The sequence below is a fragment of the Gymnoscopelus microlampas genome (assembly GCF_963454915.1).
Source record: "Gymnoscopelus microlampas genome assembly, chromosome: 23".
NCBI classification, from domain to species: Eukaryota; Metazoa; Chordata; class Actinopteri; order Myctophiformes; family Myctophidae; genus Gymnoscopelus; species Gymnoscopelus microlampas.
Genome location: NC_139960.1, coordinates 2,046,035 through 2,115,397, shown reverse-complemented (window position 1 = coordinate 2,115,397; position 69,363 = coordinate 2,046,035). Strand labels below are relative to the sequence as shown.

The following is a 69,363-nucleotide window of genomic DNA, read 5'->3' as shown; positions in this document are numbered from 1 at the left end:
GCTGAACAGGGAGAAAAATGTAGCAGAGCCTGAACGCCAAGATCAAATATTACATCCACACTCGTATTCTCATTCTATAACATTGGTTCAATCTATTCGGTCTATAATGGTTCAATCTATTCGTGATTTATCTGACTGAACTTTCTGTAGAGAGAATCCACTTTATTGTCACATCACAGGCTCACAGGTGTACAGAAGTGGGTGAAATTGTCTCGAGGCAGCGGGAGTCTGACCCTGACCTGAACGTTGGTGAAGCTTAAATACAGATTTCTACCAGAATTTTTATGCTATTTCTTGACGGCTGACGTTTATCTACTTGACCCAGAGGGAAAACATTGTGATTCGTTCTTCTCAGCTGGTCGATGATGCCTCGCTATAATCAGGACACTGACATTTCTGATACAAGACGCACCATTATCCTGCCTGCGTGCGTGTACTAGACTCACAACTCCCAAGGATACGACTATAGAATCCGACATGATCTGATACAGAATGTTGGCTATTAAGCCGTTCTCTCATTCCTACGCGATATGCAGGTGGCCTCTAGTGATGTTTAACCCTGTAAGACCGGGAACGCATCTGTCATTTTTTAGATTTATTTGGTTATTCAAAAATAGCAGATCTACAAGCTCAGAGCGCGGCACCGAGTGCCGCGCTATGAGCTTGTAGATCTGCTATTTTTGAAAAATCTTGAACGTTTGTGCAAATCTTTGCTGCTGGAGGATTCTACAAATGTCTTCTAAATCCTAACAGTTCTTTTGAAAAAATAATTGCTATTGAAAAAAATGTCGCTATAATATCAGTGCTTCTCAAACTTTTTTCATGTCAGGGACCCCCAAAATGATATGTATTTGGCCGTGGACCCCCATCTCAAAAAATATGCTCTTCCAGGGACCCCCCAGAAGCAAAGATTTGAGTTAAAAATGTTTGCTTTAAAATATATATATATATATATATATTCAAAGATTTGCACACAAAAAAACACAATTTTCAAAAATAGCAGATGTACAAGCTCATAGCGCCGCTATGAGCTTGTAGATCTTCTATTTTTGAATAGCCCAAAGAAATCTAAAAATGACACACAGATGTGTTCCCGGGTCTTAAAGTGTTAATTGCTCTGCAAGGACACTGCATTCAGGCGTCTCATAACGTGGAGCTACTCGGAGCAGAATGCAGTCGTATAATTAAGAGTAGCGCTGAAATAAGGTCTAACAGAGCCAGGGTGCTGATATCGTGCATGTCGGCTCACTGGAACACACTCTGCTACGCCAGTGGGTCTCAAAGTGTGGTCCAGGGACCCTTGTAGTCCCTATAGAGGGGTTCCAAATGGCCCCATTACGAGTGTGTAATCTCAGACGTTGTGCATTCTATGACATAATGTTATTTTTTAGCAAAGACGTTCCTTTAAATACGGTTCGAATTCTCTAGGTCTTTCTTGGTTGCTGACCAATGCATTCTGCTAGCTCCTCCTCCACCCCAGCCTCCACCTTTTGATTAGAGTCTGGTATAGGCTCAAATACTTGTGATTATCATGTATATCTGCTTTGTTAGAGTCTGGTATAGGCTCAAATACTTGTGATTATCATGTATATCTGCTTTGTTAGAGTCTGGTATAGGCTCAAATACTTGTGATTATCATGTATCCTACTATAATTCTAGTAACCTCTGTCTGTAGTGGTGAGTGAGTAGGTCAAGCTACCCGGTTCTCCTCAGTGGCTGGACCAATTGCTCTGATTTTGCACACAGCCATTGACCATTACCATCTGAACTTAACTGTGAAGCCCGTTTTTCAATTTCATCAAATCTCAGCTTCTTATTAGCGTTTATGTGTCAAACAATGTCACCTCCCGGGTTGCCAGATCATGTGCGCATATCCCCCCACGGATGCGTCGACCGGGTATGGTCTAGTATCTGCTAATTCTAACTAATATGTCAATGTACTGCTTATTGTTGACATTGTATCCCTATGGGGGATTTGCTTAAGCATTCCCTGAATATACAGTAGGCCTATGCTTAACAGGCTGCTTCGACAAAATTCAGTGAATATTCTCCAAAGACCGTAACTTTAACACCAAGCTTAAAGGACGACTTCACCGCTTTTCAACCTATCTTCATATAATTGGTCCTCACTAATACTCATGATAAAATGGTACCATTTGTTTCTACTTGGTCTGTGTCTCATAGGAGGGCTGTGGACAGTCCAGAAACCTGTCTACCAGTGACATCATCGTTAGGCATGATTTTTTTTTTCCAACAAGATTTCACATTTTTTATTTAGATTTTTATTAACACGAGAACAATGGCTTCTTTTATTGCATTGCAACTTTCCAGGAATAGAAAGCCTGCAGTTTCTATTAGCTTGGATTCCCCATTGATGATGTCACTGGTAGACGGGACTCTGAACTGTCCACAGCCCTCCTCTGAGACACAGACCGAGTAGAAAAAAATGGTACCATTTTATCATGAGTATTAGTGAGGACCAATTATATGAAGATAGGTTGAAAAAGCGGTGAAGTCGTCCTTTAACTGTATTCCATTTGTGGCAATAAATGGTTAAATCTACTTTGACGTGAGTGTTTCTGATCGAAGTCTGTTTGCTGTTTTGCTTTGTCAACCACTGTCCTCTTTAGAGAAGTGACCCCCGGTTGGTCGTCACTTCTCTCTCCCCCCCCGACCACGCCCTGCGACGAGTGGTAGAAAGTAACTAAGTACATTTACTTAAGTACAATTCTGAGGTATATTTGTACTTTACTTGAGTATTTCCAATTTCCAATACTTTTACTTCTACTCCACTACATCTCAGAGGCAAATATTGTACTTTTACTCCACTACAATTATTTGAAAACTTTAGTTACTACAGTAGTTACTTTTCAGATATAAACTATGATATAATGAAACATACATTAACCACTTTAGCCCTATTTTATACCTAGGCTATTTGAAAATAGCAGATCTACAAGCTCACAACGCGTCGCATCGCGACGTGTTGTGAGCAGGTTGTAACAGAGCATGTGAACAGGTTGTAACAGAGCATTTTTATATTGCAGTATTGGTACTTTGACTTAAGCAAAGAATTTGAGTACTTTTTCCACCACTGCCTGCGACGCTGTTGAATTCAACAACCTTTTTTTTCCCCCCACTGTCATGCCAGAGTGATCATCAAGACAGTAATAGGTTATTTCCTGCACTTAGCGAAGGACATTATACCTACAGAATACAATTACATACAAAGGGCCTTTGGCAGGCTAGGAGTTAATGGCTTACATGCAATAGGAGTGCAAGACATTTTTTTTGTAATATCCATGAATGACCCTACTGTGTGTCTGCCTGAAGGCTCGCCTCAGGCCACGGGTCTAACCGCTCCCCACTGTCTACAATTACACCACAACAACACCTGACCACAGCCTATAACGTTGTGAGAAAGAGCATTATACTGTAGCCTGGAGCAGAGGCGTATTCGCCGTCAGTGGTGGAAAAAGTACTCCAATTCTTTGCTTATTGAGACCTGAAGCCGATTCTACATGTCTCCTAAATCTCAACAGTTTTCTGAAAAACGTATGTTTCTATATCAGTGGTGCTCAATCTTTTTCATGTCAAGGACCCCTAAAATTATATGTATTTGGCCACGGACCCCCATCAAAATATTTTGTTCCAGGGACCCCTCAGAAGCAAAGATTTGAGTTAAAAATGTTCGCTTCAAAAATATATATATTCAAAGATTTGCACACATTTTCACAAATTTTCAAAAACAGCAGATCTACAAGCTCGTAGCGCGGCACTCGGTGCCGCGCTATGAGCTTGTATATCTGCTATTTTTGAATAGCCCAAAGTGTAAAATAATGCTTTTTTAGCTCAAATCTAAAAATGACACAGTTCCAGGTCTCAATGGGTTAAGTAAAAGTACCAATACTGCAATATAGAAATACTCTGTTACAAGTAAAAGTCCAGAATTTAAAATGTACTTGAGTAAAAGTACAAAAGTATTGGCATCAAAAGTAAAAGTACTAAATTGTTTGAAAATAACAGATCTACAAGCTCACAACGCGCCGCGATGCCGCGATCGGCTATTTTCAAGTTGTGAAATGGGACATTTGCAGAAGGTCTAGATTCTATTAGCTCAATGGTAAGAAATGTCAGCACTTAGCACAATGTCAGTTCAAATCCGGGTTAGAAGAGGAAAGTTGCATAGTATTACAGAAATGTCTTCTTCATTTATGTTCAAATGTTCAATTCCCCAAATACAATTACATCGTTAATTGCAATTATTTGTGTGGCAATAAAATAAAGTAAAATGTCATGATTGTGACAACCCTGTTTGCTAATTAAATTTACAAATTGACCAATGAACATGCCTGTACCACTAAAATGCATTTTGTGTTTAAGTGGGTTAACCCAAGAGAAGCGCGGCAACAATCTCGGACACCTTTCTTCAAGTGCAACATATTTTTATTTTATAGGACATAAATAATTTAAAGAGTACGGTCTTGCCCTATATGTAAAGCGCCACAAAATAACTTTTTTTGTTGAGATTTAGCGGTATATAAATAAAATTGACTTGACTTAACTAGGACGCTCTCTCTGTACCGATATGGAGACACGTCACACAGAACAGGATAAATAAACACGCATTTTCAATTTGGAATCATAAATTATTCCTGCGCCGTATAGACCTTCCCTGTGTTTATTCAGCATACTGGGTATCATTTGTGGCAAAAGCGCGTTGCAGTCTAAGCTGTATTTTCAATATTACTCTTTTGTAATGCAACCCCAGCAGACTTGAATCAGGCAATAAGACAAAGGTGAACATCATCTAACGTGGTACGTTATTGCTGCGGTCATTAATATTTCACTATCTTGGTGATAAGCATGGTGTACAATAAGTTATTGTTTCCAGCTACAGCAAATATCAGTCGTACATACCAGAGGTTCCCAAAGTGCAGGGCTCTTTAAAAATTGTAACATTTTTAACATTAAAAAAAAAAAACCTCGCACAAATACGCAGTGGTGGAAAAAGTACTCAAATGTTTTACTTAAAGGTAGGGTAAGTGATTTTCTTTGGTTAAAATAAGTGTTAAATAGCTCTATATTCTGATAGTACTCGTTGCTATAGAGTGTTTGTTCAGTAAAAGGAGTCTCCATGTCTCTCCAGCTCTTTATAAAACAGAAAATGCATTTAACCTTTTAACAAAATACTTTTCGTTTTAACCCAAAAATATCACTTACCCTACCTTTAAGTACAGTACTTAAGTAAATGTACTTAGTTACTTTACACCATTTGAGGGTCGTTGACATGAAAATGTTTGACATTTTGATATGTACTGTGTGTGTGTGTGTGTGTGTGTGTGTGTGTGTGTGTGTGTGTGTGTGTGTGTGTGTGTGTGTGTGTGTGTGTGTGTGTGTGTGTGTGTGTGTGTGTGTGTGTGTGTCCGCACACACGTGCGGGAGTTCCTCTCCTTATTTATTCATGTGCTTCGATCAATCAAAGTTTATTTATATCGCACATTTCATGCATCAATGTGCTTCACAGTATAAGTTTAAAGATAAAGATGAAAAAACCCTGGAGGATATAACGACAAATAGAAGGCATGTGCGAAGAAAAGAGAAACTTTGAGAAATAATACAATAGGAAAAAAAGTAGATAAAAACAAAGCAATAAAATACAAATGAAAACTAGAGTAATGCGGAAACCTAGGTAAAAGCAATACTAAAAAGACGTGTCTTAAGTCTTATTCAGTGACCTGCAGAGCCTCTGGCGGGCTGTTCCAAAGGCTAGGACCATAATAGCTAAAGGCCTTTGTGCCATAGCCTCTGTAACATTTAGGAGACCTTAGGGGTCCTGCTGAGAACGTACCAGGAAATCATTGCGGACAAGTATAGGCCCGGAGCATTTCCATAATAACGATTTAAAAAACAATAATAAACACAGAGCTTGTTTGTTTGTCTGATTCATCGTTTGTTGTGAGACGAGTCAAACTTCCACCAAGGCCTTTTTTTTTGTTGTTGTTGTTGGTCTCATAGTGGAAAAGCAGGCTAATGGCTCTGTACTGTCTGCCACTGTCTGCAGCACAAAGCAGGTTAATGAGACAGCTCTGGTATCTATAGTGGAGAAACTGGGCTAATGGTGGCTATCAGTAGCCTGCCTGGATGGGCATGCCAGGCTCAAATCAGATAGCGGGGGCTCCTCTCCTCCGGGTGTGACCCATAGCAAGAGTTATACCACTCTGTGTGATTGTGTTTACAGAGCAATGGGATGATTGAATGTCGGTGCCGCATATGTTGCAAAGGAGGGGGGTGGGGGTGGGGTGGGGGGGTTGATTTTTGATCAGGCAGCTTTTTCATTTAGCCTGCAGGTGACAGACACAGTCAGATTAGAGAGAGAGAGAGAGAGAGAGAGAGAGAGAGAGAGAGAGAGAGAGAGAGAGAGAGAATGAAATCCTGCCACAGTGACGGGTCGCCGGGCGGAAATAAGATAGACAGGTACACGGCATGAATTTGATGTTTGATATGATATGAGAGAGAGAGAGAGAGAGAGAGAGACAGAGAGAGAGACAGAGAGAGAGAGAATTATGTTTTGTTTTGGTTTGTATCCAGTGGGGGTCACAAGAGACACACAGGCCCAGGTCTCCAGTAATTTGTGCAAAAGTGTGTGTGTGTGTGTGTGTGTGTGTGTGTGTGTGTGTGTGTGTGTGTGTGTGTGTGTGTGTGTGTGTGTGTGTGTGTGTGTGTGTGTGTGTGTGTGTGTGTGTGTGTGTGTGTGTGTGTGTGTGTGTGTGTGTGTGTGTGCGCGTGCGCGTGTGCATGCGCGCGTGTGCGTGCGTGTTCCCATCTGCTAATATCATGCAGGTGCGCCTACCGGGCCCTTCAGCAAAATGAGAATATGCAGCGCAATTATTCCTCCTAATGTCTCTCCAGCCACATAACAGGCCCCTAAAGAAGAAGCAGCTTAATACCCACACTCATAAATCTCCGTCAATAGAAGTTTATTCGTTGCCTTAGAGAAATTTAGATCAAGCGGCTATATATTGTGTACGCTAATTACTGACGTGCATGGACTGTGTGAATGTAGCGTAATGCTTCACAGAATTATATTTTTTTCTACTATGAGTGTATGAGCGACAATGCCATCAAAAGAAACATTCGGAATGGTTGACTCTTCACATTTGCCTGAAGGCATTTTCTGGTGCTTAACTAAATGAAGCGTGTGTGTGTGTGTGTGTGTGTGTGTGTGTGTGTGTGTGTGTGTGTGTGTGTGTGTGAGGGGAGGGGTTCATACAAGTGGCATGTTCAGCGTTTTTTCTTTTTTTCAACCACCGTTGCCAGCGAATGCAAGCGGGAGTGCGTTTAAAGTCAGCTTACCGTTTTACATCAGTCCACGTCTCTCGAAAACCATCTCACTTCACAGGGTGAAAAAATAAAGAAAGACAGAAAAAAAGAAAAGAACAATCTTTGTAGAGATGTGGAATAAATCGAAGGAATGTAATATCATGAAGCGAATGGGCTCTCTGTGATGCAAAGTGGAGGCTCATGACACCACTCACTTTCACTATAGATCATAATGAAACAGAACTGAGGGAAATGGGTTTAAGTGCCGATCCAATCAATGGATTCTAGTAAACTAGGTCTATATACGCACAAGAAGTCACATCATTCTAATACGGCGCTGTAGCCATTTAAAACCACACGGGGGACACTGGACCACCAGGTTCAAGCCCCCTTTGTATCTTGCCTTTAACGAGGGTCAAACAGAAGGTGTGGGTTTGTTTGTCCAAATAAAAGATTATAATCATTAAAAATGCCTGCTCTCACTCGACCTCTCTTGGTTTTAACAGCCACAGTTTTAAAAGGTTCTCCATGATGAAAGCTCAAGGGTCAATTTAATTCTCAAAGTGTAGAATGTTAAATTAGCACCCAGGCTTATCTTATATAAGATAAGATAAGATACAACCTTTTTTTTTATCCCACGAGTGATATTCAGTTGCCAAAGGCAGCACAGCCGTTAAAGGACGACTTCACCCATTTTCAACCTATTTTCATATAATAGGTCCTCACTAATGCTCATGATAAAATGGCACCATTTTTTTCCCTACTCAGTCTGTGTCTCATAGGAGAGCTGTGGACAGTTCAGAACCCTGTCTACCAGTGACATCATCGATGGGGAATCCAAGCTAATAGAAACTGCAGGCTTTGTATTCCTGGAAAGTTGCAATGCAATAATAGAAGCCATTGGTCTCGCGTTAATAAAAATCTAAATAAAATGTTTTAAATCTTGTTGGAAAAAAAAAATCCTGCCTAATGATGATGTCACTGGTAGACGGGTTTCTGGACTGTCCACAGCCGTATGAGACACAGACCAAGTAGAACATTTTTTTACCATTTTATCATGAGCATTAGTGAGGGCCTATTATATGAAGACAGGTTGAAAATGGGTGAAGTCGTCCTTTAAGACACAGTTACAAGGCAAGAGAAAGTACCGTAGATACAGCAGAGTAAAAATGAAGCCTGGACACAAAAGAAACACCATCAATAAGGCCAAAGAAAGTCTATACAAAGGCCGCCTTGCACGTAACCCACGTAACCCGTCTGCCAAGCATGGCCAGACGCTTGTGGTCGCGTGGGAGAAAACAAGGGAAAGGTTAAAAAGAGTGAAAAGAGAAGAAAAAGAAAAGGCTTCAGCATTTCTGCCTCGCATGGAAGCACGTGTACTGTGTGCAGTGGTGTAAAGTAACTTTGTACATTTACTCAAGTACTGTACTTAAGCACAATTTTGAGGTATTTTTTGGGGGCGGTGTAACCGCCCCCTATAAGTGAGGTTTGGACACTGACCAATCCTGCACCGTGATTGGCCAATAGTCTACAACGCAGTCTACAACCCTAACCCTTCCACAGTCAATGCAAATCTATACTTTTGCAAAGTCAGCCAATCACATTACAGCTAGTGTCATCACCACTAGCTGTAATGTGATTGGCTGACTTTGCAAATTCAGGACTGTGATTGGCTAGCGAAACACATGACACATGTGCAGCCCTATGAATAGCAGTATGGACTTAAAAAAAACATTTATGTTTTTTTTAAGTGAGTCATGTTGTGATGACCACACACCGCCCACTTCACACTGGGTGTGATTTTTACTTTACTGGAGTATTTCCAATTTTCAGAGGCAAATATTGTACTTTTACTCCACTACAATTATTTGCAAATTTTAGTTACTAGTTACTTTGCAATGATCAATTATTATATTGTAAAACATACATTAACCACTTCAGCCCTATTTTATACCCAGGCCATTTCAAAATAGCCGATCTACAAGCTCACAATGCGTCGCATCGCAACGCGTTGTGAGCTTGTAGATCTGCTTTTTTCAAACATTTTCATTTTTACTTTTGGTACTTTAAGTACATTTTCATACCAATACTTTTGTGCTTTTACAGAGTAACGGAGTATTTTTATTTTGCAGTATTGATACTTTTACGTAAAATATCTGAGCACTTTTTCCACCACTGACTGTGTGGCACGCACACATACTGTAGGTGCTCAGGCCTCCAGACGTATATTGGTGCAGCCACAATGCGAATAAAAAGTGCTTTCTTGAGTAGCCTAGGTGGCCAACAAGACACCTCCCACATTTCTTCACATAATTATCTTCACACAGTTTTGGACATGAGGTTTCAGGTTTCCACCCGACAGAGATGATATGTTTCTTGTGTAGTAGTGACTCAGGCATAGACATATAATGGTAGACGCCTCCTTCGGCTCTGAGTCATTCGTATCTCGGGCGCCATTTTAGAGGAGGAAAGCTTCCGAGTGTATCACAGAAGGGGGCGTTCGGTAGGCCAATCAGAGGCAGGTGGGGGCGGGTCTTTTCGTAAGAGGCAGCCGCGCAGCAAAAGTCAGTTAGACATACGATACGATACGATAATACTTTATTGTCAGTTTGCACTGAAATTTGTCTTGCGACCCAGAAACAGCCATGTATGCAACATATAACAGTACACACATTTGACATGACACAAGAAAACAACAAAATACAAATACATACATAAAGACATGCAAAGACAAGAGCAATGTCCACCACTCAGCCTACCCCTGGCTTATAACTCCTGATTAAGCCTCAATGTCGTCTGATGGACAAAGGACCTCTTCAGTTTGACCTTATTGTATGTAGGAACAGACGCGCTGTGATTGGCCAGTATTCAACGCGCTGTGATTGGCCAGTGGTCAACGCACTGTGATTGGCCAGTAGTCACTTTGAATGGTAGCTTGCCTCCTGTCTAAAATGGCGGCCGCGATACCAGTCGCTCCAACGAACTGTAGAGGCCAATGAGGTATCTAGGTTTCTATATCTTTGGACTCAGGGACATGTTGAAGTGGAGCATGTGCCCTCGTTTGTTTCCAATCCCATAAGTTACGAGAGTAAAGATGAGAAAATTGCTCACTCAAAAATACTTCTGTTCCTTTCATGTGCACCAGGCCATATTTGACGATTGTTGTTGTTGTTGTTCTGTAGCTTTGCAATTACAACTTGAACCACGCAGAACAAAAACAACATATTATCCGTGTTCACTCCACAGAAGAGTGGCCATAAATAACACTCCAGTGTGGAGGGCCATCTGTTGCCGCGGTATGCTAATTACCAAAGAGGAGTTCAGAGAATAGAGGGGAAATGCAGGCGCGCGCACGCACGCACGCACGCACGCACGCACGCACGCACGCACGCACGCACGCACGCACGCACGCACGCACGCACACACACACACACACACACACACACACACACTCATACGCCTTCTAGATCTCGCTGAACAGACGAGGAGCAAATTTGCATTAATTGCGAGGGTGAAAGTTATGTTAACTGTGCGATGGAAAGCACATTTTCCATTCTGTGAGAGAAAGAGCAATCACACTTCAGTGTAGACGCAAGGTTCTTTTTTTATGGCAAGTGTAAATCATTTACTAAGTAGATAGAAATGATGTTTTGTATGTTGAAGCAATAGGTTTACAGAGTCATAAAACGCAGAAACTAAGCATTGGAAAATATAAACAGAGATTACAATAGTAAGAGAGGCGAGATAGGGTGGATTTGTATCTGTTTTGCAATTGCCCTATGGGTTCCCAAACTTTTCAGGCCGCGACCCCCCGTAATAATAATATTTGAACTGACAAGCACTTCATTTTAGTTTGACTAATTTCCACAGACAAATATTGTGAACTGAAAATATCCGAGTACGAGCTTAGAAGATCGGCTATTTTCGCAGTGTTTGCCTCTTTCTTAATAGTAATAGTAAATAATAGTAAAGTAATATTTGACAATTTGGCCAATTTGGTTTTAAAAAGGTCTTAAAAGTCATTAAATTGCAACTTTATAAATGTGCAGATACCCCGTATACACTTATACTGTATGTTGGTTTGTTTACTGTTGCACATTAAGCTAATCATTAAAGTGCCCTATCCCCTTCCCCTCTCCTCATCCAAACCCTAAACCTACTATGAGTGTAATAGGCAAGCTATTTGGTGGTCCATAAACATAATGAATATATATATTTTATAAGATCATGCCGTTTTTTATCTTCATGTTGGTGCACTTATTCATTGACCAAAGCATGTGAGTGTATTTGAGCGTGGAGGAATCCCAATAAATCCTGCAGGATAATAATCTCTCTCTCTCTGTACCTGCATGCTCTTTTACATTTCTGATTAATAAAGTAGGCTATTCAATGAAAAAACAAGAATATAGTCTAGAGCAAATGAATAAGAATGAATACCAGATGCTGGTCCATCACTGTCCAACACGTTTACTTCTACTCCACTACATCTGGGAGGCAAATATTGTACTTTACTGATTCTATTATAAAACATACATTAACCACTTTACTCCTATTTTACACCTATTTGAAAATAGCCGATCTACAAGCTCACGTGAGCTTGTAGATCTGCTATTTTCAAACATTTCAGTACTTTTACTTTTGATACTTTAAGTACATTTTGATACCAACACTTTTGTACTTTTACGCCAGTCAATTTTGAACACCCAGACTTTTACTTGTAACAGAGTATTGATACTTTTACTTGAGTAAAACATTTGAGCACTTTTTCCACCACTGCGTTAAGCTGCAGTGTCATAACTCTCCCAGCATGCCTCTCTCTCTCTCTCTCTGTAAAGGATTGTCTGGTCTCTGATTGGCTGTGCAGCGGGCAGGGCAGACGTCACTATTTGATTCTGTTGGTAGACCATAAAAAATAACATTCCCTGAGGAGGAGGATGTGTTCAATTCTCTCACCCACCATGTCACCTGGTGACATGGTGGGTGATCAGTCCGGTCAGGCGGTTCATTTGACCCATTAAGACCGGGAACGCATGTGTGTGTCATTTTAAGACTTCTTTGGCTATTCAAAAGTGCCACGCTACGAGCTTGTAGATCTGCTATTTTTTTTAAATCGTGCAAATGTGTGCAAATCTTTGAATATATATATAATATATATATCTTTTTAAATAAGCAAATCTTTTTAACTCAAATCTTTGCTTCTGGGGGGTCCCTGGAAGAACATATTTTGAGATAGGGGTCCATGGTCATTTTGGGGGTTCTTGACATGAAAAAAGTTTGAGAACCACTGACATTTTAGCAACATACGTTTTTTCAAAAAACTAATAGTTTTTTTTTGCCAGACCCAAGGGGTCGGGCTTACATGAGGCTTTGTATCTGTTTTCTCCATACATGGGCATGGTCACTTTGTCCCCCGGCCCCAGCCCTTTCCTCATAGAAGGGACACACGTCATGCGAAGCCCGGCCAGTCAGATTTCAACCTCTAGGGGTCTGGCAGTACCAGGTCTCCTGGTTCCCTTAATTGTTAGAATACCCCAGAAGCAAAGATTTGAGTTAGAAAAATATATATTCAAAGATTTGCACACATTTTCACAATATTTTTCAAAAATAGCAATGTGTGTATTATACTGTGGTTCTATGGATTGTACTATGATATGTGGTAGTTTAATTATGCATGGAAAGTTCAATGTTATGTTCATATAATAACTGTATCACAGTGGTGTGTTCTAGATTATTCCCTGCCTCCCACACGCACGCCACGCGCACATGCACATGTCTATAATTAATTACATGTAAAAAATAGTCTATATGTGTAATACTCAAGAACAATATCAGACTTTTAAGAATCCATTTATTAAAAGATCTACAGATGATCATACAATAACATGTGAAGAATGAGAATAATATGGAATGAATATGCAAATAAAAACAACAATAACATAATGATGTAATAATGAATCAATAGATGAACAATGAATGATTTGAATGTCATTAATGAATGAATGCAGACATTTAGTAGATGTTTGAATCCACACTGATTTACAGAGTTCAACATGAGAGCAGTGGTGGAAAGTAACTAAGTACATTTACTCAAGTACTGTACTCAAGTACACATTTTAGGATGTTTTACTTTACTGGAGCATTTTTATTTATTTTTTACTTCTACTCCACTACATCTCAGAGGCAAATATTGTACTTTTACTCCATTACAATTATTTGAAAACTGTAGTTACTAGTTACTTTGTAGATTTTGATTATCATTAAACTTTGGCTATTTGAAAATAGCCGATCTACAAGCTCACAAGCTTGTGAGAACGGCTATTTTCAAAAGTCTTTTATAAATGTTAGACGGGACATTCTGCATAACTAGTACTTTTACTTTTGGTACTTTAAGTCCATTTTGATGACAATACTTTTGTACTTTTACTCAAGTAAATTTTGAATTCCAAATTATTGTGAGTATTTCTGCATCGCAGTATTGATACTTTTACTTAAGTACAAAAAGTTAGTACTTTTTCCACCACTGCATGAGAGTAAATGACATGAAGTCTAGTCGACCAACAACATACTCACAGCAGTAGGAGAGGAAAGAGTTAAACATATCAACCCTAGAGTCACTATTCTGCTGTTGTCATCATAGATCACAATGAGCTGAAAACAGCAGATCTACAAGCTCACAATGACCAGTAAAGTCAACAGGGTTTAAGTGGTTCAGTATACAGGTTTATATACAAGAAACAACCATACTGTGATAATTACATGATCAAATATACACTGTTCCTCTGTCTATTGTGTCAAATATCACATATAAAACAATCACATGTCAAACAATAGAGTAGATGTGTTTACATAAGAGACACAAGTATGATACTGTGATTACATCATCATCATCATCATCATCATCATCATCATCATCAGTGTTGATGGACAATATTTATGATACATATTTATAAATGTGTGGAGTGGAGGTTTGAGCAGCGCTGTCTGATTTACATTAATCTGATCTGATCTAATCTGATAATCTCATCTCTGAAGCTGTGGTGATGACTGATTTTGAGGGGGTCTCATTTACACACATGTTGATTTCATAGAGTTAACTTCTTCCTGTCAAGGACCCCCATCTGATCATAGTTTTGACCAGGGACCCCTATACAAGACTTTGAAGATTTATTTCAAAAATATTCCACGTTTTTCACATTTCTTCCAAGATTTGTTTTTACAACAGGAGATCTACAAGCTCTGTAAGCAACCACAACGCGTCGCATGGCAGCACGTTGTGAACTTGTAGATCAGCTTATGTGTGTATATATAGAGGTGTTTTTAAACTGATTTTGATGCTATATTAACACAGGACCCCGGGGGTCCTAAGAACAATTATTAAATATAAAACATAAAAATCACTTTGACCATTTTATACTTCACTATTCCAAAATAGCAGATGTACAAGCTCACAACGCGTTGCATCGCGACACGTTGTGAGCTTGTAGATCGGCTATTGAGGTGAACCCTTTAAGACCAGGAACTCATCCGTGTCATTTTAGATTTATTTGGCTATTCAAAAACAGCAGATATACAAGCTCATAACACGGCACCGAGTGCCGCGCTACGACCTTGTAGATCTGCTATTTTTGAAAAATCGTGAGCATGTGTGCAAATCTTTGAATATATATATTTTTAAAGCTAACATTTGTAACTCAAATCTTTGCTTCTGGGGGATTCTACAAATGTCTTTTAAATCCTAACAGTTTTCTGCAAAACTTATGTTGCTATAATATTAGTGGTTCTTAAACGTTTTCATGTCAAGGACCCCCAAAATGATATGTATTTGCCACTGACCCCATCTGAAAATATGTTGTTCCAGGGACCCCCCAAAAGCAAAGATTTGACTTACAAAATGTATTAAAAAAAAAAATCTATATATATATCCAAAGATTTTCGGTGCCGCGCTAAGATCTACTATTTTAGAAAAATCCTGAAAGTTTGTGCAAATCTTTATGCTTTAATAGCAGATCTACAAGCCCAAAACGCGATGCGATTGTGAACCGTCTATCATTTTAGATTTCTTTGGCTATTCAAAAAGCACATCTACAAGCTCATAGTGCGGCACCAAGTGCTGCACTATGAGCTTGTAGATCTTGTAGAGCTTGTAGATATGCATTTGGCCACAGTCCCCCATCTCAAAATATTATGTTCGAGGGACCCCCAGAAGCAAAGATTTGAGTACAAAAATGTTTGCTTAAATATATATATATGTTCAAAGATTTGCACACATTTTCACGATTTTTCAGAAATAGCAGATCTACAAGCTCATAGCGCGGCACTCGGTGCCGCGCTATGAGCTTGTAGATCTGCTATTTTTGAATAGCCAAAGAAATCTAAAACGACACAGACACGTTCCCTTAAAGGGTTAAATAAATAAGAAGAAACGTGTTATAATTGTGAACATTTTTAACAACACAAACCCTCACTTATGTCAGTGTGCTGCTTCTATACCCGTCTGCTTGTTTTATTTATGATGACGTCACTGTCACCATGAGTCAGTCATGTCCAAATATGGAGTTCTATGACGTCAGACTTAGCATGGTGTCAAAGTATCCATGGTAACAATGACAACCTGGACTCACTCAAACATGTCGAGTAACCATGGAGACCTGATGTCCTCCTCACATAGAGAGACTATCTCTGCTCACACAGACGTACTGAGGAGGAGTCGTATAACCAGAACCCAGCATAGAGCGGTTCAGAGAATGTGTTGGTGAAGGTGTAGGTGTACAGGTGAGTCAGTGAGTCTGAGCAGACCTCATAAAAGGACAGAGTCCCTAAAGGACAGTCCAGATACACTGCTACTCTCTTAGAGACAGAGGGACGGACAGGGAGGACAGTCTGCTTTCTATTGTGTCTGACACTGTAACTGTTACCATAACAGAACAGACTCCAGGACTTATCATTGTATCCAAGCAGACAGTCATGACCACGTCCTTTCCTACTGATTCCTCCGTAAGTCACTGCTATAGAAACATCTCCATTCCTCTCTACCTCCCAGTAACAGGGTCCAGTCAGACCCTCTGTACACAGAACCTGTTCCCATGCATGAAACCTGTCAGGATGATCAGGAGGAGGAGGACCTGTCCCCCCCCCCCAGGGCCGTGTCACCTCCTTGTTGTTCTCAGACAGAGAGAGTTCTCTGTTTGCTGTGTTTGTGTTCAGTGTGAGATGAGAGAAATCTGATGAGAAACACACACACACACACACACACACACACACACACACACACACACACACACACACACACACACACACACACACACACACACACACACACACACACACACACACACACACACACACAGACATGCACACATGTCAGCACTACAAACATGTGAACCCCCCCTTTATACCGTTGACTGCATTACCTGTGTGTGTGTGTGTGTGTGTGTGTGTGTGTGTGTGTGTGTGTGTGTGTGTGTGTGTGTGTGTGCGCCGTAGGAAGCCATTCCCAGTTGGGGGGGATATATTTGTACCGGCCCACATGCACGAGCGCCACACATGCACGATTTTTCGCATTTATTCCCCTTTTATTTCTGTTTTTTATTACTTTAATTCGGTACCAAAAAATGTAGAGGGGGGGTGGGGCCGCTCCTCCACCTTCAAGCAGCTCACACAGCAGCCAGCAGCCCTCCCTTCCAGGCAGCTGCCGCGGGGTCCTACTGCCTGCCTCATTTGAGGCTTTTTTTCCTCCTCTTTTTCCCCGGGATTCGTCCCCCGTGGGCCGCGGAGTGGCCTCGCGTGGGCCGCGGAGCGGTATTTGGGCCGCGAGGCCACTCCACGGCCCACGAGGAACGAATCCCCCCCCCCCCCCCATTCCTACGGCCCTGTGTGTGTGTGTGTGTGTGTGTGTGTGTGTGTGTGTGTGTGTGTGTGTGTGTGTGTGTGTGTGTGTGTGTGTGTGTGTGTGTGTGTGTGTGTGTGTGCGTGCGTGCGTGCGTGCGTGCGTGCGTGCGTGCGTGCGTGCGTGCGTGCGTGCGTGCGCGCGTGTGTGTAGGTTCGTACACTCTCAGAGTTAAGAGACAGACAGACAGAGAGACACAGACAGACAGACAGACAGACAGACATATCTGCTATTTCCTGACATTTTTGCCACAATGTGAGGCATGAGCTTGTAGATCTGCTCTTTTTTCTTTAAAATAAAGCTTATCTTATCACATGTTGTGAGTTTGTAGATCTACTATTTTTGCCATGAAGACAATCTAAAGCTCACAGCGAATAACTATACGACTAGTTTTCAACTTGTAGATCTACTATTTTTGTGAAACATAGAACATTCGAAACATAGCCAATCTATAAGCTGACAATGCATTGTGATCCAACCCATTGAGAGCTTTGTAGATCAGCTATTGTTGATATGTTTGAATTACAGCCGATCTACAAGACAGACTACAGACAGTTTGTTGTTTTGTGATCAAAATGGATCTGTTATATATTTTCATATTCCATCCTGATTGGCTAAGATCCTTGATTCTTGGGATTTTAAACCTGTGTGTCCTGACTGTTTGGGGAAGGAGGGAGTCCATGGTTTATGTTGCACCTAGTGACCCCTAGGCTGGGTTTAACAGATCGATAGATCACATCAATACGAAAATAAAGCAGATCATTTATGTTAAATGAAATTAAAAGATTGAAGTTAAAGCTGCCACACGTTGAGCTTGTAGATCTGCTATTGTGCTATTTTTAAAGCATAGCCGATCTACAAGCTGAGCTCCACCTGAATTCACTGGAAGATACTGAAGAGTTTTCAGGACAACATCCAGGGAGGGAGGGGCCAGTATAAAATGACAGACAGACAGACACTCACATCTTGTAAGGAGTTGAGGTTTAATCCAGTCTTCTCCTCCATGTTTCACTCTGTAGGAAGTACAACATGTACATCACATTATTCAGGGTAAAGTAATATATTAATATAACTAGTAATCAGTGCAGGGGTTAAACAATGGGTCCTAAACAATGGCATTACTTAGATTACATTATATTTCCTATATTTTCCTGTTCCTTCTGTTGTCACAAAGGACATTATAAATCCATCCGAACATTTGCGCAGTTTCCTGGTAAATGAATGAGCGTCTCTGTCAACGCAGAGTTGCAGAGATGTTACACAAAGTTCTGTGACCGTGTGTCTTGCCAACAGCCAGCAATCTGTATTGATTGTGTAATCAATCTATTCAATAGGTCACCACTTTTGGTGTGACAGGGTCACGCGACTGACTGACTGACTGACTGACTGACTGACTGACTGACTGACTGACTGACTGACTGACTGACTGACTGGTTTGGTTTTGTATTACATTAATTTGTCACACCTGTTGACATGACAGAGATTGAGAGAAGACAGAGAGGTTATCCTTTAGTACGGTCGTAGAAGTATTCACATGATTGTTGGATTTGTTGGTGTAAAGAGAAGGAAGAACGTCAATTCAAATTAGATATGTCAGTATGTTTGGTGAAGCTCAGCACAGCTCCACACTGTGGCCACTCTGATAGGCTGCTCTCTTGATTTTATGTTTAACAAACGTACTCTTAGGAGATATTGCCTAGGCTATGTTATTCCTCACAAATGGGTTTGAATCTCCAGTATCGCAAAAGTAATCTAACTGTAACGTAACAGAATACTTTTATAATGGCAGTAATCCTGTAACGTCACAAGTTACTTTTAAAAGTAACGTTACCCAACACTGCTTGTAATGTAGTTACATGAACATTAGTGATACCTAAACATATTATGTTACATTTGATTGCTTTTCATGTTGTAAAACAAAAGGGACAAAACTGTTTATATTTTTAAATTTAATTTACTTCACTGACTGATGAAGGAACATGGAAGGAATGCTGGAGGTGAATTGAAATACAAATTAAAAGTTAAAATTGTCTCGTAAATCAGAGTAAGTATTGTTTTGTTAAAATATTAATAATAATAATAGTAGTATGACCATCCATTGAAACATTGTAATAGAAACAGTGAACTAACACACATGGACACAGTACATTCTACTCACTGGAGAGTCTTCAGTCCAGAGAACAGCTGCAGTGCTGAATCATTGAGGACGTTGAAACGCAGGTCTAGTTCTTTGAGATGGAGGGAGGGATTAGAACGTAGAGCTGAGGCCAGAACTTCACAGCATCTCTCTGACAACCAGCAGTGAATCAGTCTAAATGAAGAATCAAACATCAGATATTACATTATACCTGGCTAGTAAAACTAACCATCTATTAAAGGACCTGGTCTGACTGTCATGGTTTGGGAGTAGAGATACGGGAGCTGAACTCTAACAGGCAGGAGTAACATGAATTAAATAGTCTTTAATGGATCTTAAAGAAAATAAAAAAATAATTAATAATAAAGCCATGTATGTCAGCATGGCTTTACATACTCTGGTCAGTGTACTGTATCATTATCTAATCAGTGTTGGTTACCATGCTGTCAACCTTATTCACACTCTTTAAATATGGTCTCACCACTGTATTAACACCTTGCCTGCCAAGGACGTTATTATAGAGAAATTACGCTAGAGGGCGCTCTTCCCTAACTTATGGATGATCCCTTGACTCTGAGAGAATCATAGAAGCAGAGATGACGTCATCCCAAAAACAGTCAGTCCATCGACTCTGTTGTAGAGAAACACATCTAGCTCGGATTTCTTATTTACTTGGTGAAAACCATATTCAACTCCAACAGAATGGACGATCGCGGCATCGCGGTATCCCGGCAGAGGTGGATTAATTAATTAATTAATACCTGGCAGATAATGTGTAATATAATATTTACATTCTGTTAAATTAATCTGACCTGAGAATCTCCAGACAACAGTGTGGACTCTTCAGTCCAGCACACAGCAGATCCAGTGAATTTCCCTGCCCCAGGTCGTTGTAACCCAGCTCCAGTTGTTTTAAATGTGAGGGATTAGAGCTGAGAGCTGAAGCCACAACCTCAAAGTGTGTCTCACTGAGGCCACAGTCAACAAGTCTGTAAATACACATTAAATGCAAAATCCGACATTATTAAAACAAATGATACAACAGGCAGTTCCGACCAAGCAATCTGATTGGTTGAAATAGGCTCTCTAGCCATGCTCAAATAATCATGACATCACACCTCTGTGTTCTCAAATGAAAGTAATCATTGCATTTATCATTACATTTGATTTATCTCCCCTTGTGGTCTCCTGATAGATGGTTTTATCTCTCCTTGTGGTCTCCTGATAGATGTTTTTTTTTCAGGCTAGTTTTGAAGAAACCAGTGATTTAAATATTTTGGATGGTGTCAGGACATTCCACATTATGGTGGCAAAGTAGTAGAACGAGAATGTTTCCATGTTTGTTCTAGTTGGGTGTTACAAGATCGTTGTAGCTCCCTCTAGTGGTGTGGACGCGGGTGTCACTCATAATAATAATAATGTAATCAGCTTTAGATGTTTTGTGGGGTATTTGTCACTCTACATTGCACATTTACAGGACAAGTGTCCTCTGCATTTAATCCATCTTGCTACCATAATTGACGGCCACAGTCATGGAGTGTACACGAGTGTATCGCCTCAATGGCCAAGCAGACACATGGCCCAACTAACTCCACATTTTCCCCCAAAATTCCTCAATATTCTGCCTGTCAAACCAGCTGCTTCGCATCCCATCACTGTACTTGCAGGATGTACAATTAATATCAAACGCATTATGCTCCAATACTTATGCAAATCACTTCGCCACCTCAAAATTCACGTCCGGGTGTTTCTTTTCACCAGCCAATCATAAGTGACCACCCTTTCACGTTGCCACGTCCGTTGCCACGTCGCGCTGACGTACGCTAAACAAGCGCTGCCGTGCGCACTATGCGAACGAGCCCAAAGGCGCGCAAAAATAAGCCGACCATTGCTTAGACACAAAGTCAGACCTGGCAACGCAGCCTACGCCAATCATGTGTGAGAGATCTACAAGCTATGGGGTAGAGACGCCGTGTGCCATGCACCGTATCTTAGCAACGACGAAAGCGCTCACTCTCATTGGTCCTGTCACGCTAAGAGCAGTTTCCAGACAATGGCATCGCAGAGAGCTTGCTGTAGTGTTTACATATATCTATGGCTGTAGCCATCAGTCAGTCGCAGCGACGACGGACAGGGCGCTGTGATAGTTGCCATGTAGCTAACGCTAACGTGGTTGTCATACCTGCAGCGGCTGTGCAATCACTTTGTCAACAATATTCGTGTGGTGAATGTTATTATTGCTGCTCCGTCAGTCCATTGTAGATGATGTATGTTGTGGTATGTAACGTAATGGCAGGACCGCCCCGTGCAACGCACGTTTAGGCTGCATTATGTTGTAATTTCAGATAATTTCGGTCCGACTAGGGCAGTGGCTATCCCCCGCCCCCCCCCCGCCCCCCTACATCATATTTGAACTGGGGACCCCCCCATTTTGTTTGACTCCGTTCCACAAGTCAATATTGTGAAAATAGCAGATCTACAAGCTCACAACCCTCACGTTGAGAGGCGTTGTGAGCTTGCAGATCGGCTATTTTCAACATGTTTGCCTCTTACTTATATTATTTGACAATGTGCCCAATGTTTTATAGTATAGTTTGTTGACTACTTTTGTTGCAGTAATGGTCTTTTCCTTTACTTTAGCTTTTTCATTGTCTCCGCCAGGCCGAAAGGCATGGCGCCAGAGTATGTTTTACCCCCTGTCCGTCCGTCTGTGGATAGCTAATCTCCCGCATCGTTGCCTTGCTCACAGCGAAACTGTGCACACACTCCCTGGATGCCAATTCAGAACCTCTGCCCCCATTTCAATACACGCCGTCTCCGTTTGTAGATGTGTGTGTGTGCGCGCGCACACGGAAATTACTTCAACACGCGTGTGTGTGTGTGTGTGTGTGTGTGTCTGTGTGTGTGTGTGTGTGTGTGTGTGTGTGCAGTACTGTGCGTCTTCTGATTATTACAAGACGCATCCAACTCACCATTCGTGAGTCCACATGCACTGTTGTGCAAACACACAAAAACAGCCGCCATCTCCACACACATTCCTTGTGTGTGTGTGTGTGTGTGTGTGTGTGTGTGTGTGTGTGTGTGTGTGTGTGTGTGTGTGTGTGTGTGTGTGTGTGTGTGTACGAGCGCAACAACACACAAACGGCCGCCATTTTGACCAGATTGTACAGGGTCACACATTTCCGTATAACACCCGCCACCGAAAAGATGTGATGACTCATTGTATTATTATTTGATTATTAGATAATGATTATACATGCCCCATGATTATTATAAGATCATATATCTTAATCAAATATTATAATCATATGATATAATTAATCATCAGAACTTATTAATACTCATAATAAAATAACAATATTAAATAACAATATATTGCCCATTTCCCCCCAGCCATTTCGCCATTTAGATATGTATATATATAGAGAGAGAGAGATAGATAGAGATAGAGATAGAGATAGAGATAGAGAGATAGACAGATAGATAGATAGATAGATAGATAGATAGATAGATAGATATCCAGTAAAGTGCAGTACTTGAGCACATGTAGTTATTTACTCACCTCTGTAATTTATTCATGACTCCCAGGATCCATTCTCTTTTGGACTCCTCTTAGGACATGCTTATGTCTCCTACAGACTACGCTAGGCTACTTTACAGGTCACACTTGGACCATTGATATGCAGGAGTAGGCAGCTTTAGCTTTGTAAAAGGTGTGAATGGGCCAGCCAATGTATCACTTCAGTAACGTCACTGGCGGCCGGCGGCTGTGTCTATTGTTGTCGGAGCAGAATTCATTTTCCTGGCAAATCTTCACTGACCGGGCCATGGCCCCACTAGCCCTCATGACGCTACGCCAGTGATCGGCGCTGCCAAGTGGTCTCTACGTGGGCGTGGGCGCTACGTGGGCGTGGACGCTACGTGGGCGTGGACGCTACGTGGGCGTGGGCGCTAGATGTGAGGCCGGCGCAGCCGGCCGAACTTCTAGTCCCAAGAATTAGGGTGATATTCTCAGTCAGTAAAAACTATATTTAAAATAATGCCAAGTTGACCATCTACAGTAGCAGTATTTTAAGCCTCAATCTTGTTGTTATCCTGCTTCACTGGGGACTGGCCTTTACTTGTCCATAGCTAAACACATTACACTATTTGAGACCTGGACATATTTGAAACCTAGTTATTATTCAAGCTTTTATATTAACCAATGAGTTATAGTCTTATAGGTGTGAAGGTAGATTGACTCTGTTCTAGTAAGTGTTCTATATGAATACTAACCGAGCCCTTCTGCTGTTCCTCACAGCTGGGACCAGTCTCTGTCGCCCCTTCTCTGATGTGTTATATGTGTCCAGGTCCAACTCATCCAGAACCTCTGACATCTGCAGCATGAAGGCCAGAGCTGAACACTGGGACTCAGACAGTCCTGTCTTTGATCTGTCCCCTAACTTCAGGTACTGTTGGATCCCCTGATGTACTGAGTGGTCGTTCATCTCCATCAAACAGTGGAAGATGTTGATAATTCTCTCAGGAGAGTAATCTTCAGTGGTCGTCTCCTTCAGGTTGTTGATGGCTCTCTGGATGCTCTCTGGATTGTTCTCTGTCTGACCCAGCAGACCTCCTAAAAGATTCTGATTGGACTCCCGTGAGAGGCCATGAAGGAAGCGGACAAAGAGGTCCAGGTGGCCATTTTTACTTGTCAGGGCTTTTTCAATGGCTCTCTGCAGGAATTGATCAAAGGAACTGACACTGACCCCCAGGAATGTCTTCAGTACCTTCTTGTTCTTCTCTGTGAAACAGTGGAACAGGTAGACTGCAGCCAGAAACTCCTGGATACTCAGATGAACAAAGCTGTAGACTGTTCCCTGGAATTTCAGACTCTCTCTTTTGAAGATCTCTGTGCACACTCCTGAGTACAGCGAGGCGTCTTTCACATCAAGACCACACTCTTCCAGGTCTACTTGGTAGAACAGGATGTTACCTTTCTTCAGTTGTTCAAACGCCAGCCTGCCCAGCTTCAGAAGAACCTCCCTATCCGCCTCCAGGAGCTGCTGTTGATTCAGTCCCTGAGTCTCATCATACTTCTGCGTCTTCCTCTTTGTCTGAACAAACAGGAAGTAGCCGTACATCCCAGTTAGGTTCTTTGGCAGCTGTCCTGTCTCGTCTGTCTTCAGCATGTCCTCCAGTACAGTAGCAGTGATACAACAGAAGACTGGGATATGACACATGATGTGGATGCTCTTTGATGTCTTCAAGTGTGAGATGATTCTGCTGGCCAGCTTCTCATCACTGAAACTCTTCCTGAAGAACTCCTCCTTCTGCGGGTCTGTGAACCCTTGCACTTCTGTTGCCATGTCAACATATGCAGGAGGGATCTGATTGGCTGCAGCAGGTCTGGTAGTTACCCAGAGGAGAGCCATGGGGAGCAGCTCCCCTTTGATGAGGTTTGTAAACAACACGTCCACTGATGATATCACTGTGACATCAGAAACAATGTCATTGTTGTTGAAGTGCAATGGAAACCTGCTTTCATCCAGACCATCAAAGATGAAGCCAACTTTCCAGACGGCGAGCTGCTCTGCTGTGACCTTCTTTAATGTTGGGTGGAAATCATGGATCAGTGTGAGAAGACTGTGCTGCTTATCTCTGACCAAGTTCAGCTCCCGGAATGAGAAGGGAACCAAGAGAATGACATCTTGATTTTTCAAACCCTTTGCCCAGTCCAGAGTGAACTTACGCACAGAGAATGTTTTTCCAATGCCAGCGATGCCCTTGGTCAGAACTCTTCTGTTGGGTGTCTTTCTGCCAAGGAGGAGGGGTTTAAAGATGTCACAGCAGTTGATTGGTTTGTCATGGAGGGTCTTCATCTTGGAAGCTGTCTCAAGCTGCCACACCTCATGTTGGTTATTAACCCCTTCACTCTCTCCCACTGTGATGTAGAGCTCTGTGTAGATGCTGCTGAGGGAGGGCACTTCAGTGACGTATGTCACACGATCAAGACTGTTCAAACTGATCTTATAATCATTTAAGTCTGCCTGCAGACTGACATCTGTTATGAGAAGAGAGTTAATACATAAATAAAATGAGATCATTTGTTTTTGTTCAGACTTGATAGATGGTTATTTTCAATTTGGACACGAGCACTGATAAAACAATGTTTCAGTTTTAACATGAAATATTAATGTTAAGTCTGTCTTACTTTGTCCACTTCTGGTTTGACTGAGTGTCTTCAGTCCAGTCTTTTTTCTGTGGAGATTAAAGTCATTTATTATGACTATATATTATGACAATAGACTTATATTACATAATATAATGAATATTCATGATTTATTATGAGTATACAATAGACTTAGATTACTTATATAATATAATGAATATTCATGAATGCATTCAGTGCCGGCCCTGAACAATTTGGTGCCCCATATTTTACCCACACTGGAATGACTGCATAGCTTTAACATGTAACACATACTGTAGTAGTAGTAGGTTGGAGAGGCTTATTGTCGGCATTAGCCAGAGAGCAGGAGTCTAATTGCTCCCCGGCACTCATTGCTGCTCTAATTCGTGGATGGATAAATGCAGAGAAACATTTTCACGTATGTGCAAATATACAGTGACAAAAAAAAACAGCCCAAGGAGTGTTCTATCTATCTATATTCAATGACTAGTTGTTAGCCATTATGAAACCAGAATGTTTTTAGAAAGACGCAATCCGTGTGATGGTGGGTGTCTGTCTGTCTGTCTGTCTGTGTTTGTGTTGCATTGATTTTACGTTGTGCTAACTGCTAGCCAGGTTTACTGTGATATCAACATAAAGACACTACATGACCTATTTACATAATATGGGGGCGGTCATGAGTGGGTAGAGAACTCAGGAGCAGAAGGTTCCAGGTTCGATTCCTGGTAATGTGTCAATGTCTTCCTGAGCAACACAGTAAACCACTAACGGCCCTCGTCTGTGGGAAGCAACAGTGTGCCTGTGGCCCCCGGAGGCCCATGGCCAACCCCTGAACAGAATTTGTGCCACGTTTGGAGCGGATTGTAGCAACGGCGTTCCTGTGGCCCCTGAGGCACCTAAAATGGCCTCTGGGGCCCACATGTGGCCCCTGAGTAGCTATTGTCATGGCAGACCCCTGAACAGTGTGTGTGTGCCATATTTGGTGCAGATCGGAGTAACGGTGCACCTGTGGCATCCAGGGGGCCCCTGAGGGCCACATGTGGTCCTTGGATGGTCCCAGGGAAGGTGCAACATTGTATATAGGCCTATGACCATAGATGTCTTCATACGTTTTACAGAACTTGAACCATGATGTGTTTTTGTCTATGCCCATGTAGCAGAGTGGCTCACAGCTTCAGCCTGATGACCTAAAAGTCTAATATCTCCCCCGGTCTATAGGGAATTCCCTTTAGTCTAGTGGATAAGATGTTGGCTTTCCATCCGAAGACCGAATAGTCTAATAGTCAAGTCAATAATCCAAAAGACAAATACAATATCCAACCGAGCAGAAAATATAAATAAACGGTCCGTCTCACCGGAATGAATTGCCCTCATATAACTCTGGTGTGTAATCGTACGTTGTGGCATTCAGCTGTATTCCACAGATAGCATAAAGAGATCGCATATACAGATGTGGTTTGAGAACTTCAATGGACCAGCCATTGGTAATTCATGGGCAAATCTACCAAATCTATCATTTACCAGGTGTGAAATGGTGGTACACTTGGTGTGAAATTGTGTAAATTCAAACAAAGGCTAATCAGGCGCGAATAGAGGAGGATTCACATACTTTGTGTCAGGGGGTCCAGGTTCATTACTGAAGTCAGGAGCTCTTCCTTTAGAATGGTCACTCATACAGCTGTCTGTTGGAGACTCTGGTCTGTGGTGAAGACTTCTGGAATCATAGATAGAATTGCACACATAGTAACTTGTAATCTATTGCTAAACATTAGACAGGGACAACGTTATAAGACTCTATGTCTTGTTTTTTTAGTAATTTAACATGTAAGTTGTAAGCATCACTTAGTGTTATAGACTACTACACCACCCACTGCCCCACCCCTGACTGGTTGTGTACAACTAAACATACGTGTTTAGCGGTTAAGATGCGGTCTAGGGTTAGCCTGGTTCCAGACAAATCTGCCTTTGCAAAATTGCATGCACTTTAGCCCTCGGCAGATTAGGTCTGGCCCCCCTCCATAGAGATTTCAATTCTCTCCCTCCGCAGTTGTGCGGAGCCAACCAGGGCCCAGTATCCAAATGTGGGCGGGCTTATCACCTTATTTGGAGCAATGACGTACAAGGAAGCACTGCTCTGATTGGTTCGTTCAAGGAAGCACTGCTCTGATTGGTTTAGGTCTAACCAATAGAGTCCGTTTGGATCTTTTTGTAACCGCCCCTTAGAAGAAAATCTACCGTTGATAGGGACCAGACTAATATCCACGCAGTGTGTCGTGTGATATTGTCTGGCTACGCGAGGCTAGTCTAGGGTCGTCTTATCGCAATACTGAATGTCTGTGGGTAAAATAGCATAGCGCCTCATTTACATATAAACCACTACTCCAGGCGCAAAGTCGGCTTACGGTGAGATCTAAGTTTTTGCGTTTAGTGTGGAAAAGGAATTAGTATGTGCAGGTGAAATGGTGGCGCTATGTCTTAAAGGGCAACCAGATTTAGCACCCGAACCCTATTTTTTGACTATATTCACACAGCGGCCATTTTGCTCTCATGTCATATTTGTGGGTTGGGAAGAAATGCCACCCCAACCCTCATTAACTTAATATTTAGAATACATTTGTATAATCCCCAGAAGCAAAGATTTGAGTTACAAATGTTCACTTTAAAAAATATATATATATTCAAAGATTTGCACACATTTTCACGAATAGCCCAAAATATTAAATAATAGTTATAGCTAAAAATGTCAAATGTAAGTATGCGATCCGTTCCCGGAATTAATGGGTGAAAATAGGGTTTGGGTGCAAAATTGGCAAAGTTTCACTTTAAATACCAGACACCACATCACGAGAAATAGGGCCATATGTTGTTTTTTTTGTCGTTTTTCTGTGTTGTTGTAATTTGCTCGTGTAACTTAGTATGAGATCACTTTGTCATGGTCTAATGTTGTGTGTGCATATTGTGTATTGTGTAAAGGAGGATTCACATACTGTGTATCTGGAGGTCCAGGTTCATTACTGAAGTCAGGAGGATGCCCTTTAGACGTGTCACTCTTCATAGACACACAGCTGGGTGTTGGAGACTCTGGTCTGTGGTAAACACTTCTGGAATCATAAACAAATATTCTATAATTATCATTTGAATGAAAATGTAGATTTGTTCAAGATTCTTTATTGTTATGTCCATTATACAACTATGATGGAGTAAAATCTTTGGGTTCTGATTGATTGATTGAATACTTTATTAACAAGATTATTAACAGTACAGGCAGTACAGTCAAAATACGTTTCACTCTCACGACATTGGAGTTGCATGAAGACGTAAAACAAATTGAACGAATGAAATAATATCGCCACTAAAATGTACTATAAATACAGTACAATGCAAGTTGCATAGATGGATAGATATTCAATATTTTGTTACATAGCTATTCCATAGTTTAATGTATCTGCTTTTTCCATGCCTCATAATGTATAGTGTTACAGCGTATTTGTATAGTGTTATGGTGTATATTGCATAGGAAGATTCACATACTGTGTGTGTGGAGGTCCGAAGTCAGGAGGCACACAGCTGTCTGTTGGAGACTCTGGTCTGTGGATGTGATGTTTGTCAGGTCCCTCCTCCTCTCTCTCCACACACTCACTCATCTTTGGGTCTTTATTAAACCTGTCAGGGTTACAGTCAATGAAGTAGATCAGAAAACAGGAAATACTGGATTCATGTGCACAACTGTGAGCATGTGAAAGTCCTTTACACACTTGTAAGAACTAACACACACACACACACACACACACACACACACACACACACACACACACACACACACACACACACACACACACACACACACACACACACACACACACACACAGACACACACACAGAGACAAACCACTACTGAACCATAAAAAGCAACAATGGTCAGACTTTGGACATGGTGCAATAAATGGGCTTACACTTTGTTTACATGTAGTGATTGCAGTGTGCTAGTATTAAAATGTAAGTCGCTGTTGCTCCATGCCATCCTTTCACCTCCTCACTTGTGGCGGCACATTGGGTGACTGTTGCACAGAGTGGCAAGTCCCTCTCTCTATACTTTGCAGAAACATTGGCTTGGAAAATCCCCGTTTTGAACCACAACAGCATAATAGATGTCTATTCCTTGTTCTGACGCAAAAGTGTTTTTATGTATCTGCATATTCAAAACAATTCTGCAGGGAAAGGCCCTATTGAAACAACTTTCAAGAGCACGCACACGCATCTATTAAAAACAACCCTTAACCTCAACAAAGTTTACAAAGGCTGCCGACTGTCACACCAGGTGAACATAGGAATGAGCGTAGATGCATATCAATTGTCCATTGTGTGACCTGTAGTGTACAGTGATGTGCGTGTGACGTCTTTAAAATAGCGTCCCACCAGAGATAGATTCACCAATACAACACTGGGCGGGGGGAGGAGGAGACAGCTCATTCTTTCAGAATATCCAGCACAGTTTTGGGGCCAAGCACGTACCGTTATCATCTCGGCCTTGTATTTTCTTTGCAGTATTTGAATAATTATACATTGCACTGGTAAAAGCTGGTAGTAATAAATGGTGAATGGTGCATTTATATAGCGCTTTCATCCAAAGCGCTTTAAATAGATTGTGCTTTACATTCACCCACTCACACACACATTCATACAACGATGGCGGAGGAAACCATGCAAGGCACAAGCCTGCTCATCGGGAGCAATCAGGGGTTCAGTGTCTTGCTCAAGGACACTTCCACACTAAACTGTTCAGCTTGTTAGTGCAGTCCATGCTGTTGTAGCTCAGTCCGTGTTTAACTAACTATACGCTAGTATGATATACTAACGTAACCTCACATGGACCAACTTATTTTCGGTAAAGCAATGTTAGATGCACCTTTTATTTTGTGTCGCCCCCTTGAGCATGTCTGTCGCCATGTTAAGAAAACTCCCTCTGACATACAGTAGCTGTGGTCCAGAGTGTTAGAGAGAGTTCTAACATGTTATAAACCTCTCTCTGACATACAGTAGCTGTGGTTCAGAGCGTTAGAGAGAGTTCTAACATGTTATAAACCTCTCTCTGACATACAGTAGCTGTGGTTCAGAGCGTTAGAGAGAGTTCTAACATGTTATAAACCTCTCTCTGATATACAGTAGCTGTGGTCCAGAGCGTTAGAGAGAGTTCTAACATGTTATAAACCTCTCTCTGACATACAGTAGCTGTGGTCCAGAGTGTTAGAGAGAGTTCTAACATTTGTTTTAAGAACAAAATATTTTCTTTATAGGAGGACGTCTTCCTCTCTATATCCTCGGCTTTCATGCTCACCGTGCTCACAGCCACCATTACACATGTTTCCACACACACACAATAATGTACCCGCCCACATGAGGAAATCTCACACACACACACACACACACGCGCGCGCACGCACGCACGCACGCACGCACGCACGCACGCACGCACGCACACACGCGCACACACACACACACGCGCGCACACACTGTGCATGCCTGCCCTATCAATGGAGCGGCACCCCCAGGGTCCTAGCGCCCTTCAAACAAACACAAAGGCAGGCAGACAAACATAAAAAAAGAAAACGTTTAACAACTGTCACTCTAGCAGAGTGAACTAGTGTGAGAGTGACGACACTAGCATAGACTGCATAGAATGCTCTGTCTATCTCAATGAGGAAGTACACACACACACACACACACACACACACACACACACACACACACACACACGCGCGCACACGCGCGTCTGTACGTTAGATTAACCGAACTTCTTCTGGATGAGAACAAGTGGTTCTAATTATAAAACACTTAAACAGCTTTAACTTTCATAACATAACAGCAGACTCCACAAATATGCACTTAATATAACACTAAATTAATCTATGCTTTAATCCAACATGTAATACCATATAGATTAATAACACATGCCCTAAATTAATCTATGCTTTAATCCAACATGTAATACCATATAGATTGATAACACATACCCTAAATTAATCTATGCTTTAATCCAACATGTAATACCATATAGATGAATAACACTTACCCTAAATTAATCTATGCTTTAATCCAACATGTAATACCATATAGATTAATAACACTTACCCTAAATTAATCTATGCTTTAATCCAACATGTACTACCATATAAATAACACTTACCCTAAATTAATCTATGCTTTAATCCAACATGTAATACCATATAGATTAATAACACTTACCCTAAATGATTCCAACATGGTAAAACAACATGGAGTCCAGACTGTTCAGTTCACTGAGTTGTTGTCGTGTCTAAATGGTTGAATGTACCAACGCACTAACATGTGATTCATACAGGGTGTGTCTAAAGCAACTGAGAGAGAGAGAGAGAGAGAGAGAGAGAGAGAGAGCTGCGGCACGTTCTGAGCTTGTAGATCTGCTATCTTCAAACATTTTAGTACTTTTACTTTTGGTACCTTAAGTATATTTTGATGCCAATACTTTTGTACTTTTACTCAAGTAACATTTTGAACACATGCCTTTTACTTGTAACAGAGTATTTTTATATTGTGGTATTTTTTGCCTCAAAATATTATTATTTTCTCATGAGGAAATAACAGGAGTCACACATGAGTGACACATCGCTGACAAAGCTGCACTCAGATCACATTAATTATATTCCAGTTCTTAATGTACTTTGATGATAAAGAAAATCTATTTGGTACAAATTCTCAGATCCAGGGCCATCAACTGTGACCTTTTAGTCAAGATACAATAACATTCAGCATCAAAGATTAGGACATGGAGCTAACTTTAAACTGAGCCCATCTGTTCCAAAAAAGAAATAGAAACATTTAATGCATAGAGTAACTGTCATGAAGGACGTTTTGATTACAGTGATTACACATATTTATTTTCACCAGATCATAAGTTACAGTGTTCAGTGTATGTTTGTGCAGAGATCTGAGACATTAGCGCCAATCCTGTGGGTGCCGTGGAGCCTGAGCACCCAAGGAGAAAGCCCAGCACCCACAGGAAATGTGTCGGCCAGATGACTATGGTGTGATGCTTTGTAACGTGCACAGGATGCATGATGTACCCGCTCTGATACCGTGTGTTATTGTGAACAGAGGCAGCCAGTGCATGAGACAGGAAAGAATGGTGATCGTGCACACTCTCACAGTCTTCACTTACAGCAAAAAAAAGTATTTTATTGCCAACTGACATTCATCAGGTATTTCTGATTAAGGGGTTAAAACTTGGTTGATGTGTGTGTGACTTGTTGTTGAGTACCCTACCCACCCAACATAAATCGGCATCCATGCCTGCAGAGATGGTGGTTGCGGAGAGGCAGGTGTTGTTTGCAAGGTATGTGGTTAGGTTGAATGTTCCAAAGTCTGTCATTTCTCAGTGCTAGACGCGATCTACAGCCTTCTTTGTGACCACATCCTGTGCTCTCATGAGAGCAGAGGATGTGGTCATATCTACCCACAAGCACAACCGTTAACTTCACCTTGTCAAAACAAGATCACGCCGACATGCACAGCGGCGATCTTCACCCTGTCAAAACAAGACGGCACAGAGACAAGTCCACTTGCTTGGTCTCCACACAAACAACCTTTGATTTCCTATACGAACACATCTGCTCAAAATTCATGTCAGATCCTGTGTCTAGGTGAGACGTGACCTTTGCCACGATCTAAATGTCTCAGCAGAAGAGCAAGGAGACACAATATAACCACCCCAATTGTATAAGTTATATTGTATTAACATACTCTATATTGGACAAAATTGTATTCATTAAAAAAAAGTTACATAGTGCCTCTTTAAGTAGATCTCATGTCATCATTCTTTACAGTATATGCTTTTTAAAAAATACTTAAAGTAAAAGTACAAGTAGAAGTAGAAGTACATTTCTTAATTTTTACATCAATGAATTGCTGTAAAGTTTTCACAATGAATTTATAGGACCTTGTAACTCTTGTTTCAGAGAAGTAACTCTCTGAAACCAACTGATGTGCTTGCTTGTAGAACCACTACGTTATACAAAGCCTGCCGAAACACCTATAAAAACGAAAATAGAAATGACTGAGGAACCAGAACTAAATACTTTTACTCCTATACACCCATATATACACCTATACAAGATGAAACAAAGAGGCGAGCGGAGGGGTCCGCCAAAAACACGGCTAGTGTGAGAGCAATTGCATTTTAGGGAAGAAAAAAGAAACAGCCAACCTAAAAGTACTCAGTAGCCTACTTTACAGCCTTCCTCTTTGTGGTCACAAAGAGGAAGGCAGGAAGCTGTTGTCTGCATTTTCATATATACCCACACGCACAACCGTTAACTTCACCAAGACAAGATGACGTCGACATGCACAGCGGCGAACTTCACCCTGTCAAAACAAGACGGCACATAGACAAGTCCACTTGGTTGGTCTCCACACAAACAACCTTTGATTTCCTATATTAACTCATTCAGTAACAATGAAATGAAAAAATAATTGCGAACTGTGCCAGCCAAAAATACATAGTAAAAAAAAGTGCTCAGTAGCTGAGATACAGTCTTTTTCAAAAACACGTCAAATGTGCAAGTGTGGCCAATTGCCAACTGCCAACCTAAAAGTACTCCAGTAAAAGTAAAATATTTTTCTTGGGAATGTACTCAAGTAAGAGTAATAAGTATAACAAAATTCTAATACTCAAGCAAAGTACATATCCTCAGAATCTGTACTTAAATAAGTATAGTACTCAAGTACATTTACTCTGTTACTGTCCACCACTGCCCTTCACTGCCTGTGTGTCATTTTAAGATTTCTTTGGCTATTCAAAAATAGCAGATCTACAACAAGCTCATAGCATGGCACCGAGTGCCGCGCTATGAGCTTGTAGAAAATCGTGAAAATTTGTGCAAATCTTTTATATACATTTTTAACTCAAATCCTTGCTTCGGGGGGGTCCCTGGAACAAAACCTTTTTAGATGGGAGGGGGTCCGCGGACAAATAATATATTTTCATTTGGGGGGTCCTTGACATGAAAACAAGTTTGAAAACCAATGATAATAAAGCAACATAAGTAAAAACAAAAAGTTAAAAACTTTCACTTTAAAAAATTTATATATCTATTCAAACTAAAGATTTGCACATTTTCACGTAATAAAAAAAAAAAAAGCAGATCTACAAGCTCGAGTGCCGCGCAATGAGCTTGTAGTAATTCCTACAAGCTTAATTCCCCAACAATGTCCAAAGACATTACAATTCACATTAAACACATTTAAAGTGTCATCACATTACAAAGGTTTCCCCTAATAATAATAATCAATAATGATAAAAAATTATTAGAGTACCCAATTTACTCAAACCCACAGTTGGTATGGTCCAGCATGGATGGACTGAGCATGCTCACTACAAACAGACAGGCACTATAAAAGGCAGCCTGAAGCTACAATCGGGTCGTTCGCCACTGCCCAGAACCAGGAAGCACTGTGGTAAGAGAAAGAAACAAGAGTCAAACGTTTTCCAAAAAACATTCCCTGCAAAGGTTACTGGACATTCAACACGTTCACAAAACACACATTAGATATACCAGTCCACGTAAGAGGAGTGAACAAGGAAAGACTGCTTTCATGTATTATGCTCCACACAAATGGAACAAACTTCAGGACTCTCTGAAACTGGTCTCAATAGAGACATTCAGGGTGCTTCTTGGGGACACACTATGGTCTCAATAGAGACATTCAGGGTGCTTCTTGAGGACACACTACATAGTGACTGCACCTGTTTCATGTAACACTATGTTTATTTGTATCTGTGACATTGTAATGTGATTCAAATGTTTGTTATTGTTTCTCATTATGTATGTATGTTATGTTATGTTATCAGGGCGTCCTTGAAAAGGAGAGCTTGCTCTCAATGGGCTTCCCTGAATAAATAAAGGAAAAAGAAAGAAAATAAACTTAAAAATATGCAAAGTATATAGTGTTTAAATGTAGGATAAGTGATATTTTTTTGTTTAAAACAAAAGTTTTTTGTCAAAAGGTTAAAGCACTATATTCTGATAGTAATCATTGCTATAGACTCTATAGCAATGATTACTATCAGAATAGTGCTTTAACCTTGGACCAGTGTTGCCAGATTTTATGAGAGTGTAGGATCTGGACACTGGTGACACACACTGTCTTTAGTAGAAGGCCTCACGATGTACATAAGTACATTCCAGCCAGAGTAGAACATTGTGACAGGTACAATTAATGACTGAGGCTCACTTACAAACATCTGGAGTTCATCCAGATCCCCGTACCATTCCTCTGTTTACGTTAGATGCATAGCGCGCGCGCGCGCACACACACACACACACACACACACACACACACACACACACACACACACACACACACACACACACACACACACACACAAGAGATGTACTGTAGCACACACACCTAGCTTTGTGCACATCCAACACACACACGAAGGCAACTTATGCAAGTGCATAGACACACATGTGAAGTCTAGATATAAATACTGTGAGGACAAAGAAACCTGGCTCTTGCTCTGGCTCTTGCTCTTGGTACGCGGCCCCTTCCAACGGCTACACCATGCATGCAGCAAGGCTGACTCCTGTACTCTGTGCTCTGTTTTATACAATAAACCAACTTAAGGAACTTGTACTTGTCTGGACCTTCCAACTATGTTTCACACTTGTACAATATACTACATAATGGCGTTGTCGGCATCCGTGTTTGGTTTGGTCTTTTTCAGACAACAGTGTCCAAGGCCACTGGTTGTCTGTGACCGGGCCACACGTAAAGAACTTGAGGAGTTGAGTACAAGTTGTGATTTTCTTATTTGGGAGGAAGATTTTTGAAAGCTCATCCGGACCAGATGCAGACCATCTTCCTGCACAGAGAAGACCACCGCAGGAGCAGGCTATGGAAAATCGACAAGACCTGATTTTCAACAGATCTACGATGGAACCTCACAGCACCAACCCTGTGATGACACTAGAACTCTACCTCACAGCACCAACCCTGTGATGACATGACAGGAACAAAGAAGAAAAAAAAGAAAAGAAAAAAAAGAAAAGAAAAAAAGACGTAAAAGGGGGAAAAAGGACAACTTCAGAGTAGAATGGACAGAGGACAGCAGCACGTTGGCTTGCTGGCTGACACGAACGGCTGCAGCAAGGGTGCCACCACTGACATTGACAAAAGGACTTCAAAAGCAACAGTATCGAAGAAGAGATCAACAGGACCATGTTGTGCGTTAGTGAGTGCGGGAGAGAATGCGTGTGTGCCTACTAGGCCCACGGCAGGGTCTCTCTCTCTCTCTCTCTCTATTTTAGCCCACTCTCAAGTCCCCGACGGCCCCCACCCATTCTGTACCTCTGGCACAGGCTCTCCTCCGTGTGATCGGACTTTGTGTTTTTGGACCAGATGGAAGGTTTAACAAGTTTCAATGTTTGTCTGTCTTTTCAACATGTTTGTTGAGGTTATATGTTTTGTTGATATTTAGCTGACTAAATTAACATGAGGAGTATTACGGGAAAGTTGACGTGTGGAAGAAAAATGAGTCAACGGGGTATTTGCCACGAATGTGAAGATTATTTGTTTTTATGGACTGACCTCTGGCATTTTAACGTTTCAATTGAGCTGGTCCGACAGAGGTTTGTGCGCTCTTGACCTTGAAAAACAGAGATTTAAAGTACAAACAGATGTATTATCTTACATATCCTAGATTTTGAGATTGGAGAGTGTTCTTACACACAAACCAGCAGATCTATTATTCTGTAAGTGAGTGAAGACTAAGCTGTATCAACTACTGTTTTGTTGGATGAATGTTGCTTATATGTTTGTGATGATGGTGATTTGGGCAGCCAATATTGTTGCAGTGTTGTGAAGGATTTTGTTTCACTCTCTGGTCTCTTGTATTAAATGTGGAGTTTTTTTATTTTCGTTGTTGAAGTATGGACATGGTGACTAGAGAGGGTAGAAAGTCCCTAGAGAGTACATGGTTCATTGTGATGTTGTGATATGTTTAACATTTTCTCCAAGAGTTTAAGGAACAACAGAGGGATCCTACGCACTGATTGGAAATGCGTTGGCACACATGGGATTGTCATACCCAGACTTGCGTGTGTCTGCTGTATGGTATGAATCTCTGTGTCAGCTGTAGAAATGTTTTGGGTTCTTCTGTATTTTAAGCATGATTGAAGTGAGTTAGTCCCAGTGTTGCCTTTCTGTGTCAGGCGAAATACGCATCAGGATGTTAGTCGACACGTTTCTTTCTTCTGATATTTTGTTTGATTTATAATATGGTCTGACTATTTTTACTTTAAATATGATGTCAATCACCTTATGACGAAGCTATGTAATCTTAAAGATTTTTGTTGTTCTAATTGTGTTACAATTGTTTGACTGTCCAGGGGGGACGGTGACCAACTGAATCACAATTGGTTTTGTTTTTATGGTTGGGTTGTGTGAATTGTCTTTGTGTTATTTTGTATTGTTCTTAATTGTCTGTTTTGAGCTTGTTTTACCTACTGTGTTTTGATTTTCTTCATTATACCCTATTTACGAAGGACCTAAAGGGCCCTTCGTAGGGGGGAATATGTAGGATCTGGACACTGGTGACACACACTGTCTTTAGTAGAAGGCCTCACGATGTACATAAGTACATTCCAGCCAGAGTAGAACATTGTGACAGGTACAATTAATGACTGAGGCTCACTTACAAACATCTGGAGTTCATCCAGATCCCCGTACCATTCCTCTGTTTACGTTAGATGCATAGCGCGCGCGCGCGCGCACACACACACACACACACACACACACACACACACACACACACACACACACACACACACACACACACACACACACACACACACACACACACACACACACACACACAAGAGATGTACTGTAGCACACACACCTAGCTTTGTGCACATCCAACACACACACGGCAAGGCAACTTATGCAAGTGCATAGACACACATGTGAAGTCTAGATATAAATACTGTGAGGACAAAGAAACCTGGCTCTTGCTCTGGCTCTTGCTCTTGGTACGCGGCCCCTTCCAACGGCTACACCATGCATGCAGCAAGGCTGACTCCTGTACTCTGTGCTCTGTTTTATACAATAAACCAACTTAAGGAACTTGTACTTGTCTGGACCTTCCAACTATGTTTCACACTTGTACAATATACTACAAGAGAAACAAGCAACCAGGTCTATGAAAAGCAATCAAAAATAAGCGACTAGGGCAGTTCAGTCAAACTTCATTGTCGAATGTTGTTTTAGAGCAGTGGTTCACAAACATTTTCATATCAAGGACCCCCAATATATTCAAGCGACTTTACAGAAAAACAAGCCCAAAGTAGCTTATAATAAGCAGACTTGGCAACACTGTCTTGGACACACTACTCTACACAAATTCTAATAAAATTGGTATCCTGCCCTGAAAATGCAATTTCTGTTCAATAAAGAGCTGGGGAGACATGGAGACTCCTGTTACTGAACACACTATACCAGGGGTCTTCAACGTTTTCAGGCCAAGGACCCCCTTGCTAAGAAAGAGATGAAGCAGGGACCCCCTACTCTATATTGTATAAATTGTGTTTCAGATTAGTAAGAGTCTGCTCTTTTTTCCCTCTACACCTTTAAGCCTCTTTGCCAAAAATAGCCGATCTACAAGCTCTCAACGCCTCGCACTGCGAGGCGCTGAGAGCTTGTAGATCGGCTATTTTTGGCTAATGTTCCCGTCAGAAAAGTTATTCTAGGGTTCAAGTGGTTAATGTAAAAAAAACGATATCTTATCACACAAAGATTTGGCGGACCCCTTATAGTAGCTTTGAGGACCCCCTGTTGAAGACCCCTGCTCTATACTATAGTGTTAACATTCTTATCAAAATATAGAGCAATTTAACACTTTAATCAAAGAAAATCCCTTATACCCTACCTTTCATTAAATCCCTCAATATGTGTTAAAATATATTTTCCAGAAACCATGAGGTGTGCTCAGTGAATGTCGATGCAGTGCGCCCTGAACGACGGACGTGGAAAGACGGACAGACGTCGGGAACGGTCGCCACGCCGTGCGAGTGAGTCATCTCTGCAGCAGTCCATCGGTCAGGTCTTCAGGTAAGGCCTGCCGCCGCGGCTGATGTGTGCGTTAAAAATACACACGAGGCCTGGCAACGTGCACCGCTATTACATAGTGACTCTTCAGGGTGTGTGTGTGTGTGTGTGTGTGTGTGTGTGTGTGTGTGTGTAACCCTGGGGGGGGGGGGGGGTAGAAAATCACTCCTCTATCCTCCTGGCTGTGACAGAGAGAAGAGAGTGCTTATATGGAACCCACAATGTTACTTTACTGTAGGCCTAATAGCCAGTCCAGACATGACAATTACCCAGGACAGACGTCTGAGGTTTCAGTTGAGTACAAACCCGATATAACGCTGTGTGTAGGTGTGTTTGTGGGTGGGTATGGGGCGGGGGGGGGGGGGGGGGGGGGGGGGGGGGGCTTACTGTATATAGCTGTGGGATTCTGGACTTTCCATTTGATGTGACTGTGTTTTGAACCCCCTGTGTTTTTGTGACACGAATGGGTCACATATAGAGATCTCACAACACAGTAACGTTGCATTATGTTTCCACATTTATCGCTGTTAATAGATAATATCAAAGTCAGCCTTTTATCATCAAAATAGAGCAAGAATTTGTGGATTAATGTCCAACCAAGACTTAGCATTGACACCAGATGGTAAACTTAATAACGGCCGACCCAAGAACACCTGGCGTAGGACAGTGGAGGGAGAGCTGAAGACCCTGCATCACACATGGGGTTCTATGAAGACGCTGGCCCAGAACAGACAGGAGTGGGAATCCTTTGTTGAGTGTTGATTTTGACAGCATACCCAGGGGGCAAAGGGTACCCCCCTGCATTTGCCCTGCCATAAAAGGTTGGCCACCAGAAATAATATCTATGACCCAGTAGGATCACAACCTATATGGACAACCCGGTCAATTTTTTGCTGGAAATCCAATATGGCCGCCTCAATATTGGCCCAAATCAGAAAATAGCTTTGGCGATAACTTTTGAACCAGATGGGCTAGAAATGCAAACTTGGTGTCTATTTCATGGTTTCAGAGCATGAGAAACTCAATGGAATACTTATTTTTATGATTAGGTGTGTCTGGACCTTTACTTTGCATATTTCCAAGATGGACGCCACCCGAAAATGAGTTTTACTATGACTTTTACAGTGACAGCTAACTGTTATGGCAAAAAGTCTGCTTTTTAAGCAATATGAACACATTTGGTCAGTTTGAGCTTTCATTTCTATGTTGTCAATATGGCTGCAGTCATAAATAATGTATGGTATTACATTTTTGCTCAGATTCTATCTATAGTTGTGGGGATGATTGCAGTGAAAAATCTGAGAAAAAGCCCACAATGTATCTTATGTATCATTTTAATAAACTAACTACAATATAAACAGACACATGCACACTCCAAGACTTGCCAAAAACTTCAACTTTAGGGCTATACAAATTAACATAGTGGTATGCATTCAAGTAACATAACAAACTATAGACTACTTAGTGACAAACAGAGTAAAAGCGGATTTGAGGTTGCCTACAAAAGGTTCATTTTGACCTCTATGGTGCTGTCTTGCCTGCTTCTAAAGCCAATGATACTATGGTACACTGTCACTGTTGTCACGTGTTGCACTGATCCTGCTGCATCGTGTCTCCAGTCCCTGGCAACAGCATCCTAAGTAGCATGGAATTTCCTTCTTTGCACAGGAACAGTTTTTCTGGCAGCCTTTGATACAGCTGCATTATATTGCCTTGTTCATTGACACAGGCCAGGCTGGCTCGGTAGATGCAAGGGGGACTGCATTGCTATCCAGGCGAGGTGTCCAGAGATGGCAGTCCTAGGAGAGCAGCTGCTGCTTTTTTCAGGAATCATTGAATGCGGGCAACCAACTGCAGTCCTCTGGGCAACCGTCCTGGAGATGACTGGACAGGACATCTCTGTGAATCAGCAAGAATGCTACCCTACCTCACTGCAGCAGGCCACTACAAGTACGGGCAGCAATCTTTACCTCTGTATTTGGCTGAGATGAAGAAACTACCAGAAACAGCTTCAGAGGTACATGAAGCACTGATGGCAGGTGTATTTGTTGGCAGACGAGCAGATGGCAGCCACAACAGTGTTGCTCTTGACATGCTACTGGAGCAGACCTATAATGCTGATGCCAAAGAAGCAAGCGGTCTGGATGGCATTACACTCAGCCCTGCTGCCCGGACAAAATGGGTCTACACAAAACCACTCACTGCAGCTGTCTCTGCAGAGCTCAAGTCTATGCTCCACCTCCACTCCTCCAACTCACACCATGAGTCTGGTCAGAGTCGTGTAACGCGGGATGCAGAGATGGTAGTCAAGGTCATGGCAGTAGTGGAGACTAACCCATTTACAGTGAGCACATCATCCATGATCAACATATCTACAGGACAGTGTGCTGATTCCACAGTCAAGAACGACTTGATGAGTGTGAAAGAACTGGGTCTGAAGGCACTGTGTGAATCACTGTCCAGAAGAAGACAAGCATAATGAAGCTTAACACTTTCCACACTCAAAACACAAAATCCAAAAAATCAAAGGGGAAAACCTGAGCACCTGGCAAGAGCAATGAAATTACTGCCCTCCTGCGCATGACCCAAATCATAGCCAGTGGTGGAGAACTCAACCTTGTTGACTTTATAGGCAACCACGAGTGCAGTGACTTCCCCCCCTTCCCTCTTCCAGGAAGATGGCAGGATGAGAACAGGTACCAAGGCAAGCCTTGTGAAGGTCCTGAAAGAGGAGACCAAAGTTGCATGCATCCCTGACCTGCCTACAGAAGACAGAAAAACAGCAGTAGTTATTGATGCCATGTATGCCATACGCCATTGGTCGTTCCTGAAAGGTGAATCATTTGGAACAATCGCTGAACGATACCAACGTCTGCTGTTGAATGATGTGCCTGCTGGCACAGAGATCATTCACTTCTGTTGTGACCGGTACAGTGGACCTAGTCTTAAGACAGCTGAGCAAGAACACAGATATGCTCGACCAAAACCATCCAAAGAATATGAAGTCAGTATGCATTACACAGCTCCAGATCCTCGGGAGTTTTTTGCTGTGTCAGCTAACAAGGCAAACCTATTGAGTTTCCTTTGTGACGAATGGTGTGAAAATGAGAAACTTGAGTTGGCCCTTGGTCCAACACATCTTTACCTGGGTGGGGGTTTAAAGAAGAGACATTGAGTGTGGTGATCAAGGAGGGGTCTATTGAAGATGTCCCTGCACTAGAATCCACACAACAGGAGGCTGATACAAGAATAATACACCACACCGTGTACAGTGTCCAGAATGACAAAGTTGACAGAGTTGTCATCCATGCCAATGACACAGACATCATCATCATGCACCTTTACTATAAAGCAACCCATCTCAGATGCCTTCCAGAGCTGTGGGTGAGAACAGAGCAAAATTCATACCTTCCTATCCATCAAATGGTATCAGCACTGGGGCTCGCACGGTGTCGTGCCCTGCCCTTTATCCATAGTTTAAGTGGCAGAGATACCACCAGCTATCCCTTCTTCACTGGGAAGAAGGCATGGTTCAAGGCCAGCATGTGTCTGGATCTCCCTGCACTTGAGAAGTTTGGTGAAAACTCCTCTGATTCCCTCTCAGATGATGTCATCAATCAGGCACAAGACCTCACAATTGCTGTATATACATCCAAAGCGGACCACCCGGAGGATTTTGACCTGAGTAAGCTTAGAGTGTACAAGTTCCTCAATAATAGATCAACCCTCTTAAAGCTGCTGCCCACGACAGAGAATGCCTTTGACCTGCACCTGAGAAGAGCTGCTCTAGCAACCATAATAGATAAATGTGCACACATCGCCATGCCGGATATTCCCTCTTTCGCAGAGTATGGATGGTCTCTCAGTGCTAGCAATGCAGTCCCCCTTGCATCTACCGAGCCAGCCTGGCCTGTGTCAATGAACAAGGCAATATCATGCAGCTGTACCAAAGCCTGCCAGAAAAACTGTTCCTGTGCAAAGAAGGAAATTCCATGCTACTTAGGATGCCGTTGCCAGGGACTGGAGACACGATGCAGCAGGATCAGTGCAACACGTGACAACAGTGACAGTGAATAGCATTGTACCATAGTATCATTGGCTTTAGAAGCAGGCAAGACAGCACCATAGAGGTCAAAATGAACTTTTGTAGGCAACCTCAAATCCGCTTTTACTGTTTGTCACTAAGTAGTCTATAGTTTGTTATGTTACTTGAATGCATACCACTATGTTAATTTGTATAGCCCTAAAGTTTTTGGCAAGTCTTGGAGTGTGCATGTGTCTGTTTATATTGTAGTTAGTTTATTAAAATGATAAATAAGATACACTGTGGGCTTTTTCTCAGATTTTTCACTGCAATCATCCCCACAACTATAGGTAGAATCTGAGCAAAAATGTAACACCATACATTATTTATGACTGCAGCCATATTGACAACATAGAAATGAAAGCTCAAACTGACCAAATGTGTTCATATTACTTAAAAAGCAGACTTTTTGCCATAACAGTTAGCTGTCACTGTAAAAGTCATAGTAAAACTCATTTCCGGGTGGCGTCCATCTTGGAAATATGCAAAGTAAAGGTCAAGACACACCTAATCATAAAGATAAGTATTCCATTGAGTTTCTCATGCTCTGAAACCATGAAATAGACACCAAGTTTTCATTTCTAGCCCATCTGGTTCAAAAGTTATCGCCAAAGCTATTTTCTGATAGGGGCCAATATTGAGGCGGCCATATTGGATTTCCAGCAAAAAATTGACCGGGTTGTCCATATAGATTGTGATCCTAGAGGGTCATAGATATTATTTCTGGTGGCCAACCTTTTATGGCAGGGCAAATGCAGCACCCTAAAAAAAGGTGGGTTTTGCCCCCTGGGTAGCAAAATTTTGATTTAGTTTTAGTCATAGTCTTTTGAATAAAATTAGTTTTAGTCATATTTTAGTCATCTGATATGTTTTACTGTTAGTCTAGTTTTAGTCGACTAAATATCATAAGATTATAGTAGACTAAATCAACAGTTGATTTAGTCGACTAAAATGCACTTTGGTGGTGCCTTTATGGGCGTCGTAATGGCTGATTTTACACCCAGTTGCATGCTGAAAATAGCATGCTGCGACACGTTGTGAGCTTGTAGATCTGCTATTTTCAGAGCGCAACACCCCAGCGCAACCAAACATAAAATAACTTTTAGTTCTACTGGATCTCTTCTCCACTAGTCCCTCACTGACATTTTAGTCTAGTTTTTATTTGTTGACGAAATTGTCAATATATTTAGTCATAGCTCATCATAGCTTAGTTTTTATTTTGTTTTTATTACATTTTTGTCAGCGAAAAAGTTTTAGTAGACGAAATCAACACTGTGTGTTGCTGTCTTACATGCCAGCTGGCATAAAGCCCAAGTAAGTAAGTCTTAGAATCAGAATCATCTGTATTGTCACATTGTTTTTTTGTTGTTTCCCGAAATTGATTAAAATAAAAAAGAAGGTCTCTACATATTTACAGCATTACGATCTATAGTATACAGTATGTACACAAGGGTTAGAATAAGGTGCATGAGCATAGCAAAATGTAAACATGAAATACTACTACTACTACTACTACTACTACTACTACTACTACTAATAATAATATTATTAATAATAATCTTCACCTATGACATGCCCAAAATAGGGATGCCATTTTGAAAGTGGTTCAAATATATAGAGACAATCTGTCTCTCTATTTATTTTTGAAGGGTTTGTTCTGAATAGGCCTGCTTTTCCTTCAGCCTGTTGGATTAGTTCAGTCTGTTATCTTCCTCCTATCTTCATTCCTGCTGCCGAGTGAGGTTGAGGTTGTAGAGCCTTCCTGTCACATTCTCCACATCCACACTTCACTTTTCATTGCCAACACATTATCTTTTATTAAGCCGGGGCCAGCCGTATAGAACAGGGTCTGGCTGTGTGTCTGTCTGTCTGTCTGTCTGTCTGTCTGTCCCCACATACTGTACTGTAAATCAGTGGTTCTCAAACTTTTTAGAGAAATTAGACGTTTGCCCGGGACCCAAAGTAGTGAAAATAGCAGATCTACAAGCTCAGTCATGCAATGACTACTACAGCTGACGTACAGCTGATCGTCACGTGGAAAAGTCTTCTAAATCCTACAGGTTTCTATATCAGTGGTCCTCAAGGACCCCCAAAATTATATGTATTTGGCCGCGGACCCCAATCTCTAAGTGTTTTGTTCCAGGGACCCCCCAGAAGCAAAGATTTGAGTTAAAAATGTTAAAATATACATATTTTCAAAGATTTGACGCATTTTCAAGATTTTTTCCCTCCAAAAATAGCAGATCTACAAGCTTGTAGCGCAGCACTCGGTGCCGCGCTATGAGCTTGTAGATCTGCTATTTTTGAACAGATGCGTTCCCGGTCTTAGTGGGCTAAGTTAAGTGGATAAATCCTGCTCGTAGCACAGTTCATATGCATGGTTTACACACAATTCTATTTGTGTGATAAATGAGGGGAGGGCCAAGGTCTGTGCAGTGTTGTTCAACATCTGGAGTGTCTTGAACATGACTTTCCGACATGGCTTGGTTAAATAAACAATACTATGACTAATCTAATTATTAATACACTATCAATAATAATACTATTATTGGTAAATCAAGGCATTCTGCAGTCTGTTACTTCTCAATACCGTTGTCTGCGTCTGCTTATGTTGCTTTGTTAAGCAGTAGTTTCCACGCTAACAAATTGATTTTTAAATCAATGTTTCCTGTAAAATGATTGATTTTGTAGTTGCGTCATGAGCGGAATATTGTGCAGGCGGGATTCTTTAGTCATTAATGGAAAATAAACACCTTCAGGGGTGTTTTTTATGAAGTAGGTGCACAGCAGCTACAAGAAGTGGAAATGAGCATGCTTTGTTTTATTAAATAGATGGTTATAGTCCATGTGTGCACTGCTGTTTCTGTTGCTCTCCATGTGTCCCCGGTGAGCTCTGTTCTACATGCGTTTTGCATGAGCGCCTCGACCACCTGTCAAAGCTTCAGCCAACCGTGACGTTGACACCAATGAGCAAGTCACTGTACGGATTTTTTTTCAAGTTAGCTTATTCAACAAGAACAGAGCCCTGTCAGACAGACAGACAGACAGACAGACAGACAGACACTAGGCCTGTCATAATTACTATCGCCTAATCACAATTATTTGAGATAATCGGCATTAATTTTGCATAATTGTCATAATCGTTTCCATGTTGAAAAATGTTCATATACATTAAGAAAGTTTTATACACAATTGCTATGTCATTTCTTTACATTATATTTAGGTTATTTGCCCTGTGCAATTTCAAAGCCTAAAAGGCCAAACAGAAATGTAATTTGTTTTACGACAAAAACACAATTAAATCGTAATTATTTGTGTGTCAAAAAACTGGGTCAAAACCTAGGGTACGGCTGGACGACACGGTTCAAAATATGAACTGGGGGGTTGTGGCCTCAAACGTTTGGGAAGCTTTTCTGTAGATTACATTCCAGGAGGCTATGTGAGAAAGTGGCAGAGTCAAGCATTCAATACTGTACCCCCTCCCCCAACACACACACACACACACACACACACACACACACACACACACACACACACACACACACACACACACACACACGCACACACGCGCACACACACAGTCAAACAAACAAAATTTTCTTTCTCTCCTGAAACAACAAAATGATGGAGCTTATACACAAAAGCAATTTTCACCCACTGATTTACACCTGTTAGACCTGTGATGTGGCCATAAAACAATTCTTGATTCTCACACAAACGGCCGTGTCAAACTGAATCAGAACAGCACTCACACAGACCTCAACTCATGTGCACACACACACGCACGCACACACACACGCACGCACACACGCACGCACGCACGCACGCACACGCACGCACGCACGCAGTAGAGTGTGTGTGCTTCGCCGCCTCCCCATCAAGACAAATCAGATTCTGATTCTCCCCCCCTCCCTCCCTGTGGGGCCGTAGTGTGTACAGAACAAAAGCAAAAACAAAAACAAAAGCAAATTATTCTCCTGCTTTGTCGACTTCAAAAAAGCATTCGATTCAATTTGGCATGAGGGTCTGATGTACAAACTATTGGAAAGTGGCATAGGGGGGAAAACCTATGACATCATAAAATCAATGTACACAAACAACAAATGCGCAGTTAAAATAGGCGAAAAGCACACAGACTTTTTCCCCCAAAGCCGAGGAGTTAGACAGGGATGCAGCCTGAGTCCAACACTCTTCAACATATATATCAACGTTAGAACAGTCTACAGCTCCAGGCATCCCCTTGGCAAACACAGAAATCAAATGCTTACTTTTCGCAGATGACCTGCTGCTGCTGTCTCCAACCAAGGAAGGACTACAGCAGCAACTTGATCTCCTACACAAATTCTCGCAGACATGGGCCCTGACAGTGAACCTAACTAAGACTAAAATCATGATATTTCAAAAAAGATCCAGCCGCCAAAACCATCAATTTTTCCTAAATACGATCCCACTAGAACAAACAAAAAACTATACCTACCTTGGCCTAAACATCAGCAGCACAGGGAACTACAACCAAGCTGTAAAGGACCTGAGAGACAAGGCAAGAAGGGCATTCTATGCTATCAAAAGAAACATCAAAATAGACATCCCAATTAAAACCTGGCTTAAAATACTGGACTCTGTGATAGAACCAATTTCCCTCTATGGTTGTGAGATCTGGGGACCATTAGCAAACCATGACCTTGAAAAATGGGATAAACACCAAACCGAGACCCTACACACAGAATTCTGCAAATCCATTCTCCGTACCCAGCGAAAAACACCAAATAATGCATGCAGGGCAGAACTAGGACGATACCCACTCATAATCAAAATAAAAAAGAGAGCACTTAAGTTCTACAACCACCTAAAAGAAAGCGACCTAAATGCACTCCATAACAAAGCACTCACACACAGCGAAACTCTAGAGAGATGCCCCCTCAGCCAGCTGGCCATGGAACTCCGGGCACAAACACAAACAGAGCCACGAGATAGAAAACCCATCGGACCAAACAAAATTATAAAACAGCAAAAGGAAAACTACCTGACACATTGGAAAGAAGCAACACAAAAGCAGAGTAAACTAGAATGCTATCTGGCCCTAAACAGAGAATACACAGTGGCAGAATACCTGAGCACCGTGACCGACCCAAAACAAAGAAAAATCTTAACTAGATACAGACTCAGTGAGCACAGTCTTGCGATCGAGAAAGGTCGTCACAGGCAGACCTGTATCCCGAGAGAAGACAGACTATGCACCCACTGCACACAAAAGGAAGTGGAAACCGAGCTACACTTCCTAACCGTCTGTCCATTGTACCAAGACATCAGAGACACATACTTCCCACAGATTACAACCACACACAGAGACTTTGAAAACATGACCAACGACAAAAAACTCCCATATCTGCTGGGCGAAGTACAACAATGTGCAAACACAGCAGCAAGATTCGTGAGTTGTTGTGATAGGAGAAGGATATCGAACGGAACACAACCACCCTAAAGACTAATCATTGTGTATATTCCTGCACTATACCTGCACCCAGTGATCTTGGTACATAGAAATTGATCTATTGAAGATTCTGACTTTCAAATGTACATTTTTTGTTTTGATTGTATTGCTGTATTGTTGTATTGTGCTTTTTGCTTTGGCAATGTAAACGTATGTTTTCTCATGCCAATAAAGCCCTTTAATTGAATTGAATTGTGTGCTGAAAGGTGTGTATCTAAGGTACAGAGTGGAAACATTATGGGCAAACTGCTCTACCGTACCATCAACACACACATACACACACGCACGTGTGTGTGTGTGTGTGTGTGTGTGTGTGTGTGAGAGAGAGAGAGAGAGAGAGAGAGAGAGAGAGAGAGAGAGAGAGAGAGAGAGAGAGAGAGAGAGAGAGAGAGAGAGAGAGAGAGAGAGAGAGAGAGAGAGAGAGAGAGAGAGAGAGAGAGAGAGAGAGAGAGAGAGAGAGAGAGAGAGAGAGAGAGAGAGAGAGAATTTGCATCTCCCCAGGAGCCGTGGTGTTGTAATTGTGGGAAACTGTGTGTGCGTGCGTGTGCGTGTATAGGAGTGAGTGAGCGTGAGGTTTGCTGGCAGAGGCAGGATGGGCTACTTTAGCTCAGGGCCACTGTGCTTGACACACACACACACACACACACACACACACACACACACACACACACACACACACACACACACACACACAGCTGCTCTCTCTCTCTCTCTCTCTGTGGGGGGGCCTCTTCTGGGTAAATAACACCATTCATTATGTGCATGTGTCCCTGAAAGGAGCTCCAGAGAGAGAGGAACAGAACAGTGTGTCAGTGAATACAAGCATCGTCTGCAAAACCAACCAAACCTGCAGTAACTATGTAACGTAGCGGCTCAGGGTTGTTGAGACCGAAAACTCTAAAGTGCATTTTTTATACTCTACGTTCCACTCCAGGACCTTGAAGGGTTTTAAACAAACTAAAAACAGCAAAACAATTTCCGGAGCATCACCAGGCGGGCGTTTTAGCCCTTAAATCAGTGCTTCGATTTTATGTTGAGTTTTTCCACCTTTCTTCGTACTTTACCTGATTCTCCCCACGCTGTTTTAGAGTCTGAAAGCAGGGTTTGATTTGTAAAATAAGAGACTATAGGGCATGAATCCTCTGTGCCCCCAGCATGGTCTCTGTGCCCCCTGCATGGTCTCTGTGTCCCCAGCATGGTCTCTGTGCCCCCAACATGGTCTCTGTGCCCCCAGCATGGTCTCTGTGCCCCCAGCATGGTCTCTGTGTCCCCAGCATGGTCTCTGTGCCCCCAACATGGTCTCTGTGCCCCCAGCATGGTCTCTGTGCCCCCAGCATGGTCTCTGTGCCCCCAACATGGTCTCTGTGTCCCCAGCATGGTCTCTGTGCCCCCAGCATGGTCTCTGTGCCCCCAGCATGGTCTCTGTGCCCTCAGCATGGTCTCTGTGTCCCCTGCATGGTCTCTGTGCCCCCAACATGGTCTCTGTGCCTCCAGCATGGTCTCTGTGCCCCCAACATGGTCTCTGTGCCCCCAACATGGTCTCTGTGCCTCCAGCATGGTCTCTGTGCCTCCAGCATGGTCTCTGTGCCTCCAGCATGGTCTCTGTGCCCCCAACATGGTCTCTGTGCCCCCAACATGGTCTCTGTGCCCTCAGCATGGTCTCTGTGTCCCCAGCATGGTCTCTGTGCCCCCAACATGGTCTCTGTGCCTCCAGCATGGTCTCTGTGCCCCCAACATGGTCTCTGTGCCCCCAACATGGTCTCTGTGCCTCCAGCATGGTCTCTGTGCCTCCAGCATGGTCTCTGTGCCTCCAGCATGGTCTCTGTGCCTCCAGCATGGTCTCTGTGCCCCCAACATGGTCTCTGTGCCTCCAGCATGGTCTCTGTGCCTCCAACATGGTCTCTGTGCCCCCAGCATGGTCTCTGTGCCTCCAGCATGGTCTCTGTGCCTCCAACATGGTCTCTGTGCCCCCAACATGGTCTCTGTGCCTCCGGCATGGTCTCTGTGCCTCCGGCATGGTCTCTGTGCCCCCAGCATGGTCTCTGTGCCCCCAACATGGTCTCTGTGCCTCCAGCATGGTCTCTGTGCCTCCAGCATGGTCTCTGTGCCTCCAGCATGGTCTCTGTGCCTCCAGCATGGTCTCTGTGCCTCCAGCATGGTCTCTGTGCCTCCAGCATGGTCTCTGTGCCCCCAGCATGGTCTCTGTGCCTCCAGCATGGTCTCTGTGCCCCCAACATGGTCTCTGTGCCTCCAGCATGGTCTCTGTGCCTCCAGCATGGTCTCTGTGCCTCCAGCATGGTCTCTGTGCCTCCAACATGGTCTCTGTGTCCCCTGCATGGTCTCTGTGCCCCCAGCATGGTCTCTGTGCCCCCAACATGGTCTCTGTGTCCCCTGCATGGTCTCTGTGCCCCCAGCATGGTCTCTGTGCCCCCAGCATGGTCTCTGTGTCCCCTGCATGGTCTCTGTGCCCCCAGCATGGTCTCTGTGCCCCCAGCATGGTCTCTGTGTCCCCTGCATGGTCTCTGTGCCTCCAGCATGGTCTCTGTGCCCCCAACATGGTCTCTGTGCCTCCGGCATGGTCTCTGTGCCCCCAACATGGTCTCTGTGCCTCCAGCATGGTCTCTGTGCCTCCGGCATGGTCTCTGTGCCCCCAACATGGTCTCTGTGCCCCCAGCATGGTCTCTGTGCCTCCAGCATGGTCTCTGTGCCCCCAACATGGTCTCTGTGCCTCCGGCATGGTCTCTGTGCCCCCAACATGGTCTCTGTGCCTCCAGCATGGTCTCTGTGCCTCCAGCATGGTCTCTGTGCCTCCAGCATGGTCTCTGTGCCTCCAACATGGTCTCTGTGCCCCCAACATGGTCTCTGTGTCCCCAGCATGGTCTCTGTGCCTCCAGCATGGTCTCTGTGCCTCCGGCATGGTCTCTGTGCCCCCAACATGGTCTCTGTGCCCCCAACATGGTCTCTGTGTCCCCAGCATGGTCTCTGTGTCCCCAGCATGGTCTCTGTGCCTCCAGCATGGTCTCTGTGCCCCCAACATGGTCTCTGTGCCTCCAGCATGGTCTCTGTGCCCCCAACATGGTCTCTGTGCCTCCAGCATGGTCTCTGTGCCTCCAGCATGGTCTCTGTGCCCCCAACATGGTCTCTGTGCCCCCAGCATGGTCTCTGTGCCTCCAGCATGGTCTCTGTGCCTCCGGCATGGTCTCTGTGCCCCCAACATGGTCTCTGTGCCTCCAGCATGGTCTCTGTGTCCCCTGCATGGTCTCTGTGCCTCCAGCATGGTCTCTGTGCCCCCAGCATGGTCTCTGTGTCCCCTGCATGGTCTCTGTGCCCCCAGCATGGTCTCTGTGCCCCCAGCATGGTCTCTGTGTCCCCTGCATGGTCTCTGTGCCTCCAGCATGGTCTCTGTGCCCCCAACATGGTCTCTGTGTCCCCAACATGGTCTCTGTGCCTCCGGCATGGTCTCTGTGCCCCCAACATGGTCTCTGTGCCTCCGGCATGGTCTCTGTGCCCCCAACATGGTCTCTGTGCCTCCAGCATGGTCTCTGTGCCTCCGGCATGGTCTCTGTGCCTCCAACATGGTCTCTGTGCCCCCAACATGGTCTCTGTGCCCCCAGCATGGTCTCTGTGCCTCCAGCATGGTCTCTGTGCCCCCAACATGGTCTCTGTGCCTCCGGCATGGTCTCTGTGCCCCCAGCATGGTCTCTGTGCCTCCAGCATGGTCTCTGTGCCCCCAACATGGTCTCTGTGCCCCCAGCATGGTCTCTGTGCCTCCAGCATGGTCTCTGTGCCTCCAGCATGGTCTCTGTGCCTCCAACATGGTCTCTGTGCCCCCAACATGGTCTCTGTGTCCCCAGCATGGTCTCTGTGCCTCCAGCATGGTCTCTGTGCCTCCGGCATGGTCTCTGTGCCTCCGGCATGGTCTCTGTGTCCCCAGCATGGTCTCTGTGCCTCCAGCATGGTCTCTGTGCCTCCGGCATGGTCTCTGTGCCTCCAGCATGGTCTCTGTGCCTCCAACATGGTCTCTGTGCCCCCAACATGGTCTCTGTGCCCCCAGCATGGTCTCTGTGTCCCCAGCATGGTCTCTGTGTCCCCTGCATGGTCTCTGTGCCCCCAACATGGTCTCTGTGTCCCCAGCATGGTCTCTGTGTCCCCTGCATGGTCTCTGTGCCCCCAACATGGTCTCTGTGTCCCCAGCATGGTCTCTGTGCCTCCAGCATGGTCTCTGTGCCCCCAACATGGTCTCTGTGCCCCCAACATGGTCTCTGTGCCTCCAGCATGGTCTCTGTGCCTCCAGCATGGTCTCTGTGCCTCCGGCATGGTCTCTGTGCCTCCAGCATGGTCTCTGTGCCCCCAACATGGTCTCTGTGCCTCCAACATGGTCTCTGTGCCTCCAGCATGGTCTCTGTGCCCCCAGCATGGTCTCTGTGCCCCCAGCATGGTCTCTGTGCCCCCAACATGGTCTCTGTGCCCCCAACATGGTCTCTGTGTCCCCAGCATGGTCTCTGTGCCTCCAGCATGGTCTCTGTGTCCCCAGCATGGTCTCTGTGCCTCCAGCATGGTCTCTGTGCCTCCAGCATGGTCTCTGTGCCCTCAGCATGGTCTCTGTGCCCCCAACATGGTCTCTGTGCCCCCAACATGGTCTCTGTGTCCCCAGCATGGTCTCTGTGCCTCCAGCATGGTCTCTGTGCCTCCAGCATGGTCTCTGTGCCTCCAGCATGGTCTCTGTGCCTCCAGCATGGTCTCTGTGCCCCCAGCATGGTCTCTGTGCCTCCAGCATGGTCTCTGTGCCTCCAGCATGGTCTCTGTGCCTCCAGCATGGTCTCTGTGCCCTCAGCATGGTCTCTGTGCCCCCAACATGGTCTCTGTGCCCCCAGCATAGTCTCTGTGCCCCCAACATGGTCTCTGTGCCCCCAACATGGTCTCTGTGTCCCCAGCATGGTCTCTGTGCCTCCAGCATGGTCTCTGTGCCTCCAGCATGGTCTCTGTGCCTCCAGCATGGTCTCTGTGCCTCCAGCATGGTCTCTGTGCCCCCTGCATGGTCTCTGTGCCCCCAGCATGGTCTCTGTGCCTCCAGCATGGTCTCTGTGTCCCCAGCATGGTCTCTGTGCCTCCAGCATGGTCTCTGTGCCCCCTGCATGGTCTCTGTGCCCCCAGCATGGTCTCTGTGCCTCCAGCATGGTCTCTGTGCCCCCAGCATGGTCTCTGTGCCCCCAACATGGTCTCTGTGTCCCCAGCATGGTCTCTGTGCCTCCAGCATGGTCTCTGTGCCTCCAGCATGGTCTCTGTGCCCCCAGCATGGTCTCTGTGCCCCCAGCATGGTCTCTGTGCCCCCAACATGGTCTCTGTGCCTCCAGCATGGTCTCTGTGCCCCCAGCATGGTCTCTGTGGCCCCAGCATGGTCTCTGTGCCCCCAGCATGGTCTCTGTGCCCCCAGCATGGTCTCTGTGCCCCCAGCATGGTCTCTGTGCCTCCAGCATGGTCTCTGTGCCCCCAGCATGGTCTCTGTGCCCCCAACATGGTCTCTGTGCCTCCAGCATGGTCTCTGTGCCTCCAGCATGGCCGGGCTTCCATACCAACACAATAGGCCATCTTTGCGAAAGGGAAGTCGGGCGAGGAGGGTTGATCTCTATCACTGCACTACAGCAAGGGTTCCCAGTTCCCACACTTTTCAGGCCGCGACCCCCCACAATAATCCTATTTGAACTGAACCCCCAGCCCGACAAGCACTTGAAATTGTAAGCATTACATTTTCTTTGACTCTGTTCCACAGATAAATATTACGAAAATGCACAATATCTAGCCGAGCTTGTACTGTGAATCGGTCATTTTCACAATGTTTGCCTCTTTCTTCAAAAAGGTCTTAAAAGTCATTCAATTGTCACTTTATAAATGGGCAGATACCCTGTATACACTTACAGTATACTGTATTTTGGTTTGTTTACTGTTGAGTGAGAAAACAATGTTCCACATTAAGTCCCGACCCCCAGTTTGGGAACCACTGCACTACAGGCTGGGGCACCTGTTCAGTGGGGTGTGGATGTGTGTTCAGTGGGGTGTGGATGTGGGCACTTTTTCAGTGGGGTGTTGATGTGGAACTAGGAGGAGTAGCGTGTACCTCCATAATGCATTACGTCCTCCCGGTCAGTGGTGGAAAGGGGGTCATCCCTATGTTCCCCGGGTTCTATTGTATGTTCCCCCACTAAGGTTAGGGTTAGGTTTAGGTTAGGTCCTATGTTCCCCGCTCTCCCTAGGAAAGCGGGGAACATAGGACCCGGGGAACATAGGTACGGTCCTGTGGAAAGTAACTAAGTACTGTACTTAAGAACAATTTTGAGGTATTTGTACTTTCCAATTTCCAATACTTTTACTTCTACTCCACTACATCTCGGATCCAAATATTGTACTTTTACTCCACTACATTGTTTGGAAAACTTTAGTTACTAGTCACTTTGTAGATTTTGATTATTGTCACAAAACATACATTAACCACTTCAGCTATATATTTTGACCATTTGAAAATAGCCGATCTACAAGCTCATGTGCAAACATAGTAAATGATAAATGTTTGAGTGTGAAATAAGTATGCATTGAGTCAATACTTAGTTATAACATAGTGTTTCATCAGTGACCTATGAAGTGGCGAATGTCATTCAACTGGCAAGAGGAAGTGTGGTTCATTATTATTATGATTATGATTATTACCCTTATTGATTATTTCATGAATGGGATTGCAGGTGTGTGGTATATCCTGGTGTTTTAAATAAGAGGATATCTAAAGCACCTTTAGTGAATTGTTAGTTGCTGACTATTAGTCTTTAATAGTCAGCAACATGTGTGTGTAATAGAGTTGGGAGAAGTAGTTTAATTCCCTCCCTGGGCTAGATAGATGCCCTATCCTTTGGCTAATCATGTGGGTGACTTTAATGGGCTCGCCAGGTAGTAGAGCGATCAATCATTCCAGCAGGAACAGAACATTTAGGTTCAGCACAGGGCAGCTAGAACTCCACTCGTATAAGTTAAACCCTCATAACAGAATAGGTTGTAGTCCATAGAAGAATAATTGACACCCTTACCAAAAAAGTCACTAATTTCTCCTGCTTTGTTTTGGCTCTAAACAGCTGATCCAGCATTTTTGATTTCAGTTCACAAATGTTCCCCCCACTGTCCCTGCCCTCCCCTTTCCCCTCTCCACAGCAAACACCATAAATAGTTAACACAGAGAATAAATATTAATGGGGTCGGGGGCTGCGTTAGAGGGCTTTCCCGCTACGGTCCAGGTATGAATCTTTCATCAGCGTCAAATATGCAGAGGGGTGTTGGGAATGCCCCCGGTGCCCGTGTCAGAGGGGCGTTGGGAATGCCCCCGGTGCCCGTGTCAGAGGGGCGTTGGGGAATGCGCCCGGTGCCCGTGTAGAGGGGCATAGTGGACGCGTAGTGTCGGGGTGATGTCACAGTCACCCGGGGTTCTTCTGGTGGTGGTAGTGTTGGAGCACGGTGACAGGAAGCACTTGTAACCGTTTTGGATGGCATGAGGAGTTTAGTCCAGATGCCCGCGGTGGGACGGCTCCATCTGGTTACGTGTGTGTGTGTGTGTGTGTGTGTGTGTGTGTGTGTGTGTGTGTGTGTGTGTGTGTGTGTGTGTGTGTGTGTGTGTGTGTGTGTGTGTGTGTGTGTGTGTGTGCGCGTGCTTGCGTCCGTATTAGGGGGAAAAAAAAGAGAATTTCATTCATCATGAAATTGCCTTAGCTTTTGTTGAGCAGCAAATTCAGCACCACTAAACCCTCTATACTTGCACAAAACTGACCTGTAAAGAGTGCATTTGGTACTCTGTCATTTCACTCTACACAAATCGATTCACTGAAATAGCAGATCTACAAGCTCACAACCAGGGGCGTCAATTGGGTATGGCAGGCTATTGCAGCTGCCATACCCTGGCTCCAGGGGAGAAAAAAAAAGAAGTACTTTTTTGATAATAAATCGGGAAAATCAGGCAAAAATAAGAATTAAATAACATAACCCTAACCTAACCCAAATCCTAACCCTAAAACCGAAATAAAGTAACCAAAGACTGGAAAAAAACGAACCCAACCCGCCCAGAACCGCACAAAAATTTCGCGAGCTTCGCGCGCGCGGGGGTGACCTCATGCTGCCATACCCTAGCTTTTGCTGAACTGACGCCACTGCTCACAACGTGATAGAGTAGACATTAAAATGACCCCACACATGTTTGAAAGTGAATATCCCTTAAAGCGAAGCCTCTGATAACATATAGGCCAACAAGGTCCTGTTTCATGTCTCTATTTGCTGTTGTGCTACACTGACGCGTACACAGCATCCCAGACGGACTGTGTGTGTGTGTGTGTGTGTGTGTGTGTGTGTGTGTGTGTGTGTGTGTGTGTACACATGTTTGGGTGCTGATGGGGTCAGGCTCATTTGTAAGACAACAAACAAACAGAGACGGCGATAGCACGGAGGTCAGCAACTCCAGCCAAGCCCAGCTCTCCTGGGAACACTGGATTCTGTTTGATGTTCCAGATGAGGAGACGAGATCAGAGACGAGATGGAGAGATGAAGGATAGGGGAGCATAGAGAGAGAGAGAAAGAGGGAGCAGGTGATGAAGAGCAGGGCTACCAAGTTTCAGGAAAATGTGGGAGTGAGACTTCAGTGTCATCACATGGACGAGCGCCACACATGTGTGGCCGGTTTTTCGCGGTTATTCCCCTTTTATTTCCGTTTTTTAGTAATTTATTTTGGTTAATTCGGTACATGAAGTGTAGATGTGTGGCAAAAAAAGAAACGTTGCAGGGGGGGGGGGGGGCTTATTTAAAGGTAGGGTAAGTGATTTTCTTTGGTTAAAATAAGTGTTAAATAGCTCTATATTCTGATAGTACTCATTTCTATAGAGTGTTTGTTCAGTAAAAGTCTCCTTGTCTCTCCAGCTCTTTATAAAACAGAAAATGCATTTTCGTTTCAGTTTCAGTTTCATTTCCAAGTTTATCCAATCAGGACAGAGAACTCAATCAGGATACAGATTAAACAAGTGAAATTGGAAGTGATGACACTAAGAAATGAGCAGACAAAATTGGAACTGGAACACTATAAAAATGAAGCTTAAAAATGGGTACTTTCTCCTGATTGGCTGAGATTTTACCGGAAAATGTATTTTCTGTTTATTAAAGAGCTGGAGAGACGGGGAGACATCTGTTACTGAACAAACACTCTATAGCAATGATTACTATCAGAATTTAGTGCTTTAACCTTTTAACAAAATACTTTTTGTTTTAACCCAAAAATATCACTTACCCTAACTTTATTTTTTGAAATATATATATATGTATATATTTTGTTATCAATTATCATCAACATTGGCCATCATCTTCAGGTTCAAAGTGCTTTATTTATAAAGCAGCTTTAAGTAAGTTCTCACTATAAACCCCTTTGTTTCTGAGGACATAATAGACACTAATAACAAATATAATGCAGCTGAGAAACTTTGGTCAACTTCATTATGTACTTGCATAATACATGGTCAATTGGTCGCAAAAAACCTTGTCTACTTTGGATCTGATGCAGGGGTCTTCAACAGGGGGTCCGGGACCCCTAGGGGGTCCTCAGAGTTACTACAGGGGATCCGCCAAATCTTTTTGTGATATGATGTTTTCTTTTTACCTTAACCACTTGAACCCTAGCATCCCTATTCTGAGGAGAACTTTAGCCAAACATAGCAGATCTACAAGCTCACAACGCCTCGCGCTGCGAGGCGTTGTGCGGCTATTTTTGGCAAAGAGGTGTTTGGTGTAAAAGAGGGAAAAAAAGAGCAGACCAAGTAAACAAAAAAATAATCTGAATATGAAACTTATACAATATAGAGGGGGTCCCTGCTTCATCTCTCTCTCTCAGCTAGGGGGTCCTTGGCCTGAAAAGGTTATACTTATAGGCTAAAAGAGATATACTATAGGCTTACAAGGCATACGCAGAGACGCACGCAGAGAGTGTTTGGTGTGCTTGTGTCCTTTAGTGTGCTTTTTAGCCTATCTTCAAGCTCACAACACATGGCGACGTGACACACTGTGAGTTTTTAGATCTTGTGCTGGTCCCTGACCTCTGTAATTGTTATGACACGCCACCTTGTGGTTGCCTTGTGTTATTGAATACCCTCTTAGATGGCACATTCCAGTTTCGCCACCCTGTGGTTGCTTTGTGTTATTTCAATCCCTCTTAGACGGTACAGTACATTCCACTTTCAGGAAGCAACTAGTTCATTCCTACATAGTCTTTTGAGAACCGAGCATGACGCATTGTGTTCTGCACAGCCTCTCCAACGTTTTTGTGTCTCAATTGGTTGTAGATATGTCTGTGAGTAAACTCGAACATTATTGTGCCAAAATGCGTATGAGAATGTTTGAACTTAATGTGTAGTCAATAGGCTCTATGCACAGCAGCCATTTTGGAGAGAAATTGGGCCTCTTCTTACTTCCTTCACAGGTGTTAGCAATGACACTAATGAAGGCTCTGTTCCACTCTGGTCAAACAGAGTCAGGGGGCTGATATTGTTCATGTCGGCTCACTGGAAACACTCTGCTACACCAGTGGGTCTCAAAGTGTGGTCCAGGGACCCTCATGGTTCCTTGAGGGGGTTCCAAATGGCACCTTAAAAGGTGTGTAACTCTGAGAGTTTACAAATGGAACCAAATGGACCTGTGAGGGTCCATTTGGTTCCATTTGTACACTCTCAGAGTGGTTCTCAAACCTTTTGAAATTAAAAGGTTTGAGAACCACTGTGCTAAATGAAATGGAACAAAGCCTTAATTAGTATCATTGGTAAAACCTGTGAAGGAAGTAAGGAAGAGGCCCAATTTATTTCCAATATGGCTGCTGTGCATAGAGCCTATTTAGTTGCTTTGGTAACTTAGTGTTTGTTGGTCTACTCATGTCCATGTGCCATGTGAGCTTGTCTGTGATTAGGTCTTCTATGTGTAATGTGTATATGTTTTAAGTAGTTAATAAATAACGACAGTAATATGTGCTTATTATTTGTTTGTAATTTGAGTGTTTTTCTGAAACCCATGTCTTTGTTTATTTCTATGTTTTCTTACAAAAAAATGTCAACCCAATACCAACCTACAGCAAAGACTACTCTTCTAAAGAAATTGCTTTATTATTGGGAGTTTGTAGGCTATCTGTCTAGCCGTTGCACAGACACGCGTGTGTGAGGACAGAATAGAATCTGCTGTTTTGGAGCTGAGGGGAGGTGGGAGAGCTCAGTGGGCTATTTTCTAGAACTAATTTTCTCCACTAATACTCATCAGAGCGATGATGCTCACGTATGCAGAGCCTGGCTCAAGCTCTCATTATCTCCCTCTGCTCTGGAAACTAAACTGGATGAGCATCTCCACAAAGAGAATGAGTTATGCAGAGTCTGGGGGCAAGTCAAGAGCTCTCTGGCCTTTCTCATGGACATACAGTATATTTGCAGCGGTGGAAGAAGTACTGCATTTTCTTTACTTGAGTAAAGGTATCAATACCATCAAGTAGATATAGTCTTTTAAAAGTAAAAGTCCAGTATTAAAAATGTATTTGAGTAAAAGTACAAAAGCATTTGCATCAAAATATATTTAGAGTACTCATTATGCACGATATCCCATTTCACAAGTTTCAAAATGTAAAAAATAGCAGATCTACAAGCTCACAACGTATGGCAAAGTGATGTGTGAGCTTGTAGATTGACTATTTTCAAATAGCCAAAGTATATAGGGCTGAAGTGGTAACTGTATGTTTTTTTTAATAATCTAATAATAATCTACAAAGTACCTAGTAACAATAAAGTTATTTAGAGTAGACGGCGCATCAGAAGGTTCAACCGATCGCCTTCAAACTTGCCGTGTTTATTGCTGAGGATCCAAGGGAGTGCAGTGCCCAGTGGAAGTCGTCGGATCAGCGGTTCTCCATAACTATCAATTCCACAAATATCTGTGCACAGTACATCTGTCTGTCTGGGTGACCGTCTGCCTGTGTCCTAGAATAGATCGGCCTGTCATAGAAAGGCCTTCATCATGCTAATGGGTATAGGGTACGACACTAGTACTCCATTCAAATGAATGTTGTTTTGACCAAACTTTAGACTTTTAGTCAGATGTTTTTGATTGATTGAAATTTGTATTAGGCAAAATAATGTAAAACAACACAGTTACATTTATAATACTTTTGTCTAAAAGGTCCGACCAAAAAAGTCCTTGCGGACTTGTTTCCGTTGGGGTCCTTGAATTAATTTCATAGACATATATAGTAGCAACCAAACAGTTCAAAAATCAACATAAAAATACAGAGAAAAAATACAAAAAAAAGCATGAAAAATAAAAAATATATTAAAAAAAAAAGGGGAGGGGGGTCGTCTGTCTACAGGGAAACTGTATACAGATACAGAGATTTCCGTGTATGGGCATGAAAGGGATGCAGGCAGACATACATCATCATAATAATAAAAATATTTCTTCAAAAATAGCAAAAAGAGTGTATCTAAAAGCTCACAATGTTAGCCATTTTAGCTTTTCCTTTTTTACAAATCACACCTTGGTCACCATCAGCCCTGTTCCTCATCGTTATCAGGCCACCTGATGCTTTGGAAGACGTCTCGTAAAAGGCAGTGAGATTTATCTGCGTCAGGCATCCATCCATAAATTCAGTTTGAGCAATTGGATTCCTGTGCTCTTATAACAGCACGACCTTCGACCTGCGATTCTATTACGCACACAGATCGCAAATGATCTACATTTACGTAAGAGTGCAGTGTGATTGTCATGGGGACAGAGGGGGAGCTGATCATCTCTGTTTGTGATGACACATTGAATTAACCCCGGGAAAGCATCGTTTTTTGTCATTTCAAGATTTCTTTGGGCTATTCAAAAATAGCAGATATACAAGCTCACAGCGCGGCACTCGAGCTTGTATACTCTATCTGCTTTTTTTTATCGTGAAAGTTTGTGCAAATCTTTTAAATATATACTTTTTTTTTTAAAGCAATTGCTTCTGGGAATTCTACAAAATGTATTCTAAATCCTAACAGTTGTTTTTTGAAAAAGTATGTTTCTATATCAGTGGGTCTCAGACTCTTTCATGTCAAGGACCCCCAAAATTATATGTATTTTTTGGATTCCCATCTCAAAATATGTTGTTCCAGGGACCCCCCAGAAGCAAAGAATAGTTTTGTTGATTTGTTCGCTTTAAAAATATATATTCATTCAAAGATTTGCACACATTTTCACAATTTGAAAAATAATAAATAGCAGATCTACAAGCTCACAGCACGGCACTGGGTGCAGCGCTGTGAGCTTGTAGGGGCCATCTAACTGACCAACCCCATTTGTCCATTATTTCATGCGGTTGATTATGTTCACAACATGTCGATTTGAGTACTGACGTTTATGTGAATGATAGACAAACCATTTGATTATTTCCAATCTGTGATTAAGTACATTTTGACCCACATCATTTAACCACTAATACGGTGTAACTCTACAGGAGGCTGGCCTCTTATAAGAGGGTCATCATGTGTGTGTGTGTAGAAAACATGCCGAGGTGTCTCCACCCCCATCTTCTTCGCAGAGAGAGAGAGAGAGAGAGAGAGAGAGAGAGAGAGAGAGAGAGAGAGAGAGAGAGAGAGAGAGAGAGAGAGAGAGAGAGAGAGAGAGAGAGAGAGAGAGAGAGAGAGAGAGAGAGAGAGAGAGAGAGAGGTAGATTACCTGCCATTAACGGTGACAGATGGAGAGGAGTAGAGGAGCATTATATTCACATCCCCTTCCTCGTCCCCACATTGCTCGTTCTTCTCCACCTCCCTCTCCATTAACCCCTACACAGCCTCCGTTCCCTTCCTCCCCTCCTCCCTCCATCACCCTTCTCAACAACTTATATTTAACTTTATTCCCCTCTTTCACTGTTTACCCCCCCCCCCCCCCTCTCTCTATCTTTGTGGATCCCTGTGGTTTTCAAAGTGGAGTCACTGCCAGGGAGCACCAGGGGGTCAATTTGAAAGGAAAGTGGCAAAAATGTACAAAATTAGATCACCCGTTGTACCCGTATGTTTGTGTCACTTTAATGCCCATATATAGAGATATCTGTATCTGTCAGTCCCTGTCCCTTTCATGCCCATATATCTATTTTCAAATATTTTAGTACTTGTACTTTTGCTACTTTAAGTACATTTTGATGCCAATACTTTTGTACTTTTACTCAAGTAAATGTTGAATTCCGGACGTTTACTTGTAACAGAATACTTCTACATTGCAGTATTGATACTTTTACTAAGTAAAACATTTGAGTACTTTTTCCACCACGGTTCAGTCAGTGCTGCTGCGCGCGCCGAGTTTGAAGTCGGTCGGTCCCATACATGCACATGACCATATATGGACGTAGCGGTCGGATATGTGGCTCTTGAAAACCACCTCCGTCAGTCCTTGTCCCTTTTGTGCCCATACATGGAGCTGACTGATTTGTTTGTGGCCGATGCCATGACGACACATTGACAACACACTCCATATTTGGGCGTAGCTGCATTGGGAATTCTTTATTCACCTGTTTCCTAGGCTGTGTGGGCATCACTTCCTGTCGATGTCATTGGATATCCTTGGTCATCTGACCAGTTTCATTGGATTTCATTGGATCAAATGGGCAGGAAGTGATGCACACACAGCCTAGGAAACAGGTGAATATGGGTGAATAGGGAGTCATGGTGACATAAGCATGACGACTTGGTCCGCCGGCCAGTGGCGGTCCTCCCATTAGCACATTTGAACATAGGATTCAACCAATGAAAAACTTTAACGAGAACTTGTGACTAATTAATAACTACATTGGATCCATTGGAACACAGACAATTTTTTCAATTTCTTGGAGAGAGAGAGAGAGAGAGAGAGAGAGAGAGAGAGAGCGAGAGCGAGAGAGAGAGCGAGAGCGAGAGAGAGAGAGAGAGGCAGAAAAGAGATGAATGTTGAGACCGCGAGGCGCTCCGCGAAATGTCAGCGTTTTCAAATGTCTGCCCTTTCCGAAGGGTTGTGGGCACTAAATCAAACTACTGTATAGCATAGGGCCAAGTTTGTGGTGAGCTGTAGGCTGTAGTCTGTGTGTGTTGTTGTTGTGTATGAGGGACACCACATTACTATACTAGTGGGGGCCAAATGTCCCCACAAGTATAGTAGAATTTGATAAGAACATATTTTGAGGACCATTTTCCTTGGTTCCATTGGTCCTCACAAGAGAAATTATTATTATTATGTCGGGAAGTATAAGGCTTAGAATAAGGAAAAGGTTCAAGTTGGGGTTTGGATTAACCCATTAAGATCTTAGAGGCGATTCTTAAAAATGTTTTCTAACTCCTAACAGTCTTAAAAAAAAAAGGTTTTCAAGATTTTTCAAAAATAGCAGATCTACAAGCTCATAGCGCGGCACTTGGTGCCGCGCTATGAGCTTGTAGATCTGCTATTTTTGAATAGCCAAAGAAATCTAAAGCGACACAGATGCGTTCCAGGTCTTAATGGGTCAAATGTTTAGAGGTTCGGTTAGGTACGCCAATTTATACTTAGTTGCACGGCAGTGTCGCCGTACCACAAGATAGTCGATCTACAAGCTCACAAGGCGTCTCGGCGCGACACATTGTGAGCTTGTAGATCGGCTACTTTCTAGGTATTGTCGATGTTGTCCTAAAATGTCGATACAGGTCCTCACAGGCAGAGGAATACACAAACGTGTGTGTGTGTGTGTGAGTGCCCCTTGAAAAGTGCATCATCGGATAAGAGCCAGTTCTGCCCTATTACCTCAGCTGCGATTGAATCCCACAGCTAATCTGTGCGCCGTGCACAGCCGTGCGTGCGCGCCGACCTGTGTCCGTTATGTCCCCGAAAACCCACACAACCAACGATCCCAAATCCACTCCATCTCCACCGCTCAGGCGTCTCTCGGGCGAGTAGGTCAGGTCTGTGTGCGAGCAGCGGCGAGCAGACCAAATAGCCTATGTATAAAATAGGGCAAAATTGTACTTAAGTACAGTACTTGAGTACATGTACTTACCTCTGAGTTTTTTGTTTACGGTAAAGGAAGCCAGGCCCGTGAGCTGCCACCAAATGTCCGTAATTAAGTGAAAGTTGGTCCGTGAAATTTGTACTTAAAAAATAATACTTTAGTATTCAAGAGTCCATGCTTTTAAAAATAATACTTGTGTTCTCTTTTTGATATCAATGTTTTTCATTAAAATTTTTACATTTTCCGAAATTCTTCAAAGATGTTCCTGACATTTTCAAAGAATATCAATACTAGTGAAAATAGCAGATCTATAAGCTCAGAAGGCGTAGCGATGTTACACGTTGTGAGATTCTAGATCTTCTTTTTTTCGCTATATTTGAAATTGGGCTCAAGTGGTTAATTCGTAATAGAGCTTACTTATTCTCTTCCTAGAAATGTAGTGTGAAGTCAAAAGTACATCATCATTATTTTTGTCTTCATCAAACAAAATACAAATGCTCAAGTAAAGTACATTAATACTCAAATAATGTAATGTGCAGTACATACTTAAGTACAGTACTCAAGTAAACGTGCTTCGTCTCTACCCACCACTGTTAACGAGCGTGTCACACCCATCCCTCATTCCCTAAGTAAGTGCATTTTCTCTCTCACAGCGTGGATCCCTCTGAGTCTAATTTCTCATTTAATTGCTTGGGTATTTTGGCACCATTTTGATCTGAGCTTGGCTTCAGATGTAGTCAAAACATTATACGTTATAATGAGCAATTCTGAGTTTAATCAGGGCTTGAATTATTATTATATTTTTGTAAGCCTCTGCCGTCCCCAGTTGAACCTATTTTTTGGGGTTCAGACAGAGAATGAGCTTCTAAATCCACGACGTCTGTGTCCGACCACTTCAAACAATCATCTCTACCTCTTTAGGACGAGGTATTCTCTCCGCCTCGAGCCCTAGGGCACCGCGGGGCTAATCGACTCGGAAAACGCCGGAGCGTGCTCTCGCATAGATGAAGGGTAATGCCTCTTTAACCAATTAAGACCGGGAACGCATCGGTGTCATTTTTTTAGATTTCTTTGTGCTATTTTTGAAAAGTCGTGAACATTTGTGAAAATCTTTGAATATGTACATTTTAAAGGAGGAGTTCACCCAAAAAATGGCTTATTTTCTATCAATTGCACACCCCATGAAGCCTTGAATTCATGGATTTATTATTTTGGTTTTTGTGGCATTCTTAAGACAATAATTTGATGACCGGGTGCGTATCCGGTAGGAGACACAAACAATCTACTTTGTGTCTCCTACCGGATACATTAGCCGGTAGGAGACGGGAATCAAATTATTGTCTTAGGAATGCAACAAAAACAAAAATAAATCCAGAACCTCAGGTCTTAAAGGGTTAAGGGACCTTTAAGCTGACCCCTTCGACTCGGCTACAGTAAATAGTTTAGAAAGTTTGAAAGCTTGATGCAATTACTAATATCATTTGCTCAAGACCTTTTTTTCTTTGCTTGTTGGTGCCCTCGGCCTCCATGCTTTCTCTCTCTCTCTCTCTCTCTCTCTCTCTCTCTCTGAATCAGAGAGAGAGAGAGAGCGAGAGAGAGAGAGATAGAGAGAGAGAGAGAGTGTCTGGGGAGGACTTTTCTTTTTATTGATTTGAATTAAGAAGCTTGAAAACTTAAATGGATTCTGATCCCGGCATTAAATTGAAGTAAACCTCCAGCTTTGGAACGGGGGGAACGGGGGGGGGGGGGAGGCTTGAAGAGGCGTGCAAAAAGCTGCTCTTTAAGGACGGATTACATTCTGAAGATCATCAGCTTTGCTTTACATGCGTGAGTGGCTGTGTGCTCCCTGTGTGTGAATGTGTGTGACTCTGTTTGTGTGGCTGTTGGCCTCCTGCCGCATAGTACTGTACACACAGTATTTACACTGACATGACATGCAGCGTCGGGCAGGCGCTGCACATTTTGTCTGCTGCACATTGAATATTGTAAATATTATAAAAGGTACTTTTACTTTACTGGAGTATTTCCAGTTGTCTCTACTTTTACTTCCACTTCCACTACATCTCAGAGGCAAATGTTGTACTTTAGTTGCTACTGTAGTTATTTTGCAGATATAAATTATTACATTATAAAACATACATTAACCACTTTAGCCTCATTTTATACATAGTTTATTTGAAAATAGCAGATCTACAAGCTCACAACGCGTCGCACACACACACACACACACACACACACACACACACACACACACACACACACACACACACACACACACACACACACACACACACACACACACACACACACACACACACACACACACACACACACACGCACACCACCTTCCCGGAAGACAGTCAATGAACTCTTTACCTCCGCCATGCAGTCTCTCTGCATGAGGTCTAATTCTCCGGGCGTCTCCGTTCTTCATTCATGCCGCATCATGAAACATTCATCAGCCCAACTGTGCTCCGCTCTCTCTCTCCCGTCTTTAATCAATGGGAGAAAATGAAGAAACGCCCAAAACAATGCAGTATTTATGACTCACTCCCATCACTCCCATGCATGCACCTCTATACTGAGCCTGATCGGCGCCACAGTCGAGGTGGAGGATACCATAACAGTTGAAGCTTAAAGGAGAATTTTGGACTATGTTTTTCTTACCTTTTCTATGATGTTATGATATCTTAGGATGAATGGTACACAGTAGAAAAATGTCATAACTCCATCCCGGGTCCGCCACAGCTTAAAACGTGCGCGGATAGGCCTTGCGTTAGATCACATGTTTTAATAGCTTTTTTTCCTCTTTTTTTTGTTGTGAGATCTGACGTTCATAGTGACAGAAAATTATGCAAAAAAAAATAAAATAACTAAGTCTCGCTAGACGAGATTGAAATCTCGAGATTTCAATCTCGTCTAGCGAGACCTCTGTTTTTTTTTGTTTGTTTTTTTGCATAGTGTTCTGTCACTATGAACGTCAGATCTCACAAAAAAAAAGCTATTAAAATATGTGATCTAACGCAAGGCCTATCCGCGCACGTTTTAAGTTGTGGCGGACCCGGGATGGAGTTATGAAAATGTTTCTACCGTACCATTCATCCTAAGATATGATAACGTCATAGAAAAGGTAAGAAAAACTTAGTCCAAAATTCTCCTTTAACTTATACTTCGTCCTACGCGCTGGAAAAATAGCAAGATCTACAAGCTCACGATGAGGCATGAATGTAAATGCGTCTTGAGCTCTGTCGTGACGGAGCGTGAGTTAGGCATGAGCTGAAGGTGAAACATCACCTCCACAGGTGTGCGTCTTGAAATAACAAGCCGCCGCGCTTCTAATTTTGCCCCCTCCCCTCCCCTCAATCCCTCATCCCGACCATGTTCAAAGCGCGCCGGCTAAGACGGCTGTGTTCTTTCAGATGGATGCCCACCCACCCCGCTGTGTTGGTTGAATTATACATGGCGTTCATGAAACACTGCTGGTGGTGGACGCTCTTGCAGCGGGGGCGGTCTGTTATTTCCAGAAGGGCCTCTTAACCCTTTAAGACCGGGAATGCATCTGTGTGTCATTTTTAAAATGTCTTTGGCTATTCAAAAATAGCAGATACACAAGCTCATAGCGCGGCACCGAGTGCCGCGCTATGAGCTTGTAGATCTGCTATTTTATGAAAAATCGTGAACGTTTTGTGCAAATCTTTGAATATATGTTGTTTAAAGCAATTATTTTTTAACCCAAATCTCAAATCTTTGATTCCGGGGGTCCTTGGAACAAAATATTTTGAGACGGCGGGGGGGGGGGGGGGGGGGTCTGCAGCCAAATACATATCATTTTGGGGGGTCCTTGACATGAAAAAAGTTTGAGAACCACTGATATTCTAGCAACATAAGTTAGAAAAACAAAAAAACTGTTAGGATTTAGAAGACATTTGTAGAATCCCCAGAAGTAAAGATTTGAGTTACAAATGTAACTTAAATGGATTCTGATCCCGGCATTAAATTGAAGTAAACCTCCTTCTAATGTTTTTGAATAGCCAAAGAAATCCCCAAAAATGACACAGATTCTTTCCCGGTCTAAATGTGTTAAGGATCTGAGGCGTGCCGACTGTAGCAGGTGTT

At 43.0% G+C, this 69,363-nt stretch overlaps 1 protein-coding gene across 1 annotated transcript; it reads right to left on the bottom strand.

Annotated features, from left to right (window-relative positions):
* Nucleotides 1–15,646: 15,646 nt before the first annotated feature.
* Nucleotides 15,647–31,828, bottom strand: LOC311039999 (protein NLRC3-like). The gene is made up of 10 exons (XM_084050055.1): nt 31,762–31,828; nt 29,050–29,181; nt 28,506–28,619; nt 27,128–27,232; nt 25,540–25,586; nt 23,622–25,389; nt 20,159–20,335; nt 19,368–19,520; nt 18,173–18,222; nt 15,647–16,544 (listed from the first exon to the last, which is right to left on the bottom strand). The coding sequence occupies exons 2-10, from the start codon at nt 29,160–29,162 to the stop codon at nt 15,997–15,999; spliced, it is 3,075 nt and encodes a 1,024-aa protein (XP_083906181.1). The 5' UTR covers nt 29,163–29,181; nt 31,762–31,828; the 3' UTR covers nt 15,647–15,996.
* Between the last annotated feature and the right edge of the window lie 37,535 nt (nt 31,829–69,363).

Coding starts and splice junctions, on each gene's coding strand:
- LOC311039999 (XM_084050055.1), bottom strand. CDS start 29,162: ATGAGTGAGTGTGTGGAGAGAGAGGAGGAGGGACCTGACAAACATCAC. Junction 20,336..23,621: donor AGGAACAGCAGAAGGGCTCG/GTTAGTATTCAT, acceptor GTGTATTTACAG/ACTTGTTGACTGTGGCCTCA. Junction 19,521..20,158: donor TGTTGTCTGGAGATTCTCAG/GTCAGATTAATT, acceptor TTCTTCATTTAG/ACTGATTCACTGCTGGTTGT.